The following is a 70,405-nucleotide window of genomic DNA, read 5'->3' as shown; positions in this document are numbered from 1 at the left end:
ATTCAAAACCCTGACGCTGGCCTACAAAGCCAAGAACGGACCAGCCCCTCTGTACTTGATGGCAATGGTCAAAAGCCGTTCCGCACCTAGAGCCCTTCGAGCTTCAAGTACGGCTCGGCTCGACCCGCCATCCCTCAAAATCCGCGGAAGACAAGCGCCCAGGCTCTTTTCTGTCCTGCACCAAAGTGGTGGAACGAGCTTCCCCTGGGTGTCCGAACGGCCGAGTCACTCGCTGTCTTCAAACGCAGACTGAAGACCCACCTCTTCCGTGAGTACTTGGACGATTAGAGTACTATGGTCACCTTATTGTCTTGTGTTTAGTAATGTCTAAGCTTAGAGGTATCCTTTGAATTATTGGTCTATTCTAACTAGCTAAGGTTTTACTTGGGTAAATAGCAAAGCACTTTGTAAGTCGCTCTGGATAAGAGCATCTGCTAAATGCCATAAATGTAAATGTAAACAAGAATAACAATTATAGGAGGAGGAGGAGGAGGTGGACAACAAAATGTAAAATGTAAATGTACTACAAAAAACGACTACAAGAACATCTTAAAAGTATTCTACTTTATAGATTCAAATAAATCAATAATGTAGCTTCATTGCTATTTATCAAAGATATCTACTAATTAACCCTGAGTCATTATGTGCCACGTGTTTTCTGATTCGCTGACAGAACAGACTTTCAATATTGATGCAATGTGGATTGATGTACTTGGATTTGGATGCGCAACGGCTGGCGTTGATGGATGAAGCCAACATTGGTTGTCTGAACATGGAAATTAGGTGTGTGTGTGTGTGTGCACATGTTTGTCTGGCAGGACCACCACTCAGCAGTAAGAGGTGGTAAGTTACCGTAAGGCTGCATGTTCTACATGTTATGTACCGTACCATTCAAACGTTTGGACACACCTGGTTGAATGTGTGCTGATCCTCATGTTATAAACATGATCCATGTTAGAGTGACCATATGTTTGTCCTCAAAAAAGCAGACACTGGGGACACACAGGTCTCCACTGTAGTTAGAACATTGTGGCTGGTGGGGTTTCAAGTAGACCTTACTGTAGGTTGAACTGAAAGAGGATGATTTGGTCTTATAGGCTATTAAGGCTATTTATTGGTCTTGCTAAATGAGTACATGTGTATGTATTCATTTACATTAACATACTGCAGCTGCAGGGCTTGGGAGGTATTTCCACCCTCATACATAGACATCGTCACTGTCAAACAACTTGACCAGGCCTGCTGGAAATCGCAGCCTTCCAGGACATCTGAACAACCATGTATTCCCAGTGCTCTTTTTGAAAACAACAATATGATTACCCATTTTTTTTAAGGTGATGATGATCAGCACACATTCAATCTACGTTTGGTGTGCAGATTTTAATGTATGGCTGTGGTAAAATGTCTATTAAACTGTTTACCACTGGTTGAGTTTAGAGATGTCTCATGCAGGTTTTCTGGCAATCATACTGTGGTTTTGATTTACCAGCTTACCTCTTGACCTCCACAGTTCCCCTGAACTGCAATTTTCTCATAACATTCTGCACTGTAGAAACCACAAGCCAAAACATCTCGGCTTTCCTGTGCTTTGTGGGCATCGATTATAGTCATTTTCAGATATCTAGACAGATAAACTTGCACATATCTACTTAGATAAACGTGTGGTTGCTGAATGTTAGTGCAAGGTTTGATAAGTCATAGAATTGACTGTGTAAAGCTTGGAGATTTTAATCAGCTGACTGTTATTATTATGACTGTAATATTACCTTTTAATATTACCTTTTTGTTATGAAAGACAGTGCATTAGGATTAGCTGCATCTAGTGTGTTTAATGTTTGATTATAGAGCTATAGAGTCTGTATTTACTACTTCTCAATTACCTGCCTATGGACCGCTGGTGGGCCAAAAGTGTTATTACAAACTTCTATTACCAGAGAATAGCCACACCATCCTGTACAGAAGTCCCTATAGTTAATGAATAATACACCCTAGTGTGTAATAAGCCTTTCAGTGTTTTAGAAGACAAAAGAAGACAAAATGTGTCCTGTGGTCCAAAAGTTATGGACTGGGAAGTGCATGCTACATCTTATACATTTTATGAATATCCTTTCCTTTCTTCAATAAAACAAAAAAGCTCCCATAATATACCGTAATCCTTTTAATAGCACACTCATTTTCAAATCTTCAAATGGGCCTTTATTATGGGTGTCTGTAGTCAATGATTTCCCACTTCAGCTTAGAAAACACTGCTATTTTGCAGTCACTGTGGTTTGGTAGAAAGCCAGAAATGTCAACATTTCTAAAGCTGTTTGTTTCAGAATTTAGTGAATTATTCACTACTGGTTTCTGTTGGCTTGATAAGACTGGGGTCATAGACACACCGCTAAAGCTGCTCGCAATGCTTGTGTTTGTGATGCTCCTGCTTGTGCTAACAGTTCAGGGGCTGAAGCAGTTCAGTGGGCATGATTTTAGATCATGTCTTCTTTCCCAGTCTTAGGACCCTAGTACAACTGAATAACAAGTAGTTGTAGCTACTGTGTGTTTTCTTATTTTATTTTACAATTCACACGCAGCTCCTGACCGATCTTTTATACCTATTTTACAATTTATAAGCAGCTCCTGTCTGATCTTTCATACATATTTTACAATTCACACGCAGCTCCTGTCTGATCTCTTGGGCATATTTTACAATTCACAAGCAGCTCCTGTCTGATCTTTCATACATATCTTACAATTCACAAGCAGCTCCTGTCTGATCTCTTGGGCATATTTTACAATTTACAAGCAGCTCCTGTCTGATCTTTCATACATATCTTACAATTCACAAGCAGCTCCTGTCTGATCTCTTGGGCATATTTTACAATTCACACGCAGCTCCTGACCGATCTTTCATACATATTTTACAATTCACAAGCAGCTCCTGTCTGATCTCTTGGGCATATTTTACAATTCACAAGCAGCTCCTGTCTGATCTTTCATACATATCTTACAATTCACAAGCAGCTCCTGTCTGATCTCTTGGGCATATTTTACAATTTACAAGCAGCTCCTGTCCGACCTTTTGTACATATTTTACAATTCACAAGGATCTCTCATAAACTGTTTGTGCTGTTTTGACAAATACACACAACCCAGTCCGTTGTGTACTCGAAGAAGAATTGAGTTAACAGCGGTGCCACAGCATGCTGTCAAAGTCCTTGGCATAATTTATCATTTATAGTTAACTATACATAAGTCTGTGATTCTGCTTTTCATCATTATGGAACTCATCAAAAAATGAATGAATGAATGGAAACGCCTGCGAAAATGATATTATGATGGTTGTGTCTAAGTCAGGTGTTCGAATAAGTTAAGGCTATAGTTAGGGTAAGGTAAGTGTAGTAGGAGCGTGTCCACTCCAGGCATGTGTGCTCACTGTCACTGTGTGTGTTTGTTCACTGCACAGATGGGTTAAAGGCGAAGGCCAAATTCCATCTGTGTCCAACACTAATGGTAATTATTGTTGTCTTGTCTAAAGTTTAGGTTTAGGTTGAGGTGTAGGTTCGGGTAATGTATTCATATGGTTACTTATTTATGTGGTTACTTCAAATTGTTTGATTTCTGCATGTCTGGGTTGCGTCAGTGAATCGTGCATATGTACAAGGGTCAAACTACATGAAGTACACACTGGAACAATCCCAGAAATGGTCTTTTAGTCACATATGTATGAAATAACAGTGCATGCTCATCATAAAGTCATGTGAAAAAGTTAGGATACTCCATGAAAACCTTTGTCTTTTTAATATATTTAAATATATGGATATTTGAAATATCTTTAAATGTTTAAAATGTCTTTAAAAATCTTTCAAGTTTGTAAAATGTAATTAATAGAAATGCAATTTTTTTGTGAGGACAAAGTTAGGACACCCCCACATTTATTTCTACTTCAATGGTAAGTTTCCAAAGAGCTTTCAGAGACCCTGAGAAAGAAGGTTGTAGATGCATATGAGTCTGGGAAGGGATTTAAAAAGATCTCAGAACAATTAGATATCAGCCGTTCCACTGTGCACAAAACAATATTTGTCTGAGCATTTCAATTAATTACATTTTACTAATTATTACTAATTATTTTATCATTAAGACATATATTCAGTTTTATTGGTATAGTTGTATTACCATCATCTCTCAATATTGTTCAAATGAAGATTAAATGTCCATATGTTTTAATATATTTAAAAAGACAAAGGTTTTCATGGCGTGTCTGTATGATTGTATTTATTGTCTGAATTTTAGATTTACTTTTTATTTTTGGTTAATTTAAACCTAAATATAAACAGAAAAAAACAATATTCAAATTCTCACATTTCCTTTTAGAGCTCACTATACCTGCACACACACAAATACAAATACTTGGCTCACATTTTCTTTCTTCTTAGGTGTGAAGTTTCCTCATTATGAGACAACATAATAACTACAGTGCTTGATTGTTTCTATCTGACCAGTTCTTCTGTTTTTAATTTGTTGTGTTATGCAATGTCAACCTGAGAAGGATTGGTTCCCCTTATAGAATATTGGTTCCTCTCAAGGTTTCTTCCTCTTGGCCTTGAGGGAGATTTTCCTTACCTCTGTTGTCTTTAACTTGTTCAAAATAGGCTTGAACCCGGATCTCTGTCAAGTTGCTTTGTGACAACATCCGTTGAACTGAATTAAAACATGTCATTTTCTATAGTGCACTCCATTATAAACGCTTTCTTATATATTATATTAAGCAGTGGTGACAAGGTTAATCCTGAAAATCTGAGCCAATGATCAAGTTCAATGAGAAACCAACATTTAGCCACTACCAAAACACTGGATCTCAGTATCCATTTGGTACTGCTTAATAAAATGCAGAAAAGGATATAACCACTGATTATATAACTTGGATTTGTACTGAAAACAGTAAATCTCTTTTAATACAGTTCAAGGACAGTTAAGAGATCAGATACAACATTGGACATTTGCTTGGCATTCTGCCATCTCCTGTCTAAGGCAGTTTAGCCACCATCCAGTATCTTCTGTACTGTACAGACAGATAAACGTTTTTTTTTTTTTGTTAGTGTGGCAGGATTTTAGAGATAGGTCATGTGCAGACATGCTTACAGAACAGCCCTCTCTCTCTCTCTCTCTCTCTCTCTCTCCGCTACACCCTTTCTCTACAATTCGGTATGTTTTACTCTATACTTAGAGCTAACCACAAGGCTTCCATGCACTGCTCTTTTGAGAAGTTGGCTTTGCCAGTGTTCGCCACTACTCTCATGTGCTAACATGGCACACAGGGCCAGGAAAGGAACTGCACAAAGTGGTGGATTTTTATAGATCCTTTTCAAAAAAATGCACTAAAACACATCTGTATTTCATCACAACATCTCAGAGCTTAAATAAATATTACATAATCTATCTATCTATGTATCTATCTAGCTGCACTACGTGGAAAAAAGTATTGGGGCACCTGCTCATTCATTAAGAAAGAGCTGATACTGCTTTTGTTGGAGTAACTGTCTCTACTGTCCACAGAGGACTTTCTACTAGACTTTGGAGCACTGCTATGGGGATTTCATTGCATTCAGTGGCAAGAGCGTTAGTGAGGTCAGGTTGTTGAAACATCACCACCCCACCTCATCCTCAACTCATCTCAAAAGTATTGGATGGAGCACCATCATTCCAGAGAACTGCTCCAGGCTTTATACCCCTCTAGCCTGGCATTAGACATGGTGTCAATAGGTTCATGTTTGCTGCTACAGAGAATCCTATTCTAAACAAGTTTGTGTGTGTGTGTGTGCAATGGGTGCAACTTTAAGTAGCTGTATACTTTCATTAGAAAGGGTGTCCACAAACAATTGGACATGTAGTGTCTCTATCTGTTTGTATACATTCTTAAACATAAAGGTGCTACAAATGGTACTTTGAGCGATGCCATAGAAGAACCACTTTTGTAATAAGGTATGTTTGTAAGATCTGTGCGTGAGAGCCTTCAAATTGGTACATTTGGTTCTCTGTGGAACCAAAAGTGATTCTTCTATGGTACTGTTTAAAGATGCACTTTTATTTTTGAGAGTATATCTATCTGTCTATCTCCATAGTTCAATTATTCGTCCGGCCAACCATCCATTCATTTATCCATCCACTCATTCATCCATTCATCTGTACATCAATTCATCCAACCATTCATTCATGATGTTATGGTCTTTGTACATTGTATTTCTTTGTATTTCTTTGTGCATTATATTGTATTTCTATATTTCTAGCTTAAAGTGTCCATATAAGTTAATTATTTTCCTTCCTTTTTTGAAATGTATGTTTATTCAATCAGCATTTATCAGGTTTTTTTATTGTTTACCACTTTTTTTAAGATTAGTTGACAAAAATATTAGCTGGTAAAAAACAATAAAATACGCGCTCAGTATACATATACTAATGTTCTGATGTTGTAAATATCAAGACAATCATTTAATGTGCTTTTGGAAAGTTCTGTCGTTTTAAATATAAACACTGAGAACTGAGAATCCCTCCCACATAAGCCCTGCTCTGATTGAGGGCACACATTACACTGTGTGTTTGAGCATGGCTGCATAATCATGATAATAAGATCAGGGAAACGCCTCTCCAGCTGTTAAAACAATCCCACTACATCTGGATGAAGGTAATTAGGGACTTCACACCCATTACTACAGGTGATGCGAAACATTGTCCTTGTCTATTGATCTAAGAATAGGTTTGACTTACCTGTCATCATGATTAAAGCAGGACTTAGGTGAGAAACAGCAAGTTCATATCAACGCTACCGCCACATGTTTTAGGACCAGTTTAGAGCTGTGGGCTTATTACTGGTGGTCCTAATACAACATTTGATTCGATTTTTGGAAAAAGTAAGAAAGTGCTTTCATGAAAAGTCTAAAATACAGTAAAACTAACACAAATCTCTCCTCGATTACACTAAAGAGTCTAATCACATGGAGCAAACAGCATTTCTATGTCGTTAAGCTTTCATTATGCCATTAGTGGAAGTCATTCAGCTAGACAGTAGTAGTAGTTCACTCTGAAAACAGACGTTTATGATATTTGGCAGATGAGGCTTTTTGGCAAATCCAGTTTGAGCAGAACACATTTTTTTCAAGCCACATTAGTCTGTGTTTTCTAGTTTGATTAATCGACTAAAACTAACCGTATTTCATGTGTTTTTGTTATCATTCAAGGCCCTATGATTCTCGATGTCAGAACCTGTGACAAAAGTCAGTGGTGCATGTTCATAGCTTAAATATGAAGCTTTTAACAGACATCTAGATTAAGTGCATAGTACAGTTGTATTACAGACAGTGCTTTAGTAAAGAATTGACAATAAAAAACAAAATTGATTTGAAGACCTTGTGAGCCTGTTGGATAAGGCTATTCGCTGCCCAAGTAGGCCTGAACTTTTTATGTTGTACAGCGTGTTCATTCTGTTATAGTTCGAGTTTTGCCCAATAACTGGTAGTGATGTACCTGATCCCCTGAACCATGAGGGAGGCTCATATCTAATATCTGATGTCTGACATTTTATGTCTGATGGCCTAATAAAATGTTTAAATTGGGGCATAAAGAGAAATGTGATAAGTAAAGCGGAAACACAAATGACTGTTCTTACTTCACCAAAAGAGAATTAGAGGCAGGGATGTCTGTATACATATGTTGAGTGTTACAGTGAACCCTTTGGAATTCTCCAAATGTTTGCAGAAATTATCCCAAAATGTGATCAGATCTTCATTCAATTCCAGTAAAAATAACAGACACAATCACACATTTTTAAATTCAATTACTGGCCAAAGTGATCCATCATTAAATGTTTTTGTTGGAAAAAAAAGAGTGTGTGAATGTCTAGTGAGGAGATTTGCCACCTAATAATATCTTCTGGACTGGTCAGACACTAGAGGGCGCTCCTGAAATTCCTAAATAAAAGTTTTTTCGGAACAAAATAATTTCATGGTACAAAAATGTCAACACTGCAGTCAAACCTTAGGATATTACCACAAAGCTTTGAGCAGTTATTTACTGGGATGCACATGTTTATACCACAGATTTACCCTGATCAGTTTTAACATCCGTTATAACCCTTAAATATCTTCATCTACAGTGGCATCTGTCAATGGGTGGAATATATTAGGCAACAAGTGAACAGTCTGTTTTTGAAGGTGGTTTGTTGAAAGCTTGAAAACTGGACAAGTGAGAGAATCCGAGACACTTTCACAAGAGTTGAACTTTGATGGCTAGATGACTTGGTCAGAACTTCTCTAAAAACATCAGGCAGGGCTTGTGAGGTTTTTCTGCTTTGCAGTGGTCAGTACCCTACTAAAAGTGGTCCAAGAAGGCGACAAGGCCATGGATGATGCAAGATGCCCCACTGAAGCAATTAATGGAGGCCCCACCTCACAACGTACAGGACTTGAAGGATCTGCTGCTCATGTCTTGGGGCCAGATACCACAGAACGCCTTCAGAGGTCTTGTGGGGCTCATGCGTCGAATGTTCAGATCTGCTGTGGCTGCATGAATGGAGCCCACTCAATATTAGGCAGGTGGTGCCAATATTATGATGGGTGTATACTTTATAGTTATTTATGAAAGTTCTTAATTCATGGTAAAAAAAAAATAAAAAAAAGATGTGACTTCCTTAGCATAAACAGCCAACAATGTTTTCTGGACTGTAAAACCAAATCCTGATGCTTTACCAGCTCAGGATTTTATCAGCAGGGTGGATTTCTTTGCCACTTCTTTTAACAATGGCCTCGTGCAGGTAAATTGAGTATAAGCACTGACTTCAACCCAAAGTTCCCTGTATCTGTTGATTAGTCCTCCACGTACTTGACCCATTCCTCCGTTGAACTCAGTGATGTTGGCGGGCTTTCTAGTATGAACTGCATGCTTCAAGTCCTGCCACAACATTTCTGTTGGACCAAGGTCTGGACATTAACTTCCAGAGTTTCTTGGGTAGTCTGACTTCTGTGTTTAGTTTCATTCTATTAATGGATGAATGCCCCAAAATTGTGCTGTAGAATTTGCTGGTACAAGTTCCATCAATGATGGCGAATTGTCCTGGTATTGTGGCAACAAATCAGCCCCAAATCATTATAATGATCCCAGTGCATTTTACAGTTGGGATGAGGTTTATAAGCTGGAATGCAGTGTTTGGTTTGTTTCTCAAACCAAAAAAGGTCTATTTTTGACTCATCTGTCCACAGAGCATTCTTCTAGTACTCTTCTGGCTCATCCAGGTGGTCTTTAGCAAACTTTAAACAGGCAGCAATGTTCTATTTGGAGAGTAGTCTCATCCTCTTTGCTATTCTGATATATACACTTGAACGCCACGGCAGTGTATGTGGAAAATACATCTAGCATGAAGTGGGAAATAATCCTCCTGGCCTGTGAGCTGCAGCACGGCTGGGAAAGCAAACCGGTTGTGTGACATATTCAATTTTCAGGAGAGAAAATGTTGCAGGAGTGTATTTTAGTACATGATTCAGAAATAAAGGAGCTGATGGCTGTTTATGCTGAGTGTGTCACATCTTCTATACTAAGAATGTCATAACAAGAATTGCATACCACCTAAAGCCATGTAAAAGGCCATCAGGCAATAAAACTGCATCTCTATACTTAACATGTATTAGGAAATGAACACAATAATGATGTTATTACTTCTGATCACATGATGCTTCATGATTTATAAACACTTTATTTGAAGTTTATTTGAAGTATGCTATTAGTATACTTCTTTTAAACTAAAGGCAAGTGAGTATGCGTTCAGTTGACTTTTGTGTACTTATCAGAGATATACCAACCAAAATAATCAAAAAATATTCAAAATACTTACTCAAGTATACAAAACTTGTACTGTCAAGTATACAAAAAATCAAAGTATATTTGGCCTGACGACATTTTGCTCTAGATATACTTCATTTTAATTTGTAACAACTTTTTATGTATTTTGGAAAAACCTAATTTTTACTGTTACATCCAAGTATGACTCAGTACTGTTGAGATTGAGTGAACTTTCTAATTATACCTCATCAATATCTTTTCTTTAGGCACAAGTCAAAAATTTACTAAATTAGTTTAAACTACATTTTTTAAGAAATTCTAAGGAATATGTTGATGAATGAAGGCCAGCGTTTTTTAAAAGATATAATAGCCAGTTTTTATATATGATGTAGTAATACAAAAGCAATAAAACAATAAAAGCAAAAGGAGGAAGTGTGTTATCGTGAAATAACAGCATGGCTTTGATGAAGCAGACATAAGCCAAAGGTGAGCATAAAATAAAATACAATAAAATAAAAGTTGTATAAAATTATATAATATATATATAATATATAAATATTATGTTTAAAATTGTGGTACACAAGAATTTAAAATCTTACCATTCAGTATATCTAAAGATACATTTGTGTCTGTTGATGTATTGTATTGATCTGTTGATATATGTAGTATTGTATTGATCTGTTTATATATCTGTTTTGTATTGATCTGTTGATATAGTTTGTATCTGTTGATGTATCTGTGTTATATTGATCTGTTGATATATCTGTATTTTATTGATCTGTTGATATATTTTGTATCTGTTGATATATTTGTATGTGTTGATATATCTGTATTGTACGGATCTGGTGATATATTTTGTATCTGGTGATATATTTTGTATCTGTTTATATATCTGTATTGTATTAATCTGTTGATATATTTGTATCTGTTGATATATTGTGTATTGTATGGATCTGTTGATATATTTGTATCTGTTGATATATTGTGTATTGTATTGATCTGTTGATATATTTGTATCTGTTGATATATCTGTATTGTACTGATCTGTTGATATATTTGTATCTGTTGATATATTGTGTATTGTATTGATCTGTTGATATATTTGTATCTGTTGATATATCTGTATTGTACTGATCTGTTGATATATTTGTATCTGTTGATATATTGTGTATTGTATTGATCTGTTGATATATTTGTATCTGTTGATATATTGTGTATTGTATTGATCTGTTGATATATTTGTATCTGTTGATATATTGTGTATTGTATTGATCTGTTGATATATTTGTATCTGTTGATATATCTGTATTGTACTGATCTGTTGATATATTTGTATCTGTTGATATATTGTGTATTGTATTGATCTGTTGATATATTTGTATCTGTTGATATATTGTGTATTGTATTGATCTGTTGATATATTTGTATCTGTTGATATATTGTGTATTGTATTGATCTGTTGATATATTTGTATCTGTTGATATATCTGTATTGTACTGATCTGTTGATATATTTGTATCTGTTGATATATTTTGTATTGTATTGATCTGTTCATATTTTTGTACCTGTATTGTATCTTGTTTATTAATCACATCTACACAGTGTAAGCTACTTCTGAGTAAATGAACAACTATTAATAGTAAATGTAACTCCAAACCTTTGTGCAGTACTGAGTTAGAATACAAGATTTAACGTAACCAAATCTTATTACTGTGTTTTCTCAAATAGGGTACAGGTAGGTATGTTAAATGTGCACTGAGCAGGCAAAGTTAAATAGTGTTGTTTTTAGTCTGGGCTCAGGCACCACCTAGTCTGGGCTGTAATGACACCTGTCTTATAGTGTTAATTAGAGAGAAGAGAGATTCTGTGTGTGTATGTGTGTGTGTGTGTGTGTGTGTGTGTGTGTGTGTGTGTGTGTGTGTCTCTGTGAGTGTGAGACAGCAAGAGCAAGAGATAGCAAAGGTTAAGAGACAGTTTGGAGACTGTCCCCACTGAGAGTGTGTGGCCTTAGTGACAGGTGTCTCTGAATGAACTGGTGTGTGTGTGTGTGTGTGTGTGTGTGTGTGTGTGTGTGTGTGTGTGTGTGTGTGTGTGAAAGAATGTGTGACAGAGTAACAGAGGGCAGCCCTTTAAACTGACAAAGAAAGTCCTAGCGAAGTATCAATCATAAAAATACCTTAGATAACATTTCACTTGCACTGTTAACCTACTGTTATGGTTTAGGTCTAAATCCTACTGAAGAAAACAGCCATCTAACCCTGGAGATTCTGCCCCAGTAGACTAAATATCAGCATCAAATGACCCACTGCCCCTTAACGGGAGGAAGAATGATAAGAAAATGGACAAGAAAATGAATAAATTAATAAAATTGTTGTCTTCAACAACAGTGGATAATGACTTTTTGAAATATGAGAAATAGTAGATAAAAATAAATGTATTATAACTTCATTATTAATGTGTCGTACAGCTTTCTCTGTAATTTTAGAATTATTTAAAGTGTAAAAAGAGTTTAAGAGTTCTAGAGTTATGTTATATATATATATATATATATATATATATATATATATATTTTTTTTTTTTTTTTTTTTTTTTTTACCATTATTTACAGTGTCCAGCTCTGTTTTCTCACAAGGGACATGTATAAAAGTCCTTCACTTTATATTTTAAAGCTGCCTATTTAAAAGTAATGGAATTTCAGGGGACTTGAGTTGAGTTTTGAATTACTTGCTTACATTTATTTATAACCGATTTATAATAATTGGTTTTAAAGAAAAAAAAAATATTTCAATTTTTTATAAACATCAACTTTTTTTTATTATAATGTTTGATTGTGTTTTTTTTTCTTTACAATTTATCTAATTTAAATAAACCCACTTTAACTTGTTAACACATTTAGTAGTTGAACAGATGGCCATTTTCCAGAGCAATCTTAATGATGTGACATAATTACTGCTTTTTGCAATACATTTCACAAAAACACTTTGAAGCAATAAAACAGAGAGTTTATTATGAATATTTATCTAATTTAAACAAACCTACTTGTTAACACATTTAGTAGTTTTTAAGTTGAGCAGACAGACATTTTCCCAGTGAAGCCTAAATATTGTGACTAAGTGATTTTTGCAATTTCAGTGATTTTTAGAGTTTCTGAAAGCAATAAAACTGTGGTTCATTATAAATATTTATTTAATTTAAACAAACCTGCTTGTTAACACATTTAGTTTTTTTTTTTTTAAGTTGAGCAGATTACTAAATGTGTTAACAAGCAGGTTTGTTTAAATTAGATAAATATTCATAATTATTTTTTAATACATTTATTTTTGTAATGGTGGTAGTCTCTGCTCATTTAGGTAGGAGTGCTTTGAATAGCTTGTCAGTACAAACACGCCTTGCCTGGCCTAACTAGCCACAAACGAGAGGGGCGGGGATTGCAGTCGAGGGGGGCGTGGCGAAGCGCTGAAGTGGGCGGGCTCTAGAATGGACACCTTGGCCACTAGAAGAGCTCAGACGCGGGGAAAGCGCACAGCCGCCCCGAGCAGAGCCGGGATGTCAGTCTACTAGTCTACTCATGGCAGACACAGCGGACAGTAAGGCAGCCCCAGCAGGCGGACTGTTGTTGTTCCGCGCGGTTAAAGGAGATTAACCGCAGCGCTCTTTAAGGGGGGTGAGAGACATGACCGCGGTGGCGTGAAGTCGTGTGTAGTTACTCCTTGCCCTCATTTCTGACACTTCCTGCGGCATGATTCCTACGTTCGCCCGCTCGCCCTCTGAGAAGGAAAGCTACCCATGGGATGTCGGACGACAGGTCCCAACTTCGGACACCTGAAAGCCCAGTGTAAGGTGTGCGTGTGCTTCACCATGCTGGTCCTTCTCACCTATGTGTTTTACTGTCTCACCGGATGCTGCGACCTGGCACCGAGTCCCCTCGACGAGCGGCGGAGTTTGGGCTACAAACTTTCCTCCAAGGACGGAGCGAGGCTTCACAGGAACGTTTCGGCCGCCTGGGGGTCGAGCCAGGACTTCGTGGAGGGCGCTGGTGAGGAGGAGGCTAAACACCCAGCGAGTGACAGCACCAACCTGTCCGTGGCCAACAGCTTTGGCAGCAAAGAGTTTCCTCAGGCCATCATCATCGGCGTGAAGAAAGGAGGCACGAGAGCGCTGCTGGAGTTCCTGCGCGTGCACCCCGACGTCAGAGCCGTGGGAGCGGAGCCTCACTTCTTTGACAGGTTTTACGAGAAGGGGCTCGAGTGGTACAGGTGGGTTCGCCATTCGCCATCACATTAACACGCCACGCCCCCCAAATCCCCATCCCCCCCACACCCCCCCCCAGCCTAGTGCAGCGCTGCCCTGCTCCGGTGGGCGCCCTGCTCAAGCCCACCTGAACTGAGGAGGCACTCCCAGTGAAACACCAGTGATCACTTCAGCCTTTAAAAAGCTTTTTTTTTTTTTTTTTTTTGGTTTGTTTTACCTGGTAAATAATAAATAGAATAAATAGAATAAAATATAATATAAATATAATATAAAAATAAATGTAATCAACTTTAATACAGTCGTGTGCAAAAGTTTGGGCACCCCAGCTGATGGGACGTGTAATTCATTTTCAAGTGAAAGTAAATTCAGAATTTCTACTCAAAACATATCCATGTATTTTTAAAGCACAGTTAATGATTATTTACTTTATTTAATATATTCAAACACTATATAAAAACCTTGTATCTCCAAAACGGCAACTTTAGAGGAGAACCAAAAAAACATTTTTTTAAAATTATTTTCCTTGAAATGACTGAATAACGATTTTGGAGCATTTCTGTTGGTCTCACCATGAAATTTGTTGTTCATCAGTTGTTCTTTACACCACATAAAAATGTCACAACAATACGGTAAAACAGCAAAAATTTATAAAACATTTTATAGATATTCTTTAAATGATGAAAGTGACCATATACTGTTAACATTTTCCTCATTATGTTAAATTCAGCAAATAAATATAAATTATGCTCTAAAAATAGTTCAACAAAACAAGTGAGTGCACACCTTTGCATTCAAGGTGTGTGATACAGTCAGATACAGTTCTACAATACGAAGCACTTTGTAGTTGAAATGAAGAAAAGCAGTATTTTACATTAATTCAAGCCTCAAATACACTTCAGGTCAACTTCTGTCTTATGGGTATGGGTTTACACTGCCATTTACACTGTAAACCCATACTCCAGTAAAAGCATTGGGACTTCTGCACAGTAATCACTCAGGTAAAGCTAAAATGCCTTTTGCAGTGGTGTACTTTTGTTGTGTAAGTCGAAGGGAATTTTTTAGAAGAGCTTTTTAACCACTTACAAAGTTGTTACAATGTTTTTACCATGTACTGTGAACTGTGATCTTGACCAATTACAGTTTTCAGATGAGTGGCACATTACTGATTACTGTGAAGAAGGGAAGATGGGCAAGCCTATGGATCTGAGCCACTCTGAGATTTACATTTGCAAAGCAGTACAGCAGCGGTCACCAACGAACAGAACAGAAAAAAAGAAACTAACTGAACCTTAATGACTGGATGTGATCGAGTTAACAGTACACACCTCTCTTGGAACAGACTTGGGAAAGTACGATTGATAGCTAAGTATATGTAACTGAGTAAATTGAACTAGTTACAGTCCACCTCTGCTTCATTGGAGCAGGTTATAATTATTAGAGATCTTACATTACAGCAGGGAGAACACAAAGCAATATGAAGTGCAGTATTGAAAGCTCTAGATGGCATAATTCTAGACAGGTTCCTGAAGGGCGGCATTTTTTACAAATGTGTCAGCTTCAGGGTCATTTGGTGCATCATTTAGACTAGCTCTGCATGGTACAAAACACCCCAAACAGTGGGTTGTATTGTGAATGAAATCAAAATATAGCTGGCAAGCATTGTTCATGACATGGGGACATCTTTCAGGAGTCCAGTGTCTAATTAGAACTGACCCTATTGTACAGTCAGTAAGTGGAGATCTGCTTCCTTATGGTTATACCTTTGAGTTAAGGTGTGACGTGGAACAGTGTGGCATTCTACTGATCAAAATCGCAGCTCCAGAATTCCTTCAGAACGGCTGGGCAGATGGTTTTTGTGTTAGACAGTGAAAAGTAAAGTATGAGACTTGTTAAATCTTAAGACTCAATATATTATATTTATATGGAAATCAATGGATCTGGGTCTCCTGGTCTTTTAGGAGATCAGGAGATCAAGTGATGGGCCAAATGCATTAGTTAATATCCAATGCTTATCGGTGGTATGAGATAACATGAGATAAATGAGATAAAAACAAACATAGGCATCTTGTTTATCTCCAATAGCTGTGGTTTTGCTATAGTTTTGCTATATACATGATGTCTTTCCTTCAGTGACATTTGGCGTACTTGGAATATACATATTACACCTGATCAGTTGTATATATATATATATATATATATATATATATATATATATATATATATATATATATGTATTACACAGTATATATATATATATAACTATATATAACTACATTATTATACTATATTGACTGTTAAATGTTATCCTGATTTGGCCTTTGCAATACAACTGCGATCTTTAGGTGAGCCGTCCACCTCGCAGCTTGATTTAGGGCGTGTCAGTGTGTCTTTGCTATCACACCGACGGGAAAAGTACACCTTGCGTGGCGAAAGAAAAAGGCATGCACTAAGTCTCTTAATTAATCATGGGTGTGTTTTGGGCATAAGGAGCAATTAACATCAGCATTTCACTTGCCATTCTCTTTAAGAGCCAGCTGCAGTCTGACTTTGGCGGATTGCTATTTCAAAGACAGATGGTCTGGGAAGGCTTGCTGAAGCGCTGGAGCGTCTGTTATGTTATTTTGTTATTTTATTTTGTTTCTGTTTATTGCTGATGTAAAAAATTATCATACCTGTCACCTGGCACGCGCTATGGGTTTGTGCACTGCTGCGTGTCCATGTGCGCGTAACAGGCGGGGGTGTACGCACGCTGGGCACACGCCTGTGTTGACAATTCACTGCCAAGATAGCAATGAACGTCTGACTGTTGACGTCTGTCTAGGTAGTTTTCAGTCATTTCAAGACCATGTTGCTATTTAAACAACGCAGAAGGTAGAAGGTGTGAAAGATGGTGAAAGGTGGGCTATAGGGCCCGTTAAGTTTGTTTTAACATGTACTGTGAACATCTCGACCAATTACACTTCTAGATGAGTGGCACCTTAGTGTTTACTGAATCACTAGTGGACTAGTGGACAGTGGTGACGATATGTGGAAATGCAATCACAGTGCTAGTATTTTGTCCATATCAAGCAGCTAACTAGCTTTTCAAGGTCTCTCAAGTGGCCATACAAATGGCACACTAGCTGGGACCCAACAACCACAGCTCATGGGCCCCAGCTGTTTGGCGTGGACATTCTTCCACACTCACAGGCTTAACTGCTGCTTTGATAAAGTGCCGTCCTTTTCAGCTATTGCTCCCTTTTCCTTTTTTTTTGTTGCATCGAACACTAACAGTGTTTTTTCTGTTAGCATTCTCTCCGCTCCGCTGTTATCAGACTGTTTACTTGGCTCATTTGGCTCATTACCCAAGGTCTCCTGCCTGTTCTTCAGTCTGTCTGCTGAAAGTAGATCTCCTGCAGCTGCATTTTACGGCACAGGTTCAGTCAGTTCCTATGTCTACTACATATATGTATACTATAATGTCGCGCTATGATAACGTCACATACACTCTAAAAAAATAAAGGTGCTACAAAAGGTTCTTTGAGCAGTGCCATAGAAGTGCTACCTTTTGGTTCATACTAGTGGTTCACATTAGTGAGGTCAGGATGTTGGGTGAGCACCACACCACCTTATCCCACACCATCTCCCCAACTCATCCCAAAGCTAGTATTGGATGGAGCACCAATCATAATTCCAGAGAACACAGTTCCACTGCTCCACAGCTCAATGCTGGGGGGCTTCATCACTGTTAAAAGTGTAAGGTGTTCTTTTGGGTTATTCGGTTCTTAATGGAACCTTTTTCCTTTTAAAAAAGGTTTGGAGGTTTTTAAAGCACCTTAAGAGGTTCCTCCACAGTTTCAAACTGAAGCAATGGGGGCAGCCTCACGTAGCTGAATGCATTCATTAGAAGGGTTGTCCAAAAACATTTGGACATATAGTGTATTATATGTGACATATGACCTACATTTAAGATGCTGTTAGTTGCTGTTACTTGTCAGTATTATGCAGTGAGTGGTCATATTGCACTATCACTGTATACATGGATAGGTGGGAGTGTGGCCTGAGTGTTGTTTTAGTGTGTTTGCATGTCATTGGTCATTGGTCATTGACTCTGCGGGTCACTTGTCAGTCCACTTGGTTCATTAATATCTCCTGCCAATAACCAGCAGAGCTTAGAGCACTGTCCCATTGGCAGGACAGTCAGTCCCCTGCCAATAAAAAAAAGACTCTTTATTGACCCACATCTCTCTCTCTCTCTCTCTCTCTCTCTCTGTCTCAGTGTCCCAGTGGATTGAAACTGATATAGATCAGGATCAATAAGGTTATGAATATTCAGTAGTTTGAATATAATTTCAGTAGTCATTGTGAGATGAGTTAGGGATTGTGGGACCAGAACTGTGTGGTTTTTCTTTCTGCTAGAGTGACCTTGTGTTAGTGCCACACACACACACACACATGGAAACACATGTAAACATGCATACAGCTTTGCTGCAGTGTGTGGTCACTGGCTTGTGTCAACAAAAGTCTTTTGGGGACTGTAACCCAATGACAGTCTTGTCAACACCAGTGGGATTGTGTGTGTGTGTGTGTGTGTGTGTGTGTCTGTGTGTGTGTGTGTGTGTGTGTGTGTGTGTGTGTGTGTGTGTGTCTGTTTAATTACAGGTTTGCTATTAAGCTTGCCAGCTGGAAACTGACCTTAACGAAGAAAGATTAAAGAGCGTGCCACAGTTTAATATGGGATATAGAAAATGGTCAGTGTGTGTGTGTGTGTGTTTTCCGTAAACTGCTCATATCTTGAAAAAAAAAACTAATTGAAGTGAGTTTAAAATGTGTAAAAGAATATATATAATGAGTAAAATTATTCATTCATTCATAATTTTAAATTATTATTTTGTGATGTCACAAAAAAACAGTGCATTTACATTTTGCCACCAACTTACATTACAGCAGTATAGCTTTCCATACATCCCTTCTAATGAATGCATTCAGCTACTTTACATTGCACCCTTTGCTGACACAGATGTGCAAATGCACACACACACAGCTTGTCTAGTCCCTGTAGAGAAGTACTGCCAATAGAATAGGACTCTCTGAAGCAGATAAACATGAAACTACTGGCACCATGCTGCCTAATGCCAGTCGTGGGCTAGAGAGGGGTATAAAGCCCCCCAGCATTGAGCTGTGGAGCAGTGAAACTGTGTTCTCTGGAATGATGGATTGATCCAGCACTTTTGGGATGAGCTGGAGAGTTAGGGATGAGGTGGGGTGGTGATTATCCGGCATCCTAACCTTAACAACGCTCTTGTTGCTGAGTGCAATTTGAAAATCCTCACAGCAGTGCTCCAAAATCTAGTAGAAAGGTTTCTTCCCTGGACAGTAGAGACAGTTACTCCAACAAAAGCAGGATGAACTAATTGTTAATACTCTGGAAACAATGAATGAGCAGGTGTCCAAATACTTTTTTTGTTAATGTTTCTCATTGGAAATAAACAAATACGTCAAGGAACAAACTTCTGCCATTTTAATACAGTTCTTTTATTTTAAACATCAAATATAGAATGTACAAAGATTGTGGTATATGCAGTACATGGTTTATTTCTTTTTGTATGTTAAATTCAGAAAATAAATAAAATCTATTAATAGTTTTGTTCTTAAAGGTACAGAACAATGCCATATTGCCAGTATAGTGCCAAATTCTGTCCTTTAGCGAATTTGGAATATTTTCTCACTTAGAAAACGATCAAAACATGTCATTTGATCAGAGATGCCCAAACCTTTGGATATGATTGGATATGATATGGTCATCTTAATAACATAATTTGCTACTAAAATCCACATAAATGTTCTAAATGCTTATAATTAATAACATGTAAGTGGTAACAACATAAACTAAGACAGAAGTTTAGAATATGGGGCCCTCAGACATACAGTTGACAACCAAATAATGTGCTGTAGTGCTTAATCAGTACTGACCAGAACATTTCATGGGTTTCAACTCAAATCCGTTCTGCCTGAATGAAGAAATGAGTTTTCTGCTGCTACAGTAATGCTTCTTACAGCACTGCAGTAATGGAGAAGACACAATACTTTAGTATAGGCTGTTTGACACACAAAAGACACACAGGCTGCAGTTATACAACGACAGTGAACTGTACTCAAACACACTGGTGAACCTTTGAATCAAGTTAATGACTGGCCTGCACGATCTTGCCCACAATTCGTCCGGATTAATCATAATGCCCACCAAAGATTATTTGAAGGAAGAAGCTCGCAGTACATAGTAAACACTTTTTTCAATATTACTCCACTCCACCTAAACCCTTAAACAGCCTACGGCCCACCAGCAGGCCAAAAGTGTTATTACACACTTCCATTACCAAAGAATAGCCCCACCAGTTTGTACAGACGTCCCTGTAGTTACTGAGTTATACACCTTAGTGTGTAATAAGTAGTGTTGTCAATGTTGATATTAACAACATGAATTAAAATGCATACTTTTAATTAAAAGTATGAATCATTTTATCAAGTTTGGCCCCAACTTCCTCCTGTAGCTCTCTCTCTTTACAGACTCTAGTAATGTAGTAGTGTTTTTATGTAGCGATGTAAACACAGCGTCGCTACTGTTGAGCTCAGAGGGTAGATTACACTTTATTTATGCTGAAATATGGATTAAATCTCATAACTAACTCTTACTCTCTTACCCCTCCCTCATCACTCTCTCTCTCACACACACACACTTACAGCTGCTCCTCTCTTAGCTCTTAGCTTTATCCAGCCCAGTGACTGATCATCCATTTATCTCTTAAAAAGTTGGTGAAGCATTTTCTCAATTGCAGCTTCTGCGTCTGAGCTTCGTAGTCATAATTAATCATAGAATATTGTTGTGATTAACGTCATTAAACCTTTTAATCAGTTGACACCACTAGTAAAAAAAAAAGCAGTTTGATGCTGGCTTAAAAAAATGACATTAATAGTAGATAATAGTAACATACTCAGGCTATGTTACAAATGTAGGGATGCTATGAATATATTTGTAATTCATTTTAATTCATTTAATTTAATGTAATTTCAAATAAAATTTAATTAATTTAATTTAAAATTAATTGTAATTATTTAATGTAATTTGAAATTAATTTTAAATAAATGAATTTTATTTTAATATTGTGTTTAAAATAAAATATAAATTCATCCAGTACATTCAGTAAAATTTGTATAGCTATACTTTGCTCTATACATTATTCATAATTTTAGTCATACTAGCAGAAATCTGAATGGAATATTAACTCCTTAAATCCTTGAATGTAGGTCTACACTTCAATTCTTCACCCTCATAACTGCAATACTCTGATGCTAAACATTAGTTTCATATGTCCTAAAATAGAACCCTGTGGGACATAATATGCCAAATTATTACCAAATGATTCATAGTAGTCTCTGCATTAATAACTGGATTATTAACAGATTAATAAACCTACATATTTTCTACTGTTATGTTTAGAAACACTCCTAATATTTCTTAAAAGACAAAAGCACAAACATAAATAGAATAAAATCCCATTGTACTCCTTGTACTAGTAAATGTTTTGTGTATTTAAATGTATATATATTTGTTTAATTTTAATGAAAGTTTATGAATGCATTCATTATGCACTATTATACACCAGACAGTGCCGACCTGTTTTGGCAATGTATTTGTGGTGTGAAAACAACAAAACATGTCATCTCGTGAAATGTGCGTGTCACCACACTTCTTATATGCCGGGCTGCCGAGCAAGATGCCCTGGACAAGGTCCTGCATTGTGACCAGTCAATCGCTGTGACTGCACTTACGTTCAGCTCTCTCCTTCCATGGGCCTCCTATCTCCTATCTAACATGGCCGTAAAACTACTCATCTTCTGTGTTTTCACGACTCACATAAATTCCCAGCTGGTGTAAAAGTTTATCTCCAGATCAATTCCCTGTGCTCATCGATCCCTCCCTACCTGACTTTATTACACTGCTGCCTGACGAGAGTTAATTAACCTGCGCATATTCAATCTTGTTGACAAGCGTTGCTGCCCTTATCAACTGTTGACATTGTTTACGGTGCTCCAAGGTGCTTGGCTGTAAGCAGTTACACATTAAGAGCATTTTCTCGTTGGTGTGTGTGTTCTGCCGTTCCTCTGCCGTCAATTGTATTCACAGGCACAATGGAGCACTTTAAGAATGGCTGCGAAAAGATAGCAGGGGTCAGTTTATAGGTTTGTGTATGGTGCGGAGTAAGAACACAGAAGTTGTACAAAGGCGGGGTTTTGTATTTTTACATTTACATTAAGTTCATTTACATGAAGAACGGACCGATAGGCCTGGTCTGACTGCGTGTACACCCTCAGAAAATGAGGAGGTTTTGCATTCAGAGTCATAACAACTTAAATCAACTCAAAATTATCTGAATGCTACAGCGGTTCATTGGCTGGATAAATAGTAAGATGGAAAGCCACTGAAGGTTCTGTAAAACCCTTTGTTTCTTTGCTTTAAGGGGTTATTTAAAAATGGTTTTAGCTATTTTTAATAGTTAAAGAGCTATGATAAATGACAAACCTTTTGAATTCTTAAATTCCTCCTTGCAGGGCTAATGATTGTTCAGCATGATTGAGGCCCTCTTATATATACAGTTCTATAAAGAATCTTAAATTTTATTTTTATAAAAATTATTCTATGCTGCGCCAAAAAGGTCCCCACTACAGATTGAATCTCATATTTATGCCACATCCTTAAAAATAGGTCCTTCGGCTCAGAGTGGCTCAGCAGTCTAATACGCTGTCAAATACGGGTTGCAAGTTTAAATCCCAAGTCATGCCGCTTTGCCATCAGCAACCAGAGTTAAAGAGAGCACAGTTGGTCGTGCTCTCTCCTCTAACCTCTCTTAAAGCGATGCTGCTGGCATCTGTTGGCTGGTGCGATGGAGCAGGGGACCCGAACATGTCGGCTGCTCGCAAATGGCACATCAGCGGCAGTTTGGAAAGTGGCAGTGGCTGGCTTTGCATGTATCGGATGAGACATGTGATATGCCCTTGCTCTCTTAGTGTCGGGAGCATTGCTAGTGCTGGGGGGCGCTACGAATGGGGGAGGGTGCTAATTGGCAGTGCCAAATTGAAAGAAAATGGGTAAAATTGGACAAATTTACATAAAAAAAAGGAAATGGGTCATTGTTTATGTAGAATTTTTGCTAAGAGCATATATTAACATATGTTAAATTAGGGTTTTCTTCAGACAGCAGTTGTTTGCATGTTTGTTAATTAGACATATGTTCAAATGGACTCGTATGAAGCTCTATTGTGTCTATAACAGTATTTACACCACTACTGGACTACTGGACCTTCCAGACAGTCAAGTGCACTCTATTTCACTAATTGTGAGACTACTAGCACCCGTTGCCTGAACCTAAATTAGGCCAGAGGGTGGGATATTTATGCAGTCACTTATTTTACATTCTATATATCTATATATTATATAATTTATTTAACATTACTGTAGAAATACACATTCTGTACATTTTTGTAAATCATATAGACTTTTGGTTTCATTTATAAAAGCAATAAAAGGGGAAAACATCCCAGGGGGGTGAATCCTTTTTATTGGCACTGCATAAGAGGTCAAGAGAGATTGCAGTGAGTGTTGGCTGTGTACATTAATGTTAATACACTGTTATGGAAGGCGACATAACGGCCGATAAACTGTCATGGAAATGCGAATCACTTCCTGTGGATGAATATGGATTTCCACTGAGGATAAGAGAAAAAACCTACAAACATGTGATCGATGCGTTGACATGTTAGGAGATTGACCTTACTACAAGCAGTGCCTTGTGGTATTGCTCTACACAAAGTGACGGCGAGTGCTGATCCAAGCACAATACATTGAACATTCCCTCTGGGTAAACAGTGTTGATTCAGTAGGAGTGATCTACATAAATTGATACCGGTTCAACACTGATGCATGGGTTTGCTGCTGAAGTTAGCTGTTGATAAATCATTAGCATGGTGTCTCAGTTGGCGTTCGATTGGCAGTCAGGCTCTACCTCACTGTTTGAGGGTGCTTTTTTTGCAATTTGGAAAGGAATGGAGCTGAAATGTACTGTAGTGATCTAAATTCCATGTTATATTTGAGCTTTTTAAAAAGTTACCCTACCCTTGTTTAAGCTGACAAGTTCAATAACTTGCGAGGCTATTGCACCATCGCTATATGTTCTTGAGGATGCTCCTGCAGATACTGCTAATGTGCCAGAGTATTGATTGCATGAAGGAGGTCACTAACATTAATAGGCATTGACTAATCAGGTTTGTGGAAAACCTTCCTCCTGTCTCCATATCACAGCTCAGAGCTCCAACACACAGATATGAGACCAGCATATTGCATTGAGTGCCGGTGAAACCAGGCCTTGTTAAATAGGTTTGGGTTATAGACCTTGTAATAATTGATAAGCAGTGTAAATGTGCTGGACAATACATCGATCAGCCATAACATTAGTACCAGTATTGCCTAGTATTGAGCCGGTCCTCCTTGTGCCACCACAACAGATCTGATGATCATCTGAGGCATGTATTCCACAGGAGAAGATGCTTGAAGTCCTGTGAGCACATTGTGAGGTGAGATGGGGCCTCCATGGATCGCATCAGTGAGCCTTAGTTGCCCATGATCCTTTCGCTGGTTTACCGGTTGTCCCTTCTTGGAGCACTTTTGGTAGGCTCTGACCACTGCATACCAGTAAAACCCCACAAGACCTGATGTTCTGACCCAGCTATCACAGTTTGGCCCTTGTCTGGGTGGCTCACATTCCTATGCTCGTTAATTTCTTATGCTTTTAACACCTTCATCACCTTTAAAAACTGACTGTTCACTCGATGCCGGATATATCCACCCCTTGACAGATGCCCCTTGTAGATGAAGATAATCAATCAATGTTTAATGTTAGGGCCGATTAAGTGCCAGATTTACAAAACTGTCTTTCAGCGTAGAATCGCTGCATCCAGCCAGCATGGAGTCATTAGCTTCATCGATGCAGACATTAATATCACCTGATGCAATGAGATTAGTGTGATATTGAATGTTGTCAGTACCACCCAGCACTACAAGGGATGCAGTAATATGTAGAATACTACCATTGTCAGCTGAATTTGGGTTAGAAGCACAGCACACTGAAGTTCTCTGAAATTTGAACACGTACATCACTTCACCATGTGTTGCAAATATTTCATTTTCCCCTCATTTAGCCCTGGCCTGGCCTTCAGGCAAAATGCTTCACCTCGTCTTAGGTGGTTGTTAGCTCGATTAGCATTATTGCAAACTGCGCAGTCTACAGTATCACACTAATGCCATACATCCAGAACAAGCCCATTGAAATGAAGGAACTCAATCCATTAGCTCCGGTGGCTAAGTGGCTAAGGGGGCCAGTGGCAGAGTGGCTAAGGCCAAAGTGAGGTCAGCTGAATCTGGACACAGGTGCGCTAACACTGCAGAAACCTGGGTGGCCAACTCACTGAACTCGCCTGCCTTGAACGGAGGCCTTGTACGATGACTAGTCTACTGTGACAGTCGTACACTAGCTTGAAAAAAAAATGACATGTAGACTAAATGCTAATGGTAATGATAATGGGACCAGTGTGGGTAGGTGGTGTGGTAGATTTGGTATTAGTACAAGCAGTTACTTTATATAACCATTCTTTTACTATGAAGTACAAAAGTCCAGGGATTTCAGCAATGCAAACAGAATTTTAGATTTTTTATCAAATACATATGAGCCTACCATGCAATGATAATGGAAGATGTGATTGTGGGTTAGGGTTAGGGTTAAGGCTAGTGTTAACCCCAAACCCTAACCCTGACCCTAGACTTGGCTCTAAGAATTATTATTTTTATTTTTTATTTTTATTAAGTGATTACTATATTGGTCATTCTTATATTGCTAACTATATTGTTGTCCAATTCATATGATTATTATTAGTATTATTACTATTACTATATATCTACCAAACTTTCGCTATGTATGATTTTGGAGGAAAAACTGAATGAGATGGTGTCCCAATACTTTTGTCCATATAGTGTAATAGCAAGCAGCTGATAGATTGACATCAAATTATTTATTAATTTATTTTATAATTATTAATTATGTATTATTAATTAATTATTTATTAAAAAAATACTAATTATTTTATTAATTCATCTGCATTATTAGAACATAAAGGCCTACTATAAACGCAGCACATAAACACTGTGTGTAGAGATGATGGTATTCACTGATTCTACTGATACAATAATGTGACATCACTATCAACCCCCCCCCTTCCCCCCAAAGGATTAGGTAATTACTATATTGGTCATTCTTATATTGCTTACTATATTGTTATCCAATTTATATTATTATTATTATTATTATTACTATATATCATTACAATAAATCTACTAGACTTTCGCTATGTATCCCGCCTCACAGTTTTCAAGAGCTTCTGGGCAAAAGTTTTTGGACCCTATGTTTTGGCCAAAAATATGTGCACACAGCTGTATTAGCCAATTGAATTGGATGAGCTTTTAGGCAAAGTTTTTGGCACGTCCCCCAGCTCTAGAACTGTGTTCTCTGGAATGATGGATGGTGCTCCATCCAGTACTTCTGGGCTGAGTTGGGGAGTTGGGAATGAGTTGGGGTGGTGATCATCCAACATCCTGACCTCACTAAACACTCTTGTCGCTGAATGCAATCAGATCCTCACAGCAATGCTACAAATTCTAGTAGAAGGCCTTCTTCCCTTGGCAGTAGAGACAGGTACAAGCAGTTTTTTTTAATACCCTTGATTTTAGAAGAAAGACTGAATGAGCTGGTGTCCCAATACTTTAGTCCATAGATTGTAATATTGATTGACATCGACAATCAAATTATGAAAAAGGTATACTGTAAACGCAGCACGTAAAGACTGTGTGTGTTTACTGATTCTACTGATTCACATACACACACACACACACCTTTACACCTTCCTTCTTCGTGTCACTCTTTTATTTGTTGACAAAAAAAGAAAAAGGGAGTGAAAAGGTCCTGTCCCCCCCTCCCACACACTTATTTTCTGGTACACACCTGAATGAACTGTACTGTAATGTAGGTCTATGAGAAAAATGCTTAGCTTGCTCTGTGGTTATAATTACGTTTATGATGTGGTTAGAGCTGCATTTGGAAAATCACTGTCAAGGGCGAATTCCCCTCAAGAAGAGCGATTTATGCTCAGTGTCTGCATACATAAGTGTGCGGTTAGCTCCTCGCTCATAAATAAGCTCAGTGCGCCCGTATTTAATGAGTGAGACGGAGTCGAGAAAGCGAAGAACTTCAAACCTGCTTCACCCAGTCGTCTCGCAGCTGCTTGAGTTCTTCCTTAACAGCTGCTTTTCAGTCACCCCGTCAGCAGTACGTGTGAAATGTCAGCCAAGCCTCAAACATCTGAAGGGCACTATACCTCAAACGAACGCAGGGAAAACTACCTCATTTGAATACAGTATCAGCATTATTAGGTAGCATGCTTCAACCACCAGCGGCTTGCTTTTTCCATAATCATGCTTTTTCCATATCATGCTCCGTTTCTGTTTCATCTGCGTAACCTCTTCGTCTGGTTTAGTATTTGAGCTATTTAACATGTACCACAAAAGTCATATCTTGGCCAGAGAAAACGTCTTCCTTTTTTTCAATATGTCTACATTATCTGTCTTACCTAAGGCATTTCTAAGTGGCTGAAGTAGCATAGTGGAAAACAACATCGCCTCTCCTGTGTCAGACATGGCATTTTGACTTGTGCTCTTATCCACAGCGATTTACAAATAGCGCAGCTATTGAATGAATGCAGCGTTTGGAGTCTTGCTCAAGGACTACTATTGGTGTAGTGTGGTGGAACAGGGTGGAAGGAGGCTAACAAAGTATGCAGAGAAACAGATGGACTACAGCCTGTAAATATAGAACTACAAAGTGCTCCTACATGGAAAGCAGAGCTGATCTAATGGAGCTAATCCAATAAGCGTCAAAACAAGGAGGTGTTGTGATAATGTTAATGTTATCAATGTGTTAAACCATATGACTTATGCTCTTATCCAGAGTGAGTTACAATTACATGGGTATTTGAATGCAGCGTTGGGAATCAAACACTTTACACTCCTAAAAATAAAGGTGCTGCAAATGGTTCCTTGAGCGCTGCCATAGAAGAACTTTGTGGTCAGCCTTTGGTTCCATAAAGAACCATGTTTGTAATAGAGATAAATGGGTAAGGAACCTCAAGGAACATTAAGTGAAGGTTCATAGGGACTTTAGAAGGCTCATGGACCCAAAAGTGGTTCCTTTAAAGTATGCAGAGAACAGAGAGGCTACCGTCTGTCATTATATGTGTGATAACACCACTACCTGCCACTGAGTTACAACACCCTGTGGGAGACCAGGGTTCGATTCCCAGTCTGGGTGACTATGCTGCGCTACACCAATAAGAGCCGTTGGCCAGACTCCTAACTCTACATTTGCCCACCTCTTAATATGAGTAATCTTGTTATTAAAGTGTCTGCTAAATGCCATAAATGTAAATGTAAATTATAGAACTTCAAAGTGTTCCTAGATGGTAAATGGAGATGATCTAATAGAGCTAATCCAACAAGCGTCAAAACAAGTAATGTTATGGCTGATCAATGTATTAATACAGATATTTCAAAATGAGAAATATTAGATATAGCCTTATAGATTTGCATGTGAGGTATCTGACTGGAGTTTATGTCAACTGGAATCATGTTTCACAGGTAGGCGATTGTAGCATTTGGAATCTTGCCCAAGGACTTTTATTGGTGTAGCTTGGTGGGCTTGCCCAGACAGGGAGTCGAACCTTAGTCTGCTATGGGAATGGCATTGTTGTTTCCCCACTATGCTACATTATTCAATATGGTGTCACTCCCAAAGATATTATTTATGCAGGGTTGAAGTCTGCTCACTACTCTCCTAACTGGTTCCCTCTTAATTGGTTCTTGCCTTAGACATCTTGTACTCTCAGAACAAGTGCAGTCGCTGTGGAACCTTTACATTATACAGAGGTTCTGTACACTTCAAAAATGTTCTTCATGCTAGCACTCATCTCATTTACCACAGCGTAGCTTCAGGGCCATAGGTCTGCGATTTTTACTCAGGATAGAGTCAGTATAAACTTTGCCATGAGCCAAAAGAAACAAGTGGCTGTTCCAAGTGGTTGGCTTGTTGTTGCCAAGCAGTTTCAATAGTATCACAGGTTGTTGTTATGGGGTTGATAGGCGGTCGCTATGGTATCCCAGGTAACAAACATTTGCCGGTGGTCTGATTTGTTTTTCCCTTAGAATGCCCGCTCTAGGGAACCAAAACTGACCCTCAGAATGTACTAGGCTGAGTCCAGCTTGATTCCACATGATTCCGCACACTTCCACACACACACACGTAAACGCCCACCCTGGTTTATGACCATCAGTAGGATGAATCTTTTTGCAACAGCTGGTTACAGTCTAACCCTGTTGGAAGCACTTTGTCCTGTCCCTGACTGCTAAAAATGCAGCTTCTCAAGGGTGCGAGGAATCTGTCAGGGTGGGCTGTTAACCCATGGCTGGGAAGTGGTTTCCTTCGGTCCAGCTTTACGATGTCATTATGCCACTCCCTACTGAGTCAGTTACGAGCTCAGCGTGGTGTACATTTGCTCATTTAACTCATTTACGACTGGGAAACTGAGGAGTAGATTTGACAGTAATATATCGTGGCTCCGTTTTGGCGTTTTTTACTTTTTTGACATACCGTGAATCTGTCCGTTCTTTTGCACATTGTGTCAAAATGTCTTAAAGAATGGACCAATAGAAATGCTTCAAACATGCTTTAAAATGTAATATAAAATAAAATCATGTTACAAAGTTGCCATTTTCGAGATTTTGGAGGTTTTTACATGACAATGATTATTTACTCTATTCCATTTCCATGATATATTATTACTAATGGAATATCCGTATATGTTTACATTTCAGATCTGTGTTTAGGCCTGATGGTCAAAGTATCTACACACAATATACATGTGCTTTGGGGTCAGGGGTCACACTGCTCATAGCAGTTGATCCTTGATATGATTCATATTTGTTATGCTACTGTTTAGGATATTTTACACTAGAAATAGTAGCGATCACTTAATAAACTACAGTGGCATGCAAAAGGTTGGGCACCTCGGAACAAAATCTGTTACTGTGAATATTTCAGTGAGTAGAAGATGAACTGATGTCCAAATAGTATAATGTTGAAGATGAAACATTGTGAAGCTAATTTACTGTATTATGTTTCTATTATTCTTATAATGAAAAAGAAGCACAATCTCAAGAGATTTTAGCTCTCTGATAATTTCCCCAAGGTCTCAGATCTTTATTTGTTTGCTCTGGCTGTAGCTTGTTCAAAAACCTCATTAGGAAGCACCAGGTGACACAAATTTGAAAGCTAAATATTCCTCAAATCTTGTCTCAACAATCAGCAGCCCTGGGCTTCTATAAGCAGCTGCCCAACACTCAGAGAATTCAAACAGTAATTGGTGCCCATAAAACAAGAGAAGGCTATAAGAAGAACATGACCTCCTGGTTAAATATGTAAACTGAAAGACACCATTATGTTGGTAAATTTAATTATGTGGAAATATAATCACTTCAATACATTATGTTGGCTTCAAAACATTATTAGAGCTTCTATACACTCAAATACATAAAAAAAGCATTTTGTTTGACTGATAAAAATAATGGAACCCTTGTTTCTATGTATGTTTTTTTTATTATTTTTTTACCAGGTGCACATCCAGTTTCCACTTCAATGTTAATGTGCCAGAGTTAGCTGATAAGCTCATTTTCATCTGTAGTCCCTGGGCAGGTTATCAATTCAGTTCAGTGAAGTGGCATTATACTAATACAGGGTTGTACAGTACAATGAAACATTGTGAGGCTAAATCTCTGAAGCAGAATAGGTAGGCCATACAATAGTGCAAGCTCAATGGATGTGTACATCAAGGCTGGTTGATTATGTTACTATACTAAGTTACTATGCTCATACTAACTAAGGTGCTATACTAACAGCAAATGGAATAAATCTGTAGAGCAGGAATGTGCTGTGCTTGTAAATGAAGAGGTAAACAAGGTGTTCAGGAGTGTATGCTGAGGTTGACCAGTCTGGTATTATAGCAGCTTCACATATTGATGATCAGATAGAGAGAACAGTACACAGAGATGTACAGAGAGGGTGTTCCAGTTAATGTGCAGGGTGCATACAGTTCCTGAGCTAGTGGAGCTCAGTGTGGGTATGATGAATGATGAGTGAACTGGAGGAACAGAGTAATCAGTAGCAGTGTGTGTGTGTATGTGTGTGTATGTTCAGGTTGTGGTTGGTGTTGCTGGTGAGACCAGTTTTACAGCACGCGGGAAGAAACTGTCTTGGTGCTTCTGGCTCTACAGACTTCATTTATTTATTCATTTTTACATAAAATACTGTTACACATGATAGCAATTTTGGTTTGCTTTAAGCCACTTCTTAAGTTTCTATTTAAAAGTTTGCTAATTAACGCTCTCTGTCTTCATCAGCCAGATCAGCTGGTAAACTATTCCAGTAATGGGTGGCTCTAACTGGGAAGACTGTTTGACCAAACCTACTAAGTCTATATTGTAAAACACTACCCCCCTCTGTTAGTTGCTTTTGTTACCTTACCACTACTACTACTACTAGCCTTCTGTAGTATGAATTGACCCAGTAGAGAGGGGTAGTATCAATCATATTCAACTTTTTTACATGCTTTAATTAAGAGGTTCTATTTCTAAATCTCAGCAAAAGCTTTTCCACCAACCTTAAGAAACATCTAACCTGCTACTATTGAACTATTCAGGCATCCAGATGCTTCATTGAGTTGTCGTGGTTCTATATTATACCCATGCCTTTACTAAAGAACCCCTGAAGACCCCCTTTGTTGAGTGTACCAGACAGATAAAAAGAGAGCAATTGCTCAAGTAGTCAAACGCTTGTTTTGAGACCAAAATAAAGCAATTAAGAACTGCCGGCAGGAAGAGGAAATGAAGATCTGGCAGGAAGAGGAAATGAAGGATATCCTTAGTAAGGAATCAAGGGCTTCTAATTAGGAAGTAGATCGTTGGAGATAGCGCCTTGACGTGTATAGCACGAGTATAGGACATTTATAGCATGTGTAAGTTTCACATGTGCTTCATGTTGTTTTTTTTATCAGAATGCCTTAGAAAGGTTACGTTTAAGCAGTGTCACCTCATTATCTACATAGTCATGGACTTCAGAACGATCCCAAGATATTCTGTATCTTTGCATGTTTGTTGGCTGAAGCTGAAAGAGGAAATTGTATTGTCCAAAATAGAAAAAGGGGAGCTGAAGCAGCATTTGTTAATGGTAGCTTAGACCTTTTAATTAATAAGTAAGCATGCATTCTTATATTTTGACCTACTGTATAGCATGCCAGGTTTGGTTCCAACATAATTGAAGTCTGTTATGTATGTGTGTATGTTCAGGTTGTGGTTGGTGTTGCTGGTGAGACCAGTTTAACGGCATGCGGGAAGAGACTGTTCTTGAATCTGGTGGTTCTGGCTCTACAGACTAAAGGCTAGTGTAATCAGCTCAATAAGCACTACAAAAAAAACGTTAACAAATTTGGTTTGTTAATGGAACATTGTGTTGGAATATAAAACTGCAACTAGGTGAGAGCTTAGACCTTTTAATGGGCACATAGCAGACATTTCTTATATTTTTACCCATTATATAGCATGCCAGGTTTGGTTCTAACATCATTTCCCAAATTACTATTCTTCTATTACCAGAGAATAGCCCCACCAGTTTGTAGAGAAGTTCCTATAGTTACTGAATAATACACCTTAGTGTGTAATAAGCCTTTCTGTGTAAAGGGGTTAATTTAACCTCTTGCCACAGGCTCCCTGCTGGCCATTCTGCCAATGGATTGAAAATCCCCTCAAGGCCAAGTTTCCACAGGTTGATTTTTTGGTGCCACTGGTTTAAATCTGCTTGTTTGCACAGATTCTTGTTTTTGAGACTTCATTGCTGTTATCTATAATCTACCATGTTCCTATGGTTATATAAAAGATGCACAAGGCTTCCTTTATTGTTGGATGTTCTGTGCTTATTTTAGAGCTTATTCAGAAGCCACTAATTATTGTTTTTTTTTCAACCAGAAATAAGTGGTTTGTGATTTACAATTACAAGTAAATGCAGTGACTTTAGTGAGGTCTTGCATTACTAACAGAAGAAACAGCAGCCTATGAAAGCACTGCAGAAAGGGTTAACTGTTACTGTGATGATTGGCCTGGTCTGGTCAGTTTTGGTGTGGTTTGGGTCCGGTTGGGCTTGAGTCAAGATTGGACTTAAAATGCATCGCTGGGTGGGTGGGGTCGTTGAGGCTTTGGCAGAAAGCTTGTGGGCTGCGAAGCAAAATTTCCTTTGTCCAATCAAAGGCCTGATCTGGAGAGCTTTTATTTATTGAATTTTTCCCGAGATTTTTACAAAGCACCTCTTTCTCTGGGAAGCCTAACTGTACTACAGTGCAGGACTGTGGACATGGCGGTGTAAAAAGCAGTCAGGGGGTGCTTTCAGGATGGCGAGACGTCAAGACGTCAAGGCGCTTTCATGACTCACCGTTATGAAGAGGAAATTCTCTCTGACCTCTCCTGTCTCTAGTAGTCATTGGGCTTGCGGTCAATACTGCAAATTAGTGATAACCCCTGTCTCTCGACCACCACCACCCAATGCACACACACACACACACACATACACACACACACACACACTCACTCAACCTCAACACACCCCCATGTAACACTGCAGCCTTAGAGCGGAACTAGAACTGGTAGCTGATTTTCCCAGAAGATAACGGCAGGAGGCAATTACAGCCAGCACACACATACACACACACACACACACACACACAAACAGAAAAACAGACACTGCTTCACTGTCATCTACTATGCTGTTTATAATAGTGTAATAAGGCCCTTTGCTTTATAACCACACACACATTTGGATTTTAGGAAGCGATGTACGTGACAAAACACATGGTGGACCACACCTGTGTCCAATATCAGTTTTATCGCAATAAAACAGTTGTTCTGCCAAAGCAGTCTGGTTCATTAACAGGAAGCTGAGGTCGCTAAGCAACATAATGATCAGAAATGACTCCATTACAGTACAGTATGACATTTAACCTAAATTATTTTCAAATGTATTTGAGTAAAATACAAACGAATACAGTGCAATGCAGTTAAAATCCATTATTCAGATCCATGTTATACATATGGCATCTGTCCCTCACTGTGAGCTGGCTGTTTTCCAGCTGAAAGGTACAAGCAGTACAGGGCTAGGATGCCTTTCTCTTTCTTCTGTGGTCTTGATATGACTTAATGTAGTACTGTCAAAATTTGGAAATTGAAAAGTGCTCAAAGTCAAGAAGAGCCTTCGTGTGTCTTACGGCTCTATTACAAACAATGGTTTGTAAAAAAAAAAAAAAAAAAAAAAAAAAAAAAAGGTTTTTGGATTTATTGTTAGCTAGTTTAATGTACCTCTCTCTCTTCTCTCCTATCCCTCTCTTTATTTCTGCCTCCCTCTTGTAAGGTGAGTAGAGATAGGAAGACTTGGCTGGCTTGGGTATCGTCATATGTCTATGCTTCCTGTATCCATCAATTTCAAATGAAAATGCCCTCTGCTGAGTTTTGTAATTGCGATTCCATGACATTTCTTTAAATTCTGAAGCGCCAACGGCAGTAATCTTGCAGCGGCGGGTATGCAGTTTCTTTATAAAAGCAGAAAGAATGCATTTGCTGTATTAAAAACTGATTAATAAACTGATGCAAATTCAATACGGTTCGATAAATACAGTGTTCTTTAAACTAGACAAACTTTCTGAACTTATTTCCATTAAAAATCTGCATCAAAATAATTTATAGGGTTGGCGAAACATGGCAAACTATAACGTAGAGCAACAAATAACAGCACAATCAAATTGTGCATTGTTTTATTTTCTATAATATCTATAATATTTTCTATTGTACATAAAAAAAATACTGTTGGGAATTTATATGGGGATGTTTCAGATGCAGGTAAACATAAATACAATGAACATGAACAAGAACTTCTTATTTTAAAGAAATTAGCTGAGATCCTGTGAGCTAAATTAAAAAGAAGAAAGTTCCAGATTTCTCTGGACGCCCCCAGCCAGCGGTGGATACGTTTATATCCATCACCAGCTTACCTGATCTAACATCATCAAGCCCTGAATTACCAAACCAGGTGTTGAATGATGACTGTAATAATACAAGGCTCCCATGAGTAGAACTCTGGAGATGTGTTAAGGATGTAAAACCACTACGCTTTGTATTAATGTTATGTTATGTTATGTATTCTAATATTAGTGTTTTACTGAACAACTAAACATATTATAGTGAATTAAGTGCTTTAGTGTAGTAGTCATTAGTATTTTTTTTTATTTTGTCCTCTTGAGTCTTATTTCCTGTACATCTGTCTTTCTCCATCGCTCTGTTTCCAGTTACTGGAATGCAAACACACACATACTGTCATTACAGCTGAGCTAGTGTCTTCCATGAAGAGATGACACAGCTCCTCGGGCTTGTACTCTACTCCTAAGGCCTAAATGTTATGTGATCATTGCCCCCTCATAATTACTTTAAAGTGCCCCTAGAGACCAGGTCTCCTCAAACAGCCAGGCCCAATTTATGGCCCATCTTCCAAAGCAGGGAGCGTGTCGTGTGTCAGGGCGCAACATGGTGAGGGCTGTCTTGTCATAATCCCCGGTTTGATAAATGCCAGCATTTCTGCTCTTTTTTAAACCATACATGCTCGTGCCTAAACAAGCAAACAGACACCACCGCCTGCCCCCTCCACGCAGTTGTGTTGTTTTTTTACGGCTTCTTCGCTTGTTGCATTTCCAGCTGCCGCCTAATTGCTTCCCACAGTCTCCAGGAGCTTCTTCCATCTGCCTCTGCAATGACAAGCCTGCGTGCTCTAGAGTACACTTAGAGTTGCAGAGTGCACTTAGCCTGATACCATGTTTACACGAGTTGTTTTTAAGGCGTTTGGGTGGTTTCTAAGCAGATAATGAAGGACAGCATGGGTACTTGAAAGAGTTTATGTGATGGGGAACCTATTTTAGAGAGCAATTTAGAGAGCACAGTGCTGCATTCCAAATGACTTTGGCTCTTAGTTTTGCGGGGAGAAAATGGAGATTATTGTATTAGAGACACTTTGGCATTTAGGAGTGTGTGAGAGTCTGGTTTAATGTGACTATTTAATAGGGCTTAATACTATTTACTGTCAAAAGTCAGCAGTTATTTCTTTTTTGCACTCTGTTTGTGTTTTCCACTGATGTGAAATATATATTTTTATTATACGTCTCTGTGGCAGTCATGTAGACTTGCGTCAAGGTGGAGATTGCTGCCAGGTTGTTAAATAACTACCAAGAAGACACTGGAAGACACTGACTGATTTATAAATATCACAGTTTATATAATAATTACACTGTTGCAGATGAAGAGGTACAATGTCTTGCAAATAAAAAAAACCCAAGCAATTTTTTACAGTTTAAAAAAAGGTTTCAGCTTCATTTCCAAGTATTGCATGGCCAGTACCTGGTAACACCCCTGTGATGGCAGTGTGAGTTTTCTAATTACTAGCTGTGTTCTTTAATTATATAGTTATATTCTTTAGTCATGTAGTTACACTTAATACTATGGTGATCTGTTTGCTCAAAAATATTATTGCTGAAAGCTATGTCCTGAACTCCATATCACCTCGGTTCATCCCTAATGAGGAGCTGATGTTCTGGGTCAGCCTGGCCTGACCTTGCAGATATGGTGTACAGGCACTGCCTGTGTATGTGCATATCATATGTGAAGGCGAACTGTCTGTCTGTCACTTATGTGTGTCAGAAATGGCGCCGTTGACAACTAGGTGTGCGTTAAACAATGAGCTGTGGTTATCACAAGGTATATATGTTGGGCCCGCTTGAAGGCAGGGCAGAACTTGTAAGCTGGTGTGCATTTTACTCTGCTCTCAATAAAGTTACTCAGAGAGTTGACGGTCTAACTTGTGTTCATTCCCGAATTCCATGACAACCCCCTTTGGTAAGTGGGGTTCAGCTTTGAAATGCTTTTGTAGGCCTTGTTTGGGGGATTTTCACCCATTCAGCTTTGTAAAAGACTCATAGTTCAGTGAGATTCTGCATTCCCTGCTCTTTTAAGGTCTATCCACAAAATTTCAATGATGTGAGAGCCATAGCAAACCTTCAGCTTGCACCTCTTGAGGTAGTCCTTTATGGCATCTTATACTTTTAATAGTGTATTCAGCCCTTCAAAAGGGGAAGACACACACTAGACTTATGTATTGAAATTGAAAAAGAGCCACTGTATTTCAGTCAGGTTTAAGTAAACGGTCTTGAAGAGTGTTACTTCTATCAGTTTTTAATCAAAACAAAAAAAATATGAATTCTTATATTTATGATAATGATTATTATAATTTTTTTTACATATCAACACAAATGTGGTATTGATTGAAAGTTTAGAATTTTCTCTCCTGACAGAACTTTTCCACTTATTGCAATAAAATAAAACAAATAATTACTAATAAACTGTAAATTGATTACATTTATAACAGTATAGGAAACAGTATAGTCATTAATGGGACAAACTTGTATCTTAGCTTAGAAAACACAGACTCGGGTGGCAACTTTTCACTAAATTATTGAAGTTAGTAATTTTACTGGTTACACTGTAATAGATTTCCCACCACCAGCAGAGAGGGCAGCTTCCTTTCTAGTCTCATTTTTAGTCAGTTTCCTCTCTAAGGCCCAATCCTGCCAGATGTGGCCCAAATCTCTGGGGGAGCATCCTGTGGTACTTCAGCTTGCCCAAGCACCAGACATTTAGGGGGTGTGCCGTCTAGATTGGTTCCCTTGATTAAAAAAAAGAAAGAGAGAAAAAAGGGAAACTACCGTTACTACTGACGTTCCATATTGAATTTAAGTGGATGGAGATATAATGCATAAAATAACTGTTAGAAGTTTGGACAAAAGTATTGAGACATTCATTGTTTCTTCTAAAATCAAGGGCATTCAAAAAAGAGTTGATCCTGCTTTTGTTGGAGTAACTGTCTCTACTGTCTTGGAAAGTCTTTCTACTAGATTTCTACTAGGATCATTGCTGTGAGGATTTGATTGCATTCTGTGACAGGAGCGCCCATGTGGTCAGGTTGTTTCATGATCCCCACCCCAAATCATCCTCAACTCCCCACTTATCCCAAAAGTATTGGATGGAGCACCATCATTCCAGAGAACAGAGTTGCACTGCTCCACAGCTCTTAGCTAAGAGGCTTTTTATCCATCCAGCCCACACCTGGCATTAGGCACAGTGGCAATGGGTTCATGGGTAGACATGTGGATATTTAGTGTAGCAATACTTCAATGTGTGTGTTGGGTTAATGGAGCATGGTTTATAGCCATGGTTTGTTTTCCTATAGTGGCCCTTCAGTTGGTAAATCTGGTACATCTCAGTGCTTGAGAGTCCTTAAACTGTGGCTACCTAAAAGATCTTATTCTGTACACAAGCCCAACTCTCCAGGGCTGGAATTCACAAAAGCACCAAGAGCTGTTGGTCTAGGATCAGATTCCTCCTCTATTCATGGCGATCTTAGTTACAGATACGGATCCAAGTTCAGATCTTTGAGATCGGATTCTTTGTGAATAGCTGCTGTGTTGAGCATGGAAGCAAAAGCTCATTTAGGACGTCTTCAGTTACAGAAGCCGATCAGCAGTGTGTAAAGCTGCCTTTTGAACAAGCTATTAAGTGATTATTCATTCAGACTACTGTCCACCGATGGCCTGGTTCTGTTTAATTGCATATTCATTCTGCAGGCCACCTACTTGGCTGCTGGCTGCTATATAGAGAGCTAGCTAACAGCCAGGCCTCATGCTGGTGAACACATCTGTGCAGCATGGCTGCAGGCTGGCATTCTTAACCCAGATGCTAGCCGCTAACACTGCACAAGGTGTGATCACAACAAACAGCACAGTCGCTAGCCTCCATATCTTGCGAGCAGCTGCAGATGCTTGTGGATAAAGAGCAGCGGCCGTACAGTTGGTTGGAAATCTTACAGAATGAGGGTTAGGGGTAGATAGGTAGTGAGAGGCTCTTTAATGAAGGTAGAAACAAGCCGACCAGCGTTTTATCGTGGGCCGTTTTCTGCTTTGAAGATGAGGGGGTGGGATGGGTGAACGCGAGGGCCTTTTTTTTCCAGAGCTGGCAGTGTCCAAACTATTTGCTGATTACAAGCCAGCTCTCTGAAATGTAAACATGATGTCAGCAGACAAGGCATGCTCCACTATGGCTTCCATTAGCTTGATTACACTGAATTAAACACGCACTTAGCCATGTGTACTCACACACAGCCAAACAGCGCTACCCCTTGAGACGCGAGACAGAGAACGAAAAACATGAACTCATTAACCATGAGATTGTGCAACTCGACTGTCTACCCTTGTCTGGACACACACCCTCTATCAAACACATGCCGCACATGCTCCCAGGGGAAAAGGCTCCAGCTTTCGAGCGGGCCTTAGAAACCGAAGAAACGTCTTCTGTACTTGGGTTAGACGTTCTAAGCATATGATTAGCGCTATTTCTCTCCTTCTGATGAAGCTAAAGTGGAGGTCTCCCACAGAAATATGATTCATATTAAAGCTCTGCATTAACCTCATGGCAATGACATGCTGGTTAACCTCAGAGCTGGAAGGAAAGAAAGAAGGAGAGGAGACGGCTTGCCACAACCAAAGCACCGGGCCAGACCAACCAGGAGCTAATCTGCTACATATGCTCGCCATGGAAATAATGAGACGATGCTCAAACTATATTTGCATGAGATTTTAGAATTAGAAGATCTTTATGGGTTATCTTAATATAAGGAAAAAACTCCTAATAAACCATTGAAGTTGGGTTTCTTTATAGGTAATTTTACGTATGAGTAATTCTTCTGGCACATACGTGTACCTGCTTTTCAGAGTTGCTTTGAAGCTGGAAATATAAAAATAAAGGTGCCAAAAGCATTATTTAGATTGTATGAACATGGGAGGGTTTTTTTTAAGGTGGAGGCAGCCCAGCTAGCAGAGAACATTAGAAGAACGTTCAGCGATGTTTTTAAAAAGATTCAGGATGGTTAGCCTATAATAGTACAGAAATAATAATAATGTTCCAGGAACGTTCTGAAAATGTGTGACGTAATAACGTTCTGCATCAAAACATCAGTAGAACGTTTCTCACACAACATTCCCACTTAGACAAAAACTAGCATTATTGAAATATCTGAAGTACCGTTCCCAAAACTAAAAATACTTTACTGACAAATGAACACAGATAATTGAATTGAACTGAATTGGTGTTCTGCATTTTGATACAATTACCTTGAAACAAAGAACATTATGATAAAAAACCAACCCATAACCCCCCTATGAAGCGTAAAATCAAAGCCAGAGGGGCCCATGTCCCCTACTTTGCCCTAAAATTGCATCAGCGGTTGGGAATGCAAATTTTCTTTGGATAATTTACATTAAATAGAACATGTTGAATCAACAGAGTAAACTATGCATGTTAAACTGATGCATCCCGCTAATGCTCACTCTGCTGTCTTTCCAGCCAGAGGAACGTTATGCATATTATCTGAACATCAACCAATACATGGAAACTGATTCTCAGATATACCCACAAGATTTACTACTAGAACGCACAGCAAGCAGAACATACAGTGTACTTTACTTTACTTACAGTTCTGATGCTAAAGCACAACACTCAGCTTAGGAGAACCAATTTGGCCTTTAGAATCGTCCAGTGGGGGATTCTTTAAAGATCTGTTTTGTACAGACGTATACAGAACCTCCACCTGATGTACAATTTCTAGGTTTTCCCTTCCTCTAACGGCATGTCTTAGTCAGGAAGCACTTAGAAACCTGTATTTGTAGTGGACTGAAAGAGGTCATAATTACATTCCAAGTCGTGAAAACAAATGAGAGACCTTGTCAATGACTGTGGAACCAAACGAGGGACATGGAGTCTTCCCTACAGACAGTATAAACCCCCGGTGCCAGTGGAGCTGGAGCTTTCCCACAGCTTGGGAGGCCCGTGGCCTTCAGTGCATTTGTTGAGCTCAGTGGCTTTGGGTAGAAATTCGCTCTGCTCTGAGATCAGCTCCGGACTGCGCTCAGAGGGTGACACTGATCAGCACAAGAGACAAGGCAAGGCTGCTCTCAGATCGGCACAGACAGGACCTCAAAGAGATCCTTCCTAAAACCTGCAGAGGAAGTCCCTCAGGAAACGACCGCCAAGAGATTATTGAGGTTTTAAGGTTCTCTATCCAAACCAGCCCGATGTATTTCTTCTGGCTGCTCAGGCTCGCTAATGTTCATTTCACAAGGGTGGCTTTTTAATAAAGTAAATGTCCGTGTTTATGTAATTCCAAGGCTTCGGATTATTAAAAGATGATTGAATAACACAGGGCTGACCTCATCAGAGAGATGTTCGTTAGATATTTATTAATAAGAGGAAAATGGAATCTTTTTCCCAGTAACAAACTGAAATGCAGAACACATGGCAAAGACTTGATCTTTGTGCTCATGCTGACAGCTGGGACCGGTGACAGTTTTGAGAAGCCCAGCAGTCCTATTTAATAAAACATTTTTATTTTGATGTTCTGTGTGTACAGTGAAAGTATGCTATGGGGTTCGGATTTGCAGACAGTTTATTTGAGGCTGGGTAGAGTGCCTCTCTTAGGTATTTTACTGGTTTGGCCTTAAAGTCATCAACAAAATAAATAAACAAATTAATACATAAATAAATAAATAAAACCAAAAATCATTTGCCGTAATCGTCCATTTAAACGCACCAATGTTTCCTACCTCTGTACGGCCTTCCGATTTTTTGATTACATCACATTTAGAAGGGGATGTTAAAAAAGCCCCTGTAGGTATAACATGGTAATGTGTCGGTGTCTCAATACTTATCTCCATATAGTGTAGCTAGCATTATATTGCCATTATAATGAGTGACTAAAGATTCAACGGGCAAGGAAAGAACTTTATTGGCAGAGCTGACTAGCAAACGGATCCACATGGCTACCAGATCAGGCACAGACATCGAGGGAAACGAGAGGAAAGGACATTTCTGTCAGTTATTCAGATGCAGCCAGGCACATGCTTGTTGTACTACTGGGAGTTGGATGAATGTGAAGTCTTGGCTCTGCACAGACATGGTCAGAGGTGTGCATATGATGTACCTTCACTATGCTAGTGGACAGAAATTGGATTATGCTTTGTAACAGACAGTAATAAAGTGAGAAATATGCTGTTCAATATACACTACATGGGCAAAAGTATTGGGACACCTGCTGATTCATTGTTTCCTCCTAAATTAAGGGTATTAAAACTGTATCTTTCTTTTGTATTGGATGAAGCACAATCATCATTCCAGGGTACTCCATAGCTCAATGATTGGTAGGGGGGGGGGTGTAGAGGGTGGGGGGGGGTTATACCCCTCTAGACCACACCTAGCATTAGGCATGGTGCCAATAGGTTCATGTTTATCTGCTCCAGAGAGTCCTATTCCTATTTGCATTCCTTCTGTACAGGGACTAGACGAGCTATGTGTGCATTTGCACGTCAGCAATGGCTGCAACTTATAGCGTAAATTATTAAACATCAAGATATTAAAGCTTAATGCTTCTACAATTCAGCATTTTCAGATTTCTCTTTTTCTCAGACTTTTTGACTGTATGGTTCTAATAGCGTTCCCCTAATTTTGATCTCTTGTGTTTAGCAGGAATCTAATGCCCCGTACTTTGGAAGGACAGATCACCATGGAGAAGACACCCAGCTACTTTGTCACGCGAGAAGTCCCTGGTCGCGTCTTCGCCATGAGCCGTCACACCAAGCTCATTGTGGTGGTACGAGACCCCGTCACCCGGGCCGTATCGGACTACACCCAGACTCTGTCAAAAAGCCCCGGACTGCCCTCCTTTCAGAGCCTGGTCTTCAAAAACTCCACCACAGGTCTAATCGACACATCATGGAGCGCAGTGCGGATCGGCATCTACGCCAAGCACCTGGAGAACTGGCTCCGGTATTTTCCTCTCTCGCGACTACTCTTCGTGAGTGGGGAGAGACTTGTAACGGACCCGGCGGGTGAGATGGGGAGGGTGCAGGACTTTCTGGGCTTGAAGAGGGTGGTCACCAACAAGCACTTCTACTTCAACCAGACTAAAGGTTTTCCCTGCTTGAAGAAGCCTGAAGGAAGCAGCAGGCCGAGGTGTCTGGGCAAGTCTAAAGGCAGAGCCCATCCTCAAATACCATCTGAAGTGTTGCTCAGACTCAGAGACTTCTACAGACCCTTCAATCTGAAGTTCTATCAGATGACGGGCCAGGACTTTGGCTGGGAATGAAGACTTGTTTAACAGGTCTCAGGCTGGTACTATTGATTATATTAGTAATCAAGTAATCTGCACTCTTAAAAATAAAGGTTCCTACATGGTTCTTGGCCTGGCTGTAGATTATAAGAAAAAACATTACCTGTTATAGAACTTTTACATGATGTAGAGCAGGGATGCTTGATCCTAGTTCTGGAGATCTGTTACTCTGCAGAGTTTTGCTTCAACAGTAATCTAACACTTTTAAACCAGGTAAAGAAGACCTTCAGGGCATCTAAACGATAGAGTCAGGTGCTTTGGATCTAAACTCTGCAAGGTGGATGATCTCCAGGATCAGAATTGAGCACCCCCTCACCCACAGAAATTCTTAAAGCCTTTAGTAAAGTTTCGTCATGGTTAAGAAAGGTGGTTCCAAAGAGCCCTTTATGGCACTTTTATTTTAGGAGTACAATGATCAATCAATTAAACAATGCATTCAAGGGACAGTAAGAAACCTTGCAAAGCCTTTCTATAATTCCATCATTCTAAAGTTATTAGAATGACTTCACTCTGAGAATCATCAGCACGAGAAATAGAAAACATGCAAACATGCAACTGCACGGTAATAGAGTAATCGCAACAGCCCCAAACTGGTCATGTGCCAGCGCAGGGAGAAGCAGGCTTCGTTATTTTTTTCTGTTTAGTTGACCACAAATCTCAGAGCCACACCAAAAGCTATTAAGTTACTAATGTTTATCATGGCTTATAAGTCATGGTCATATGTTGCTGTTGTTATTACAGCATACAGGCTGTGTTTGCAGATTATTGGACACAGTGCAGCAATTTAAATCAAATCATATTCAAATTTTATTTGTCACATACATAGTAATACACAGTATAACTTGCAGTGAAATGGTTTTTTTGACAGTCTGCCCACATTATTGGTTGTTTTGTTGGGCGGTTTAAGTCAAATATCTTTAGTCTCTCCTGCAGTCACATCTCCACAGATCTCTCTTCCATCTTTCCTACCTATCTCCATTTGCTGTTTCTCTGGGATAAAACTGATAAGTACAGACTAGGCTGCACAATATATTGTTATAGTCATATTGCAGGATGTACAATGTCATGTAAAGCAAATTTTTATCCCATTACATATCGACCAGAAGTGGGTCATATCGGCCCCGTATTGTTCATTTTACTTCAATCTTCAATACAAGGAATGCATTATTTGTACCACGATGATGGATCAGGTTAAATCTGGTGAAAATACTGTATTTTTTTAATATTGCAATATATACTGCAGAAAAAACACTATTGCAGTTGTATCAGTTATTTCCAATATTATTACAATTATTATTATTATTATTATTATTACATTATTTCCCTACCAAAGCCAATGGTTTGAGATACATTTCGCAATTGCTGAGATGCCAACATCATTCAGAGTGGCTTTAAAGTCCATGAGGGTCTCTACAACACTCTATTCCACATTAACAGTGATGGAGATGGGAGCCTTTGATCACAATGTCTACAAAACAAATACAGTCATTTTATTTACTATCCAAAACCATCAGTGAACCCAAATACAGTCATTTTATTTACTATCCAAAACCATCAGTGAACCAACACCTCTCTTCTGGGCTTGATGTTGATAATGCTAAAATTGTGAGCAGTCTGTAAAAAACAAGTTTTCTTTGGGGATTATTATTATTATTTAGATAAACAACACCCTCCATGTACACTATATCGGAAAAAATGTATTGGGACACCTGCTCATTCAAAGTTTCTTCTGAAATCAAGGGTATTAAAGAGTCTATCCTGCTTTTGTTGGAGTAACTGTCTCTACAGTTGAGGGAAAAAGGCTTTCTACTACATTTTGTAGCATTTGACTGCATTTAGTAACAAGAGAGCAGTATTAGCATTAGAGTATGAGGTCAGGATGTTGGATGATCACCACCGCACCTCATGATCAAAATATTGGATAGAGCACCATCATTCCACCTCAATGCTGGGAGGCTTTATACCCCTCTAGCCCACGCCTGGCATTAGGTATAGCGCCAACAGGACCATGTTTTTTTTCTCCAGAAAGTTCCATTCTATTGGCAGTACTTCTCTACAGGGACTAGACAAGCTGTGGGTGTGCATTTACACATCTGTGTCAGCAATGGGTGCAACTTAAAGTAGCTGAATGCATTCATTAGAATGGGTGTCCACAAACATTTGGAAATAAAGTGTTTTATAATAGTGGAAGGAACTGAAAACACATTTTGTAAGCCAGACCTTATCTTAAAATGACCATAAAACAGTGTCTGGGGCATTTAGTAGAAAAGTCATAGTCACTTTGTGTAATAACTTCCTGTGAAGGAACTTTCAGAGTCATTAAACTCTGAAGAATAATGTACTGGTGGGCCGGAGGTTCCAATCACTAGCACTGTGAACAACTCTGACTATGTAAGTTTCTCTAGAACAGAGCATTTCACATCAAATCAACAACCTAACCAAACATGTTGTCCTATAAGACATAAAAAGAATTTTCATTGCATCTAGATCCATACCGCTTAACCTGAGATGCTCAATGACACCTATTTGCCATGCTGCACGGTCAGCAGCCTACAACATCTAGCTGTTCTTTCTTATTCCAGTTTTCCTTTAAAGCTATAATGCCAACTTTCACTTGTTCAATTCAGTCTAATCACAGCTTCAGAAGCTGGCTGGAGAATAGCTCCCAACTTCCATATCTCTTTAAATGGATATTCAATTTGTGGTCTTTAAATGACACAGCCGCCTCTTCTATATCTGACTTTCGCCAAAACAGTGAACACATTCAGTTGCTATCATCCGACCACTGTTGCGTAATGGGATTATGAGGCAATGAGGGTTGTGTGAATTTCATTTAGGCTGTTATTCTTCTTTAGGCTTTCGAGTTCTTTCTGTTTGCCTGGTTTCTTCTAGGAAAAGAAACAGATAACAACATTTGTTAGCTGTTCATTGCACCAATGCCCAATTTCAATAATAGCCCCAAAAACAGAAATCTATTTCTTGCTATTTTCTTGAACGTTTTTTAATGGGACATTCTTTCCAGAGTTGTTTCTGCAGTGTCTGTCTACCTAGTTTTCAATCCATTTGAAAGCATTGATAGAAGCAGAATTTCCACATGATCCTCCCATATATGCAATCGCTCTGTCGTTGTTCCTGGTTGAGCAAGTCTTGGAGAGCACTGGCAAAAATCTTAAGTTTTGTTTATATAGATCCGCTACATAAACTGGAGTATGAAATGTAACCAAATCCATGTGTAGATCAGTTAGCCGCCAAGGTGCAACCATGTGCCTTTGCCAATGGAGAAGCAATGAAGCAATAAGTAGGATGTTCACACTTTATTGGTGGAAGCTGTTCGTGAGATAGTACTCATGGGTCATCATAACATCGGACAGGCAGTGACCTGCATTGGAAACCCAACCTCTTTACACAAGTAAGGCAGGTTCCCTTATAATCAAGCTTTAATCCTCTTCGTGATGTTTCATACAATTAGCCACTGAGGAACATGTGTTGTTCTCAGAAGCAGGAGTGGAAAAATCCATTTACTGAATACTGTCGAAGACTTATGCAGGCGAGGACGTTACGTTGTACAGGACTATGCCTTATTTTCATGTCAAACTGCCAGAATATAATGTGCCCTTTTCTGTATATTTGTTATTTATATGTAAAAATGGTATGATATTATACAATATGGTGGATGTTTACCACATGCTATTGTGCCTGTGATTAAGTGGATTTTTATGATTTTTTTCCAGATCCACTGTTGATAAAAATGTTCTGAAATCTAATTTATACTGTGTACGATGTAAGCTGCTGATAAGCTGGATTTTTTTTTCAAATAAACATATCTGGCATTTGAGGTTTTAAATATGTGTATGTCTTTTTAGTTCTGTATATATATATATATATATATATATATATATATATATATATATATATATATATATAACATTAGCACCACTGACAGGTGAAGTGAAACACTGATTATCTTCATCTACAGTGGCATCTGTCAGGGGGTGGCTATATCAGGCAGCGAGTGAACAGTCAGTTCTTGAGATTATGACAGTGTTAAAAGCTGGAAAAATGGTTGAGCATAAGAATCTGAGCCACTTAGACAAGGGCCAATTGTGATGGATAGACAGATAGGCGTCTGGGCAGTGGTCAGTACTTACCAAAAGTGCTCAAAGAAAGGATAACTGGTAAACCTGTGACAGGGTCATTGATGTGCTCCATGGAGGCCTCACCTTACAGGAACTTAAAGGAACAACTTACAGCACTTAAAGAATTTGCTGTTTACATCTTACATCTTACTTTATATATATATATATATATATATATATATATATATATATATATATATATATACACTCATAGTGCCATAGCTACACTCAACTGGACAGGACTGAGTTTGAGCAGGCTGAGGGTGCACTGCAGTGCACTTAGAGCTAAATCTGAAATTAACGTGGCAGGAGGAAGTTCCCTGATGTGTGAGCAATCAATTTACGGGGGTCATTACAGACCTTTGGCAAGGCAATCTTTGACCTATGACCCTATGGACAACCCCCCACACCATGTCATATTAAAGCGTTGACCACCAGAGCAGTCCCCTTGCCTCTGCATGCATTCATTTTACACATTCACCGAGACCTCATCGAACTGCAGTGATCAATAACTGCCTGTTTTAGTTTATAGTCTCAGTACCAGGTCCCTATATCCAGCCTGTCCCAGTGGCACCATGATTTAACTCAGGTCAAGTAGAGGCCATTCCCGTACATCTGTAAAATATTATTTAACAGAAGATTGATATCTCAGTATACTTTCATTACTGAAGACTCTCTGGACACATATAAAGACATTGGTAGCTCAGAAAACATGGTTTTACTGTTCTATTGTACTGAGCAAGGGTTCTTTGTAACTCTTAAATGGTAAATATTGGAACCCTTTGGTGCGATTAAACACATATTAAAGGAGAATTTATAGAAAAATATACAAGATATTTTTTTTCTCATAGACAACAACCATTTAAGCATTCCAGTGGTTTTTGGAGTTGCTATGGTTCTACTGTATGTACACTAATCATGAAATTCTGGCACACTGTAAAGAACAACGGCCAGATTCTCTTCATGTCAAAAACAGATACAAGGTTTTTGCATGGCAGCGACAACGTGTTGTATGTTGAACAGTGGGATGCTGGTCATCCAGCACCAGACCAGCATAAAGCCTTACGCTGTTCCTTCCTTTTACTTTCACCACTTTTACTGTTCATCCTTCACACAGGGCTATGATCTTGAGGTGACCCTATACAGTCAGCTTTCTCAGAACACAAAAGTACTCTAAACCTCTCAGATTGCATCATTTACCAGCAGATCCTGCAGATTCCTCCTTAATAACATGAAGGGAAAGTTCACAATATCCTTCTTGACTGCAGGGGCTGCTCAACTTCTTGTCCAAGCTCCATTCATCTCTAGACTTGACTATTGCATTTACTCCCTTCCTGCAGGTCGTCCCTCATATGCATTTCTCTTCCACAGAGCCTTCAGAATATGGCGTTGGCTGGTCCGCAACCTCACGAAGTTTCTTCCATGTGACTCCTCGGCTTGACCCACTCCACAGGCTTCCAATCGAAGCAAGAATCAGATACACAGCTCGGGTTCTCACATACCAGACTTCAAAGGGCTCCTTGGCTCCTCACTAACTCTGCAGCTATAGTTCTGGACTACACACCTGCACACCAGCTTCTGGCCCATGCCAATAAGTCTTGGGTCCCCAAAGTCCACACTAGCGCTATCTGTGTTTTTAGTTTAAAGTGTATGAAGGGCTCTTCAGGGGTCGTTACTGTTCCTCTGTGATATTTCCAAAACCGCTACTAGAGCTTCATCCGACGTGTTGATCTGCGGGATGCTTGCTTAGCCCAGTACCAAGTTTCAAAGGAGTGTTCAGTCAAGGATGCGATTAGTGTACATTTACCATTACCTTGCGATCTGTAATTTGGCACGTTTGAGATGTGGGTCACACCTGAACACTAACAGGAAAGCATAGGAGCTAGTACAGCAGAACGCTAAACCGCAAGTGTGAACTTTGGGGGCAGGGAGCCTCTCTGACTGAGAGTCCTTGCCTGAGCTCTTTGCTGCTATCACTCCCTTCCTTCCGTTGTGGTCTGAAGAGGCAGTAGTAGCACCTTCCTGCATGAATTTACTCATTTCTGAAGCATCATGTCATTCTCCTGCACCAATGCTCCACACTTAGCCACACTGGCTTATTTGTTCCCTTGGTGCGGTTCTTGGCTCTGCTAGCATCTGCTTGACGACTAACTTTAGCTAAACTGTAAAATGCAATACTAGAAAAGTTCCTCCCTAAAGAACCTTTCAGCTGAGTGTTGTGCAGTTCTTTAGGGTTCAAGCAGCGACGATTTCATAGGTTTGCTGTGGGAACTTTAGTTTTAAGTGTGTATTATATATATAAGAGTAAAATGAATATATATATATATATATATATATATATATATATGAAAGAAGGGCACCTCAGCAGTAACGGTAGGCCTACGCTGCTCAGTCCATGACGTCGGAAACGTTTCTCACAAAGCTTTTCTCTCTCTGTGTCTCTGATGAGAGGGATTATTGGAATGTCTTTGAGGGATTTCCTCTGTAAAGTTCTTTTTGTATTCCCCTTCTCTTTTCCAGGCCCTGAAAGCTGAGATGCTATCCTATATAGCAACTGACTGGACGCATTCACAACCAACACTATTGATATGCAAAACAAGTCAGAGATCAGACTGCTTGTATGAATGATACACACTGGCACTGTTCGGACAAAACAGCGTATCCCTGAAAAGGCAACTTTATAGGAGACGGAGAAATGTGTATAGTTTCCAAACAAACGAGGTTTGATTGAATGTAGTGAGATTTTATTCCAGGTCAATTCAGACCAGGACTTTTTCTATCATGAAATGTTCATTTTACCATTTTCAAATGATACTGCTTTCACTAATGCTCTTACTACACTTACCATTACTACTCTTTTTTTACTACTACTATTACCCTTACTACCACTCCTACTACTACTTTTCAAATACACTTACTACTACTACTCCAACTACTACTAATCTTTCAACTACTCTTACTACTGCTCTTACTACTACTACTCTTGCTATTACTCTTACTGCTATCACTACTCCTACTACTCTTATTACTACTACTACTCTCACCACTTTTACTCTTACTGCTACTACTCTTATTACAATTCTTACTACTACCACTACTCTCACTACTACTACTCTTACTACTTTTATTACTACTACTACTACTCTCACTACTCCTACTCTCACTACTACTACTCTTATTACAATTCTTACTACTACCACTACTCTCACTACTACTACTCTTACTACTACTACTCTTTTGACTACTCCTACTACTACTCTCACCACTCTTACTCTTACTACTACTACTCTTATTACAATTCTTACTACTACCACTACTCTCACTACTACTACTACTCTTACTACCCTTACTCTTACTACTACTCCTACTACTACCTTTACTACTACTACCAATCTTACTACTCCTACTACTACAACTACTCTCACTACTACTCCTACTACTCTTCCTCCTACTACTACTCTCACTACTATTCCTACTCTTCTCACTACTACTCTTACTACTCCTCCAACTACTACTACTCTCACTACTCCTACTACTACTCTCACTACTACTCTTACTACTCTTACTACTACTACTCTCGCTACTCCTACTCTTACTACCCTTACTACTTCTACTACTACTAAAAATACTAATACAAAAAATTACTACTTCTAATAATAATAGTAGTAATTGTTCTTATTATACTCATTTTATTAATAATAATAATAATAATAATAATAATAGTAATACAATTTTGATGGAATTAGTGTAATCACAACCAGAAGCCCTGTTTCTAAAACCATTTTAATAATTAGAGAGACAAGCAAGAATTTAGCAAGTCTCCACCAAACAAGTCTTCAATTGTATCTATAGGGTTATTCACTTTTTTCTTTGTAAATGTCCCACACATGGAAATGTCAAAATCTAATATTATGTTCTACTTCAAAACACTAAACGCTAAAAGTTTCAAATCTGCACTATTTTTACAGTTAAACAGAGTTTCTCTGTTTGTTTCAACGACCTACAAACACTGTTAAACTTTTCACAGCATATCGCTGCCCAGGATTAAGAGGGGATTATACAAGTGTTGAAAATCCCCTTTAGATTATACCACTTCTACAGTCTTGCACAAAAAGAGTGGTGACCCACACGGCGAGGGTCAAGCGTTGATACAAAACTGCTGAAGAGGCCGTTGAGTAGCAGTGTTCAGTTATGCATGATGCTGCCAGGGCTTCTTTTCTGCCTAGTGTTGTTCTCTTGTTGAGAGACGGCTTCGGGCCACAATAGATCAGATTAAAATGAGCTGCAATGGCTGCAAAGAAGCACAATTGATGAGGCACAGACTGGTCACTGAAAAATCTGCATGAATGAATTAAGCTAATATTTACTGATTACTGATGGACACGAGGTCTATAAGCATGAGACTGTTCACTAAACACACACACAGTACCATATGAAACCTATTTTATGTAATGATAACATAACCAATGTGTAAATGGATATATATATACACACAAAATTAGAATTTTTTTTTAATCTAGCAACTGTTGTAATATATATATATATATATATATATATATATATATATCGTTAAATACTAAAACTAATAGCACTAATTTTGAAGAAAGTAGTTGAGATCTTCTAAACTAGCTTGAAGAACAACGCTTGGATCCAGGTTTCTCCTGGATGCCTCCCAGCCAGCCTGTGGTTTTCTCTCCATTACCAGCTCACTTGATTTACCATCAGTCAGCACCAGTTTACCTAACCAAGTGTTGGATAATAACTATAAAAATCCTACACTCCCATGAGGAAAGCTGAGGAGAGCATTAGAGAGATAATTAATGAACACAGCGATGTAAAATCACTACTTTCTGCATTACTGTTATTTGAATGCATTATAATATTAGTGTTTTACTGAGCAAACAAACCCTAAAACCACGTTTAACTGATTGACCAAACATGCTACCCTGGCTAAGAGTTATTCAAAGCTGGTAGTCATCAATTTGCACGGTGCACTTTGCATAGCAGGCTGTTTGTCATCATTCGTTTCTCCTCTATGTTTAAAAGAAAATGCTGTACAAAAAATGGGATATACAAAAAGCTGTGGTTGTACATCACTGTGTTCACTGAAACATCTCCAAAGCTCTTGTCATGAAAGTGCAGTATTATTTATAGTTTTTATCCAAAACCTGGTTTGGTAAATTGGTGCTTACTGATGTTAAATCAGGTGAGCTGCTGATGGAATGAAATACACATATCTTCGCTGTCCAACGAGAAAATGGTGACTTTACAGGAGATGGCAAAAATGGGCTTACCTTAGAATGGAAGTTAATGTAAAATAATAATGGAAATATTCCAGGTCATTTAGGGCAATTCTATTGGTCAGTTTATTCACACAATGTACAGAAGCAGCTACAGGGATCAAAGCTAAAAATGGAGATACTTGTTTTGCTTAGGACAGCAGCGATATACAAATACACGTTTACACACTTCATTACACAACTGCTGTAACTAAAAGCTACTGTATTGGCTTGTTTTTTGTATAAAGGTTTTCTGAACTAATGAATTTATGACTTTTCTGAAATAAAAAAGGCCCACAGTATTAGAATTCATACAATATGAAAGACGCTTCGTTCCCTCAACAGAAAACTGCAGCACACACACAACCGTCCATATACTTTTTTTCTTCTTCTCTCTATCTTCTTCCAACAGACTGCAACAACTGCATATCTTCCCGAGTCCTTCTTTCTTCCGCTCTAGTGGCCGTCTTTTTCTCTCTGTGGGGGTCCGATAGGATCACAGTGACCTCTTAGGTCAGAGGTGAAAGTGCATTCCGCAGCCTTCTCCCTGATAGCCCACATGACTCACATCCTGCCCTGCGTGCTATTCTCAGGAAGAAGAAGGGCGATGGGCTAGCATGTGCGGGTCAGCCCGAGAGACGGCACAAGCTAAATCTGATGAGTTATTTACAGGGGTCGTCACATCCTCTGAAAACAGGTTTAAATTGAGACTTTAGGGATGCTCTGGAAATGGCTGCTCTCTGATTACAGTGCTACTGGCTGCACAACGAGCTGTTTCTTCTATTTGTTGTAGAAATGAAACACATGGCTAAGACGGATTGTTCTGGTTCTGAAGCCTGACTAGCTGAGCCACGTTTCAAGCTGTCGTAAATAAAAAATGACTGTACACAATACTATACATAAAGCTTTATAAGCATATACATAATATATAAGTATGTAATATATCAGTTATTAAAAAATATTGTGCATGGGATAGATCATCTAAGATCATTACATTACTTGGCAACCATAGCCTACTGTTAGTTTTGATTGTTATTAAAAAATAATACAGCTGATATCATGTATTCATACTGGTGTATTTTGTTGTCGCTTTATAAAAGCAATATGTCTCTGAAAGCAGTGTGTGGTTCTGGTCCTAAAATCTGATTGGCTAAAATATAAAACACATTCAAAGCCATTGTGAAATATCCAATATGTGCATATTCAGTACCAGCCGGACGTTTGGACACACCAGGTTGAACGTGTGCTGATCGTCATCTTAAAAACATAGGATGTTGTGGCTGGGGGGTTTGAAGTAGGCCAAATTTGTAGGACTTTGTATGTTAATGAGTATGAATACATCCACATTTAATCACTCAGCAAGACCAGTAAATACACTGTTTAAAAAAATAAGTCTAATTTTCTGGCAGCAGGGGTGAAAATATGAGGTAATTATCTGCCAACAGGGGTTACCTTACTTTTCTGTAGAAAAGCTAGCTTAAAAAGTTTCATGTTTAAATTAAATATCAGAAGGGTTGCAGAGAAATCCTTGTATTCAAATACACCAATAACCTGTCCAAATAAAAGCATTCACTTTCTCCACATGTAGCTTAAGTGTTCATTTAAAAACTAGAAATGGCAAAAAAAATAGACCATCCATACCGAAGTAGGTTGACCTTTGCTCAATCACAAACAGTTATAACAGTAGAAGTATAAACAACACGGCTCTTTCAGAAAAACAGGAAACAGCAGGGTTTTCTCTGAAGAACTAGAAATAGCCCATCCTGACACAATCCATAACAGGCTATACCTCAGCTTAGTTGCTATTATGACGGTGATTACTGTGAAAACTACCCAAAACATCAACTGATCAACAAAATCACTTCTAAGTCTTTTGTTTTTAACTAAATACAAATCCTGAAGGCCCCTCAAAGCATCATGGAAGCACTCCAATGGCACAATCATTTAAAATCACAAAAGATTTCTGTCTTTAGTCACATTTTCTTGCAGTTATAGACTGCGACAGTGGTCTATCAGCATAACAACAGTAATCTTGTGTAAAATTACAGAAAATGTATTGTAAAGTTTATTCATTTATTTTACAGTTAATGTTTTTGTTAAAATTATCATCTAAAAGCTCTTAAAACAGATCATTAATGTATTATATAATTAATAAATATAATAATATCTATTTATTTATTTATTTTTATACAAGCACAAAACATGTTTCAATGAAGCGTATTCTTGTCATTTTAATATGATTTTCCAGAGAAAAAAAACACAAGGAAAATATTGTAAAATGTATTGGGGAGAACTAAATTAGTTTTTACATTGTAGCCTTAATAGCCTATATGATCAAATCATCTCCTTTCAGTTCAACATACAACTTACGCCTATTTGAACCCCCTTAGCCCCAACATGCTAACTACAGTGGATACATGTGTGTCCGATCAGCACACATTCAACCAGGTGTTTCCACATTAATTGAATTTTATATATTCACAATGTAATATGACAACAACACTGTGCTCTTTAGAGTTAATAGTTATTAAAAAATAATAATTGTTCACTGAATAATAATTGTGCACTGTTATTGATCATAAAATGTATCACATTCGATTTATTTGCACCATTCTAGGCCCTGCATTGCAGTATGTTTCCCATGGTCAGGAGTTGTGTGTAGGCATTATACAATACCCTAGAACTGACACAGGTTCTTTGAGGAACCACCTAATATGGAAAAGGTAAGAATCTAGAAATGAAAAGAAATCTCAAATTGTCCTCATGGTGGTCAAAACCTCGTAAGTCTCGTAAGTTCCTCTTACCTTCAGTCAGAGCCACTGGTCAGACAGAGCAGGCATGGCAGCTGCTGACCTTTGGCCCAGGTACTTAGCAATGTCAGAGCTAGTGAGAGTTAACGGTCAGTCAGCGCACTGTAACACACGTGGCCACTAAATCATCTTGTTTACTACTGCTTTCAGACCTATCATGAATGTGTAAGCTACGGCACCATTTCAGCATGAGGACATATGATGGAGTGTAGGGTTTGACTGATGCTGTGTCGATAACAGAAGTCTGTAATAAGACTTTCGGCCCACCGGCGGGCTATAGGCTGTTTAAGGGGTTAAGGAACTGAGTGGTAAAAACATAGGGAACATGTCAGTGTTGAGGTGGAGGCATTAGAGTTAGGCCAGGAAAGAACTCTACACATGGATGTGAGTGCAAATGACTATCCACAGCCAATGCACTGCCAGCACATCTGCTGTATACGCTTGAAAATAAAAAAGGTGCTACAAAGGATCCTTTGAGCAAGCTTGTCATTTTTTAAAAACAGATGTGTGTAGGAATAGATGTGTCCTTCACACGAACATCTCTTTTGTAAAAAGAGCTCTTTATGGAACCAAACGTGGCTCTTCTATGAACCATTTGAAGCGCCTCTGTCTTGTGTTCTTAGCTTGCTGTGCTTGTTAAAACACTCGCTACTCAAAGGGGATGAGAGAAGACAGTCAGCTTTGACAGACTATGGTTAGCTGGGACTTGGCTGTCAGCATAGCACCCCCTTGTGGCAATGCTCAGAATGCAGCTTGCCCCTGCACTGCATTGGGTATTTGCATAGCTCTACATTTGCATCTCATCTGCATTCTCCTTCACTTGATGTTCTGGCCTAAATGACCAGTTGGTGAAGGGATAGGATAAGGTGTGTTAGTGTTAATAAAGGCTACAGCGAGTCTGTGTCTTCATTGAAAACCGTCAGGAACCAGAACAACTCAGGAAAACTCAGGTGGTTGGTGTGGCACAACAGATAACACCACCACCTGCCACTGAGTTACAACACCATGTGGGAGACCAGGGTTCGATTCCCAGTCTGGGTGACTATGCTGCGCTACACCAATAAGAGTCCTTGGGCAAGACTCCTAACACTACATTGGCCCACCTCTGTGATATGAATAACCTTGTATGTGTATAAATCTTATCAACACAATACATGCTGACTTGTGTCACTGGAAGTCTAACCCAAAGGCTAATGTTAAAAGAAGGGTTTCAGTCTAAAGATTTAAAGCAGCATTATGCGAGAGTTGGTACTTCTTGCTCCTTGGCTCCCCCTACAGTCAGGAAGTGTAATTCGAGCTTTGAGCCACCCCTACAGGATACGTTTTACACTTGCATTTCTGGACATTTATGGAGCATTTCTGCTCCCTATTACACGTCAGAGAGGCATCAACTTGATTTTTAAGCTGTTATTTTCAGCTAAAAATACTCCATAATGTTGCTTTAAAGACTCAGACTATATCTGAATCCAGAGAGCTTGTTCCAAAGCTCTGTGTGTGTGGTACTGTGGCTTTTCTGTGATTTTGTCTAGTTGTAGGGGCTGACAGCAGGCCAGCACTTTGTGAACAAAGTGTATGTGGTGGGTTACACTTAACACGTTCACATGTAGAGAATGTATTGCAGAGAAAATGCAAAGCACCACAGGCCGGGAGGAACCCCAGAAGCATAAACAAGACGTTCTGAAGCAAAGAAGCATTCGAAAGAATGTTGGTGATCTTTCTTTTGGGATCTTCAGTGCCAAGCAGCCTTTCAGTTGTGTTTAGCAATGTAATAAAGTGGGTGTTTGTGACAGGAGCCCAGTGAGCCTTCAACACCTCTGGCTAAAAAAAAAGGGGGGTTGAGCCATTAGAACAGCCAATACAAGCTCCAGCTGTAGCTTAACAGACAGGTCAGCAGAACCACTCCAAGACCAATCGAATCCAACAAGAACAGAGTCTGGAACACTGACAGACATTGTAAGGCGTTTCAAGAACCTAAGACGGAGATCCATATTTTTTTCCCCCTCAGTGGTTTTCTGCATGAGGGCCATATGTTGGAACCAGTAGTCAGATGCCGAACGGCTCTAGAAGGCCATTTTTCCCCTTTCATATATAATATAAGGTTTCTTTCTGCAGCAGCCTGTAATTAAACAATGTGCTGGCAGCGTTTAAAAAAAAATACACCACCTCGGAAACGTTTGCACCCGTGTTTCCTTTGTAATTAAGCAAAATGCTGATCAAACGTGAGAGCCAGCATCCGTTCTTATTATAAGGCTGTGCTTATTAGACCAGTTCCAAGAGAATTTCTATTTGTGGTTAATGGTAACGTTTGTTCGGTGTTTTTATTACATTATGTTTGAGAGGCCCAGAAATGAGGGATTTTTCTTTTCTTTTTTTTTAATGAGAGGTTGAGTGTATGTTTGCATGGACCATCTGCTGAGCAGTTTGGATCTCTGGCTCTGTCCACTGCTTGAGCATGGAGAGCTGAAAAGAGACAAACTTAGCTTTAGAGGTAATAAAGAGTGAATCCCTAAATCCTTCATTTCTATTCGTTAGATCAGTTCTGAATGAATGCTCTACTGTTGCTGTCAATCTACGTTTCTGATGTTTTCCCTTCTTGACATAATTCAAATCTCGCAGTCGATCTTTACAGTACTGAGCTAGAAGGGGTATACAGCCCCCAGCATTGCAGATGACACAGCGAGATGTGCTCTGCGTGCAGTCTATGGTCAAAGCGCCTCTCTGTTGGTTGTTTTTTTTTTTTGAGGGCTTTAAAGCGAGCATAGAACTCAGCTGAGAATTCAGCTCATCTGGCAGTGTGGCGTGGCTGGTTGTGACGCCCCTGCTCCTCTGCTGGTAATTTGTGATGTGTTGTAGGCCATGCGTCAGGAGTCTGTGGTGGTTTGGCATCCCTCTAGCATCTATAGTTTTTTTGTTTTTTTTACTTATATCACATTTTGTCTATAGTCTTCAACTTATGCTGCACAGGTTTTTACTTTTCTTAACAGCTTTGATGTGCATAGTCTTGAATCCTAAGCTGTGGAGCAGTGGAGCTGTGATTTCTGGAATAATGGTGCTCCAACCGACACTTCTGAGGTTGAGTTTGTGGAGTAAAATCACAATGATGAACAATTTAGGTTATGACATGCAGATTATTTAAACATGCCTCGCATACAATACATTAAGGCGACATTATGTAATATTTCTACTTTAAAAGAACATCTTCAAAATCATTGTAATGCTCCACTGATAGGAAATACCAATATTAGCAGCTTTATCACTGTTAAATTTAATTTTTCATGAGAAATGGCTTGAAAAAAAGGTGTTTTTACATTGTCTTCCATAGAAAGTTCAGAAGGTTCTTTCCTTCTCCTGTAAATTTGCCATTTTGGAGATGCAAGGTTTAAATCAACACAACTGACCTATTCATGTTCTGCCCACAAATGTGTGTTCTTAGAAAACCATCTGTTGCTTAATCTAACAAGCTTTGCTGAAAATTTACCAAAAAGTGATTGGACCTAATGAGGAATCGTAGCTTAATTTGTGTCAAAACACATTCATTTGGCCCAACTGTCTAACTGCCAAAGGGTGATATAACAAAATTGGTCATTAGCATTCTCTTCCAAGTGTTTTGAGCTGTTCAACAGACACTGTACTGTTGGCAACTTGAAGCAATGCCATTGGCTAGCTTGACATCTCAGCGAAAGCATGTGCTAACCTTCACCCAGGCTGTGCGGTTTGGCATTGTGTTATGGGGAAGCCTAGCTGGCGCATGAAATTGAACATGACTACATTTGGAGAAAAGTAGATTGTAGAATTAGCTGACACAGATGTGCAAATGCACATACACACGCAGCTTGTCTAGTGTTTGTAGAGAAGTACTACCAATAGAATAGTCCTCTCTGAAGCTGATCATCATGAACTTATTGGCACCGTGCCTAATGCCAGGCTTGAGCTAGAAGGGGTATAAAGCACCCCAGCATTGCAGATGACACAGTGAGATGTGTTCTGCATGCAGTCTATGGTCAAAGCACCTCTCTGTTGGTTGGTACTGAGGGCCTCAAAGCAAGCATAGAACTCATTCAGTTCATCAGGCAGTGTAGCGTGGCTGGTTGTGCCCCCCCTGCTCCTCTGGTGGTAATCTAAGATGTGTTGTAGGCCTTGCTACATGCGTCAGGAGTCTGTGGTGGTGTGGTATCCCTCTAGCTTCTAGAGCTCCTTCTATGGATATCTCTTTATATGTCTTAATAGCTTGTGTGTTAGTGAAGGACTACCAAAGTATCTTGAATCTTGAGCTGTGGAGCAGCCGAAATGTGATCTCTGGAATGATGGTGCTCCATCCAATACTTTTGTTATGAGAGGGGAAGGTGATCATTCAACATCCTAACCTCACTAACGCTCTTGTCCCTGAATGCAATGAAATCGCCACAGCAATGTTCTAAAATCTAGTAGAAAACCTTCCCTGGACAGTTCAGACAGTTACTCCAACAAAGGCAGGATCAACTCTTTATTAATACCATTGCTTTTGGGGAAAACAAGAAAAGAAAACAATGAATGAGCAGGTGTCCCAATACTTTTGTCCATATTGTGAATATTCAGCGCACTTTTTTAATTATCGCAGCTTTACGCAAGGGCAGAAAAGAGCAAAGATGGAATCAGGAAACAAGGAGATAAGAGAAAGGTCTAAATCCATTCATAATGTGTGGCCTCAGGACCCTAAAGCAGACACGTTGTCTAAGGATCTCTCCTTTTTGTGCTAAGTGACCCCAGACCAGGGGAGAGCATGCTTCTATAGCCACCCATGACCTTTGACATTATATCATAAGCTCTGCCTCCCCCAAGTGCCCTGGCATGGACGATAGCGAGAGCCAATAAGGCTGTTCAGATTGGTTAAGAAAAGAGACCCCAAGCTATATCTGTTTGGCATCTTTCTATGGCTATGGTTGAGCAGTTTAGTTCCCCTGTGTATATTTGTGTGTGTGTGTGTGTGTGTGTGTGTGTGTGTGAGCACAGCCTTGGAATAAGCAGCTGTAGCCCTCGCTGACCGCCTGTAGTTGCACCACACGTTAACCTACATTTTACATAGATCAAAGGGTAATTACACTAAAAATTGCTGGATCATTGTCAGGTCAAGTTGGGTCATTTTGACAACCCACCACTGAGTTTAATATGGACAATCCCAGCAGTGTTTGGTAAAGGGTTTGACCCAGTGGGCTGAGTTGTAAGTCTTTCCTTGGGTCAGGATTTAATTATTTAAGGCCTGGTTATTTAATTATCCAGGCCTAAATAGTAATGTCAACGGTCATTCCCTATTGGAAAGCATTTTTAGTCTATAATTAGGCTTAATCTGGGTCTAGTGAACCAGCTCTAAATTATAATGGTCCATGCACACATATACAATAACAGACACATAACAATAACGCTGAACTTCAGGTTCAAATCTATTGATTTATTGTCAGCTTAAAATGCAAACAGTAGGCAAACCCCATAGTTTCTCAGCTCGCTACACATATTCTGTTTGTCCATTCATGTAAAGGCACCATCAGAAATAAAATAATAATAAAATAGTAATACATAAATGCACAGCCAGACAACAACCACACACTGATGAACAACACAGTTTATAACATGCAGGTTATTAAAAAAAATGTCTTGCATACAATACATTAAAGCAACATTATGTAATATTTCTACCTTAAAAGAACACCTTCAAAATCACTGTGATGCTCCACTGAAATAAAAAACAAAGATTAGCAGCTTTGTCATTGCTACTCCAGGCTCAACACGCTGTAACTTATCTGATGAAGGAAAACACTTGTGTTAACTGTGTGACACGTCGTAACCCGAGACATATTCATTTAAATAATAATACTCAACCTGCTTCACTTCCTGACTGTAGGGGGAGCCCAAGAGCACAAAATACTGATTCTCCATAAAGCTGCTTTAAGTGTGCAAAATTTAAGTTGATTACAGCAGTTGACTGACCTTAACCTTAAGCTATGCTTCCAATGCGTTTGCCTCCTGGCTGTGCACACACCTAGTAATGTTCGTAAACAGGAATCCCGTCTATTTGTAAATTCTACAAATTGCCATTAACTGTGTCAACAACTGTGTTACATGAATCAATAATTCCCTATTCTTAACCACTAATTAAATGTGTGAGCCACTCAAGTGCCAATAATAACAACTTCTGTAGACGTTTCCAAAGCCTCTTATGTCTATTTATAAGCACTACAGTAGTCCTGCACTGTTTAGATATTATTATTATCTTTATTATTATTTATTTATAGTTTGTTTCGTTGTCAGACTTCTCACATCTCACACAATCAGGCGTCTTTAGCATTCTAATCAGCTTATTTCGCTCTTTTTACACTCTTTTAAAGTTCGCTTTGTTGCTTAGCCATCCTTCATCTCTAGTTCATCTCACACAAGTTAGCAATTAACCTCCTGCTGATAGGTTATCTGGGGCAATTGCTCCCATTAGGACCACCCGTAGACGCCTGCTGTAGACCTTATGTGATCTTGTGGGTGAGCATTTGCATATTCTTCAGGCACAACACACACCGACACACAAACCACATGTGCTGCCTCACCTTCTCGCTTACTCTTTACAAGCCAGCAGAGAATACAGACATGCATTTCAGGAACGTTTCTAGAAAGACTAGAAGACTAGGCTACAGGAACACTTTAAGTGTTAGTTCTGTGATAGAACACTGTGATAGTTCACTGTAGTACTCAGCAATTCTGTTATACTACTATTCCTCCACCTTCCATACATGTAGCATTGTAATACACTGTTTCCTCTGTCTGCACATTACCTCAGCTGACCATTTCATCTAACCTGTGACACACACAGGCAGACTTTCCAATCATTTCAAAAATACATTTTTCTTCCAGTGCTAGACTGCTTATCGTATGCTCCCCTCAAGCTGATAAGCGGAATAAAAGTATTTCTCTATTGTATCGTCCACTGCGTTTTATCAGCGTTTCGGGTGTGTGCCAGCAGGCTAGACTACAGCTGCTGATAAAGCCTTCCTCGCATGCATACCTGCTTTGAAGGCATAACTTTGAGCTGCTTTCTGTTGCAATCTTTGCAATACACAGATAAAGCAGAAAGATCCAGAGTGGGAGGTATGGTCAGGAATGTTGACAAACATAAATGCTTGTCATACATGACTGTAGAGTATGTTTTAAGCTGGTTTATGTAAAAAAAAAAAGGGGGGGGATTCATGCAGGGTTTATGGTAAATAAAAAATAAATAAATAAATTAAAAAATTGCTGGTTTGAATCCCGGTCATGCTGCTAGCCATCAGCAGCCGGGGCCCAGAGAGAGCACAATTAGCCTTGCTCTCTCCAGGGTGGTTAGATGGCTGCGGTGCCGGTATCTGCAGGCTGGTGTGTTGAAGCCAGATATGTGGCGTTTCCCTCTAGGCACGTTGGTTGCCCGGGGATGCTCAGTGGTGTCAAGTAATGCACAAGTACAAATACTTTGTTACCTTATATAAGTAGATATGTTGGTTATTTATACTTTACTGGAGTAATTCTTCTTCAGCTGACTTTTTACTTCTACTCCTTATATTTTCACACAATTATCTGTACTTTCTACTCCCTACGTTTTAAAAAATAGCCTCGTTACTTCTATTTAATTTCTTGCCGCCCGGAAAGTGTGAATTAGATTGTGGTTGGATGAGAACTATATAACATATACCATTCTGATACCATTCTGGTAGCCTAGTATGAAGATGTCTGTGACAGAGACTCAAGAGAACTTGAGTGAAACGTCCCGACTAAGCTTTACATTCCAGTAAAAGTTATTGATAACATGCCTTTGAAGTTTGACTTTTTGCACCATTACAACACATATATTACAACTACTCCCCATATTTTCCCTCCATGAAACACACGTTAATGGGCAGTAGTGCACATAGATGCTTCTTTAATAGTGCTGATATTACTAAAATGCTTCATTTTCAATGGGCAGATCTGCAGCTAAAACAGGCAGCCTAGTGCAGCCCAACATTTTTCAACAGCAACATTTTCCTCATTATGGCTTTTAGAGAAATGTGTTTTTGGGGAGGTGGGGTAGTGCACTATAGGCCCCTGTGGCCCAGCCTAAGCTTTTGGCCTTTGTTTTTCTTACATTACTGTTACTTTTACTGTGGTTGGTGTGGTGCAATTAATAACACCACTACCTGCCAGTGAGCTATTACACCATGCAGGAGGCCGGGGTTTGATTCCCAGTCTTGGTGCGCTACACTAATACAAGTCCTTGGGCAAGACTCTTAGCGCTGGTATTGGCCCACCTCTCTTTGGATAAGAGCGTCAGCTAAATGCCATAAATATAAATTGTTTATACCTTAAGTAGTTTTGAAACCAGTACTTTTACACTTTTATTTGAGTAAAAAGCTTAACATTGATAAACCCTAGTATCTACACTTCTACCTGAGTAATGAATGTAAATACTTTTGACACCTTTGGGGATGCTGCATTGGCGGCAGTTGAGCGGCTTGACAGCGCATGCAGAGGGGGCGTGTGTTTGTAAAGTGTGCAATGTACATATGGGTTGGGTAATTGGTGGTTCAAACTGGGGAGAAAATGAGTGAAAAATCTGATCAAATTTAAAAAGAAATGAAAAATCATGCTGATGACCTGCAGTCGATCTCCAGCTGATGATATTCCCATCAGATAAATTCTGGAGTAGGCCTATGGTCATACTGCCCTAACTGCTTGCCCTTGAGGTCAAGGGAAGCTGTTCAAAGGGGTCCGGCATCTAGCCCTTAAAATTTCCTCCAGACATGGTGCATTTCCACCACCTCCTGTTTCATCATTGACGGGATGTTTTAGTCCAGAAAATTTGGCCGAATTTTCCCCTTACCCTCAATATAGTTGATCAGCCAAGAGAAGTGTGTGCTGGAGCTACAAGGCTAACAGTGTAGCTAACACTGTAACTAGGAATGTAGCTAACAGTGCAACCAGATAAGCACTGTGCTAACTCGATGCCTAAATCTTGTCTCAAACCATATTGAGAGGTTGAATAATTTCAGGTTTTGCTTATGTTAGGTAAGGCTAAGGTTTAAGGTAAGTGTGTAGCAATGCTAACCTGCTGGCTCAGCAAAGCAGAGCTGCTGTGCATCCCTGAAACTGCTGGAAATGATCTTGCCATCTCCTTTGAAAACTCACTGGTTAACTCCATCTACTGAAGCACAAAGCCTTGGTGTTATAAATCTGACTCGGTCATGCAGATATCTCAAGTACAACATCCGGAGAATTCAACCCTTCCTCTCTAGAGAGGATACCCAGGTGCTCGTTCAGCCTCGTGTCACTTCAAGACTTGACTACTGCAACTCCTGGCTGGCCTCCCTTTGCGCACCACAGGCCTTTGCAACTTATCCAGAATGCAGCGTCATGGGTCGACGTTAACGTTACTAAGTTCAGCCAAGTCACTCTACGGTGTCCTCTGCTACGTTCTCTTTTCACAGGTCTCCTGTAGCTGCTTCCAGCATCAGATTCAAAACCCTGACGCTGGCCTACAAAGCCAAGAATGGACCAGCCCCTCCATACTTGATGGCAGTGGTTGAAGGCCGATCTGTATCAAATATGGCTCGGCTCGACCCACTGTTCTTTAAGATTCACAGAAGAAAAGCATTCAGGCTTTTTTCTGTCCTGCACCGAAGTCGCTTGGGTCTTCAAATGCAGTCTGAAGACCCATCTCTTCCAAGAGCGAAGTGTATGTTGAGTACTGTGGTCTCCGTACTGACTTTTGTATTTGTATTTGTGTAGTATCTAAGCTTAGAGGTATCTTCTGGATCCTAGTTAATACAACCTAGCTAAGGGCCTGGTGGCTAAAAAAATACTTTTAAAATAAGGAAGAAAAGAACATTGACTGTCAATTAGACAGAATGATTCGAGATCACCCACTGCATTATTTGATAACCTTCCACCAGACTGGGCAAATGGGATAGTTCGATGAGACATATTTTATTAATATTATCAACACAATTAGAGCCATAGTGGAAGCCATATTTATTAGCTGCATTGCAGTCAACGATGTAAATCCTAAATATGAATGGAATTACCTTGTTGACGGTAGGCGTTTTTTTAGGTGATATCACCCAGGAGCATTACTCTAAATAAGGGAAGCTTGCAGTTCCACCAATTCTTTTAGTGGAATGATGGCATCCCTTGGCAATCTCCTTAAAGAGTGTTGGTTATTTTCTTTTTCCTCCATGAAAAGGCATGTTCAAAATATTTTGGGGGTTTTGTAAACTGTGCCACCAAAATGCAACGTGTTCAAACCAGCAAAGCATCATTTAAGGTCTTTGAGGTGTTTAAAGCAGAGTAGCTGTGAATATGCTTCATTACATGTCATTTTGCTTCATGGTTAAACAGTGATTATCCTTTTCTGTGGAATTTGTGGAGCTTTGTATGAAAGAGAGAATGCTGAGACTATGTCTGTGTTGAGGTTCAAGCTTGCAGTTATGGTTCTTGTGTTGAGGGGGGAGCTGAACACATCACTATCATAGGGTGATTACCGGAGGTTTGGTGAATGCTGATATGTGAATTTAGCAGCTAGACCTGGATCTAGACCAAGGAGCGATTATTTAATTTGCAGGTCTGTGCTGGTTTGACTGATAAAATGCTGATTGTTTAAAACTGAAATGATGACACTCATATTAGCATAACCACCAAACCAAAATCCAGCAGAACATTGAAGCACAACTGAAGCATTTTAATGCCTGAATACTCACATTGGCATTTCAACCCCCTCTAATACTCTAATACACTGGTCACGGTTTCTCTCCAAGACATACCAGGATTTCTTATTTAGCCAGGTAACTTAATCCTCAGAATGAAGATTATTCAATAGAAATTCTGTTCGCATTGATCAGGCTTGTCTTTATACTTTATACTATCTGGCTAAACTGCAAAATCCTGTTTTGTCAAATACCCCAGGTTACTTATTGAAATTTAACTGTGAACTTCTTGCAGTCCTTTTCTTATTGCTCAACATCAGTAGCTTTTAATTTTAGTTTTAATTAAATTGTAATTGCAATAAAATGTTTGCTACATTGATACAAAGCACTGAAAGCTAAACTAAGAGTGCCCCCTTGTGGAGAATCTTAACCCACTAGAAGATTTTGAAAGAAAAGCTCGATATACACGATTAGCACCACCTGCCTAATACTGAGTAGGTCCCCCTTGTGCCACCACAACAGATGACCATTCAAGGCATGAACTTCACAAGACCACAATAAGGAGTTCTGTGGTATCTGGCAACAAGACGTTAGCAGCAGATCCTTTAAGTCCTGTAAATTGTGAGGTGAGGTGTGGCCTCCATCAATCGCATTATTGAGCCCTAGGTGCCCATGACCTTGTCACCGGTTCACCGGTTGTCTTTCCTTGGATCACTTTTGGTAGGTACTGACCACTGCAAACCCAGCAATTCCACACAAGACCTGCATGATGTTTTTGAGATAAGTTCTGACCCAGTCATCTAGCCATCACAGTTTAGCTCTTCAACCTTCAAGATCTGACTGTTCACTTGCTGCCTAATATACCCACCCCTTGACAGATGCCTTAGTCTCATTATTTTTCCTAAACACAGTAAAGTCCAGGTCTGAGACCAATATGAGATTTAAGCATTTTCTCCTGTTGCTGAAATTCAGATCCTGAAAAACAACCCTGGACTAGAAGTTGGATACAATGGCAAGTCTGTTTACATGAAGGCCATCTTTGCAATGTCGCCGGGCAGTTATTTCCAGTCATACGAGACCAGATCTCCATATTGAGGGGGATTCCTCCGCTCGCAGCGTAACCAGCAAGCTAGTTGGCTCATTTTGTTAAAAGGCGGGACTTTAAACGTCTCCATAAACTCTCCATTCATATTACAATTAGTGGCCGATCTCCTTGTTTATATTGTCTCTGGTTGCACTGTATATGAAAATAACTAATTTCTTATTCAAATAAAAGTGTAAAGTAATATTTACATACTTTACAGCTTTTCGGTAAGCTATTGCACTTGTGTGTAGACGTACAAACAGGCATTTGAGTGTAATTTTTTAATAATTCATCCAAGTATTACCTCTCTCTGCTGTCACATTCAAAAGACGGTGTTATCTGTTTATTTATGGTTGGGATCTTGGCAAATGCCAGCTTTTAAAACTGGTGATAAAAGAAGATTACTACTACTACTACTACTACTACTACTACTACTACTAATAATAATAATAATAATAATAATAATAATAATAATGATAATAATAATAATAATAATAATAATAATAATAATAAACTACATTTATGAACCTTAAGGAAAATTAGTAAGGAATCTTAAGAAATAATATTCCAATTGATTCCCACCTTTCTTTGATTTTTTTTTTCTTTACAGAAACTACAGTCACACTGCCCTCTTCTGGTCAAACTCAAAAACATGTTTGAGTCTGGGCTAACCATGATCCCTTAATCTCTTTTAATCTCTTTCAATTGTTGGGAAAATATGTTTCTGAAATAAATGTAAGAAAATACACAACATCTGACTGTGAGTTTAATAAACATTATTAATAAATACTGGAAACACTACATAACACTGCTGTTTATAAAGACAATTTCAGACATCATCACAGCTGTCTGGCTGTCATAATTTGAAGTGTGTGATCACAAAACCAATTAAATAAATGACAGTAATGATGGCATGTCAGCATTACAACCACTGTTGATGGTGGCATGTCAAAGTTCTGGCAAACCTAGGAAACCGTGAATAGCTAAGCACATTCACTGATCTCCAAAAGGCATTAAGTTAAATATTGAACATTACTTCAACATTTTAAGCAAGATCAGGGCGTTTTTAATCATAAATAAATAAATAAATAAATAAATAAGCGAAATTATGGGCAGACAAAATATTTGAGCTCTCATCAATAATACAAATGTAAGTGGATTTTTATATATAATGGCTTAGGCTTGTGTTAAAGCCAGTCTAAGAGGGTACATTCTACTGGTAGAGGAAAGAATGGACAGCAAATTCTGGAAGTAAACATCACACTGAAAACTGAAACTGAAAACATGGCAAAAACTGATTCATTAGAAAGTTTAAAGATCATAAATGTAGTTTAAATCATAATCACAATCATAAATAAATAACAGCATAAATATTAGGATTAACTGGACAGTACACTTTGCAGATCATTTTTTATAGTAACATCAATTACTATTTTCTTTTCTTTTAACTCTAAACCTGGCTCTTCCCCTAACCCTAAACTTAAAACAAATGCTAATATGGCTTATATGGGGAGTTTTACCAGACAAATTACTAACACCTGTTCAGTAAACAGAATGATGCTATGCTATCCAAATAAGGTGAAACTGGATTGTGTGTGTTCTACTGACTTTTTTTTTGTGTCTAGGGAAATTATTGAAGGAACAGATACGAGCAAAAGTATCTGCAAATGGAATTTCTCAAACAATGTTAACACAGCTAGAGGAAGAATAGCATGATTTAAACCTCAGCACAAAAGTTACCTGTGAAGTGTCCAGACAGAAAAGACAGGGAACAATGGAACACCCCAGTACCAATCACAAAACCTAAAAATCTATTCAGTGTGGGATTGTAGAGAAATGCTGAAAACTGAAGGAATCTTACAATCCAGAATCTTGCAGCTGCTCCATCTCCATTTCAAACATAATGTCGTTAATGCGCTTTCTGAAATGGGCACAGCGTCTCTTGGACAGTCCCCGCATGAAGTCAGCAATTGTTTGTGCGTATCGGTCATGGGCATCGGCCTTGCGCTTGTCCAATTCGCAAAGTATCTTCGCAGTGTCTAAATTAAAAGTGTTCCATCTACGCTTTTTCTTCTTCTGTGCTGGACGTAGTGTGCTCGTGCTTGACTCTGCGGTGGATGAGCATGAGGGCGATTTTGCAACTCGAATCTGAGAATCAAAGGCTTCAACACAAACGATCTGAAATGGCTCCTTTTCGCCGTCTGGCTGCTCGAGTTTTATGCTCATTGCTGTATCAAGAGAAGGGTCTGAGGTGTCAACCTGTTATGAGGAAAGGACAAGAAGTCTTTTGATATTTCAACTCCTATACTCTTATAAGTGATCTTATAAGATACATCAAATAAAATTAAAATACAAAATAAAACAATAGAAACGTTTATTTCCTGAAAGAAACACAGTGCTTACACAGTGGATTCCACATCCAGGCAGTTGCTAGGCTGTGCTACATTACATGGTATTCTAGGTGATTTCCATGACGTTGCTAGCTGGTTGCTAGGCTGTTGCTGTGGTATCCCAGGTGGTTGACATGGTGTTGCTAAGCGTTTGCTCAATTGTTACTATAAAGTTGCTAAGTAGATGTTTGGGTATCTAAGTTCATAGCTGAGTGGCTGCTATAGTATGGTTGCTATGGTCTCCCAAGTAACTGCTATTGTTTTCTGGGTGGTTGTTATGGTGTTGCCAAGTGATTAATAGGTGGTTGCTATGGTGCTGGGGTGTTCCTAAGTGTTTACCATGGTCGGGTATGGATGCCTGGGTGGCTGATATGGTATCCCAAGTAGTTGCTTTTGTTTTCTGAGTGATTGTTATGGTGGTAAGTGGTTGCTCAGGTA

The 70,405-nt window shown here is 39.1% G+C and overlaps 2 protein-coding genes across 2 annotated transcripts in view; one reads left to right on the top strand and one right to left on the bottom strand.

Moving 5' to 3' along the window:
- The first annotated feature begins 13,593 nt into the window (after positions 1–13,593).
- Positions 13,594–43,748, top strand: LOC140535796 (heparan sulfate glucosamine 3-O-sulfotransferase 3B1-like). Its single transcript, XM_072657304.1, has 2 exons — positions 13,594–14,063; positions 42,956–43,748. Exons 1-2 carry the CDS (start codon positions 13,594–13,596, stop codon positions 43,572–43,574), a joined length of 1,089 nt encoding a protein of 362 aa, XP_072513405.1. The 3' UTR covers positions 43,575–43,748.
- Positions 43,749–68,332: 24,584 nt separating this feature from the next.
- LOC140535858 (uncharacterized) overlaps positions 68,333–70,405 on the bottom strand; it is a 3,820-nt gene continuing 1,747 nt past the window's right edge. Inside the window, exon 2 of the mRNA XM_072657391.1 lies at positions 68,333–69,836. Within this exon, the coding sequence (XP_072513492.1) occupies positions 69,435–69,836 (402 nt within the window). The 3' untranslated portion in view covers positions 68,333–69,434. The remainder of the gene's footprint in view (positions 69,837–70,405) is intronic.

Source organism: Salminus brasiliensis, chromosome 15 (assembly GCF_030463535.1).
Source record: "Salminus brasiliensis chromosome 15, fSalBra1.hap2, whole genome shotgun sequence".
NCBI classification, from domain to species: domain Eukaryota; kingdom Metazoa; phylum Chordata; class Actinopteri; order Characiformes; family Bryconidae; genus Salminus; species Salminus brasiliensis.
This window is presented reverse-complemented; position numbering and strand designations above follow the sequence as displayed.

Excerpts from the sequence above, each read along its gene's own strand:
- LOC140535796 (XM_072657304.1), top strand. The coding sequence starts at position 13,594 with ATGGGATGTCGGACGACAGGTCCCAACTTCGGACACCTGAAAGCCCAG. Across the intron at positions 14,064-42,955 it reads AAGGGGCTCGAGTGGTACAG|GAATCTAATGCCCCGTACTT; the intron begins GTGGGTTCGCCA and ends TGTGTTTAGCAG.